At 49.6% G+C, this 69,282-nt stretch overlaps 11 protein-coding genes across 11 annotated transcripts; 5 read left to right on the top strand and 6 right to left on the bottom strand.

The window, feature by feature from the left end:
• Positions 1 to 19,889: 19,889 nt before the first annotated feature.
• On the bottom strand, positions 19,890 to 20,282 carry LOC128468941 (histone H2A type 2-B-like). The gene has a single exon (XM_053450751.1). The coding sequence runs from the start codon at positions 20,280 to 20,282 to the stop codon at positions 19,890 to 19,892; it is 393 nt and encodes a 130-aa protein (XP_053306726.1).
• A 285-nt stretch (positions 20,283 to 20,567) lies between these two features.
• On the top strand, positions 20,568 to 21,045 carry LOC128468962 (histone H2B 1.1-like). Its single transcript, XM_053450769.1, has one exon. It carries the CDS (start codon positions 20,633 to 20,635, stop codon positions 21,011 to 21,013), a length of 381 nt encoding a protein of 126 aa, XP_053306744.1. The 5' UTR covers positions 20,568 to 20,632; the 3' UTR covers positions 21,014 to 21,045.
• Positions 21,046 to 21,746: 701 nt separating this feature from the next.
• On the bottom strand, positions 21,747 to 22,099 carry LOC128469010 (histone H4). The gene has a single exon (XM_053450811.1). It carries the CDS (start codon positions 22,065 to 22,067, stop codon positions 21,756 to 21,758), a length of 312 nt encoding a protein of 103 aa, XP_053306786.1. The 5' UTR covers positions 22,068 to 22,099; the 3' UTR covers positions 21,747 to 21,755.
• Positions 22,100 to 22,744: 645 nt separating this feature from the next.
• On the top strand, positions 22,745 to 23,272 carry LOC128468877 (histone H3). The gene has a single exon (XM_053450695.1). The coding sequence runs from the start codon at positions 22,747 to 22,749 to the stop codon at positions 23,155 to 23,157; it is 411 nt and encodes a 136-aa protein (XP_053306670.1). The 5' UTR covers positions 22,745 to 22,746; the 3' UTR covers positions 23,158 to 23,272.
• A 295-nt stretch (positions 23,273 to 23,567) lies between these two features.
• On the bottom strand, positions 23,568 to 24,363 carry LOC128468849 (histone H1B-like). The gene has a single exon (XM_053450672.1). The coding sequence runs from the start codon at positions 24,346 to 24,348 to the stop codon at positions 23,656 to 23,658; it is 693 nt and encodes a 230-aa protein (XP_053306647.1). The 5' UTR covers positions 24,349 to 24,363; the 3' UTR covers positions 23,568 to 23,655.
• A 15,569-nt stretch (positions 24,364 to 39,932) lies between these two features.
• Positions 39,933 to 40,371, bottom strand: LOC128468919 (histone H2A type 2-B-like). The gene has a single exon (XM_053450733.1). It carries the CDS (start codon positions 40,323 to 40,325, stop codon positions 39,933 to 39,935), a length of 393 nt encoding a protein of 130 aa, XP_053306708.1. The 5' UTR covers positions 40,326 to 40,371.
• A 235-nt stretch (positions 40,372 to 40,606) lies between these two features.
• LOC128468987 (histone H2B 1.1) lies at positions 40,607 to 41,078 on the top strand. The gene has a single exon (XM_053450791.1). The coding sequence runs from the start codon at positions 40,678 to 40,680 to the stop codon at positions 41,056 to 41,058; it is 381 nt and encodes a 126-aa protein (XP_053306766.1). The 5' UTR covers positions 40,607 to 40,677; the 3' UTR covers positions 41,059 to 41,078.
• Positions 41,079 to 41,977: 899 nt separating this feature from the next.
• LOC128469023 (histone H4) lies at positions 41,978 to 42,316 on the bottom strand. The gene has a single exon (XM_053450822.1). The coding sequence runs from the start codon at positions 42,287 to 42,289 to the stop codon at positions 41,978 to 41,980; it is 312 nt and encodes a 103-aa protein (XP_053306797.1). The 5' UTR covers positions 42,290 to 42,316.
• A 649-nt stretch (positions 42,317 to 42,965) lies between these two features.
• Positions 42,966 to 43,421, top strand: LOC128468894 (histone H3). Its single transcript, XM_053450711.1, has one exon. The coding sequence runs from the start codon at positions 42,968 to 42,970 to the stop codon at positions 43,376 to 43,378; it is 411 nt and encodes a 136-aa protein (XP_053306686.1). The 5' UTR covers positions 42,966 to 42,967; the 3' UTR covers positions 43,379 to 43,421.
• Positions 43,422 to 44,560: 1,139 nt separating this feature from the next.
• Positions 44,561 to 45,061, bottom strand: LOC128468977 (histone H2B 1.1-like). The gene has a single exon (XM_053450782.1). It carries the CDS (start codon positions 44,990 to 44,992, stop codon positions 44,612 to 44,614), a length of 381 nt encoding a protein of 126 aa, XP_053306757.1. The 5' UTR covers positions 44,993 to 45,061; the 3' UTR covers positions 44,561 to 44,611.
• A 272-nt stretch (positions 45,062 to 45,333) lies between these two features.
• On the top strand, positions 45,334 to 45,758 carry LOC128468916 (histone H2A type 2-B-like). The gene has a single exon (XM_053450730.1). It carries the CDS (start codon positions 45,351 to 45,353, stop codon positions 45,741 to 45,743), a length of 393 nt encoding a protein of 130 aa, XP_053306705.1. The 5' UTR covers positions 45,334 to 45,350; the 3' UTR covers positions 45,744 to 45,758.
• Positions 45,759 to 69,282: the final 23,524 nt, after the last annotated feature.

Below are 69,282 nucleotides of genomic sequence, written 5' to 3'. Positions count from 1 at the left end.
TACAGTACACCTCGGTACGTGTGTGCAATTCTATTGGTCGTTTCGGCAGGGGGCTGGCCTGCCATCAACAAATGAAGTGCGTTCTGCAGTTCTGCAATTCACTCGTTGATGCCAGACCAGCCCCCTGCCGAAACGACCAATAGAGTCGCACACACGTACCTTCACGGCAGCTGCTGCTGCTGCTCCGATGTGTTGTTAACCCCGTATTAACCCCTGCTAGGCAACCGGGAAGGAAACGAAGATTAAACGAGCACGAAGAATGTCCGCGAATATTCGCCCGAAGAGAAGACAGGAACGGGCGAATATTCGCGGAATACGAAGATTTTTTTCCCCCCGAAGACGAGCACGAAGAGTCCCCTGGTGCCCAAGTCTAGTAATAATGATGATGTCATGTTTTCTCCATGTTGTCCTCCAGCTCACTGGGCTAATCCTAATCACCATGGTGTTTCTGGCTTGCCTCCTCATGCTGGTGATGTACAAGGCTCTGTGGTACGAGCAACTCAGTTGTCCAGAGGGATTCATTTTTAAGGTACTGTGGTCCGGATTGTTAAATAATTGTACCTGGATAAAGCATTCTTGTTCAGCTGGGTTCCATTCAACCAGTGGCCTAGCAGATCCCCCTAATGGGCTATTGAGCTCTCCAGTCCAGTTGTAACTGGCCCATTTTCATTTTGCAGAGGAGATGAGTTAAAAATGTGTGACTCCAGTCAATGTTCAGAGTTGACTTAAGCATTTACTCCTCAACACGCATTGCAGTTGACTCCACATCAATTTAAAGGGCTCCCTGTCAACCCGCACTACTACTACTCTGCCTGAAACATCTGCATGTAAAAGCCTCACTTCGAAAAGAATTACCGGAAACATAATAAAGAAAAATACACGTTTACACATCTGTATTATGTTTTTGTTTTTTTATATTAAAGTGCAAGCTCAAACAACAGCGACAACCCCAAGGGAGGCTACACCCAATGGAAATGAATAATCGAGCAGGAAGTTTAGATGACTGCTCCCATGGTATACTCGAAGGTGGATTTCTCATACATAATAATAATAAAGCTTATTTTAATTTGGTGTACAGAACTGTAGCACGTGAGATTAGGGACAAATAGCTTCAAGGTCCGACCCTTTTATGTGACGGCGTTGTTATACAAGCAGAAAGAGACACAGGAAACCGCTTCCCTGTTCTGTCGTAGTTGTGTTTTTGGCATAAGAAGCACAGGGATCCTGTGTGCAATAAACAAGGATATTTGCTCTTCCCTCAAATAATGTGACCTGACACACACTCTAACATTGTACAAAGAGACTCCACTCAGTTTAACACTATATACTGACACCCCATACACTTTAACCCACACTCGAACACTGTACAAAGACACTCCACTCATATACACTATATACTGACACCCCATACACTCTAACGCACACTCTAACACTGTACAAAGACACCCCATACACTCTAACGCACACTCTAACACTGTACAACGACACTCCACTCAGTCTAACACTTTATACTGACACTCCATACACTCTAACCCACACTCTAACACTGTACAAAGACACCCCATACACTCTAACGCACACTCTAACACTGTACAAAGACACTCCACTCAGTCTAACACTATATACTGACACTCCATACACTCTAACCCACACTCTAACACTGTACAAAGACACCCCATACACTCTAACGCACACTCTAACACTGTACAAAGAGACTCCACTCAATCTAACACTATATACGGACACCCCATACACTCTAACGCACTCTAACGCTTTTTTAATGGCAGAGGCCCGTGTACCTTACTGCAGCGCCTTGAGAGGTGGCCACGTTTGAGCTCTTTGGTGCAACATAGCATAGACCTCAATTAATTTTACAACTGTCGGCCAGTGAGGACAGCTCAGGGCTTGACTAGGGATGACAAGGGATGTAGAGCTCGGCCAGACATATCCAGCTGGCAGCTGCACACTTCAGCACCAGACCCGCCATCTTACGGCAGATCTGGTGAGTACTGGGTGCTGTTGGCCAGAGGTCTACCAGGTGGCCAGACTGAGATGTTTAGTATTATTGAAATGCTGGATCGCTCTCAGAACAGATCCCACGATTTTGAGTCAGCAAATAAAAAAATGACAGACTTTTTGGAAGGAGGAGAAAAAACCAAATAGCAGCTGCCGCAAAAGCATAAGAAATTCAACGCCGTCCCGTCATCAACCCCCTCTTTCTTCGTGATGAGGTTATAATTTAAGTAAATGAGGTCCTTGAATCGAGCGCGAAGCTGGGGCAGCTGTAAAGGTTTAGGAATGGAGAGTCAAGAGGTAGGAATGAACGAGGGGGGGGCGACGGTTGAAGAGAAGCCCTCTCTCTCTGCTCCTCTGAATACCCATTTTTGTCTTCCGATCACACGCTGATCTGTCTTGGCATCAGCTTTTTTCAAATGAGTTAATCACGGTTTGCCGAAATGTAATATTTTGCCTTTTTTGTAGTCCACGAAGGCTTCAATTTGGCTATACATTTATTATTTTGACCTTTGGCTGGTAACTTTTCCTTTAAGGGGGGAAGCTTTGTGGAGAGATTTCAATGGGTTTTTTCTTCTTCTTCTTTCTCCCCATTTGTCTTGAATATAAAAGAGGACCTTCTTCTTCTCAGAAGATGAAGAGGGAGTAAATAAAAGCACCTAGGGAGCAATATTCATCGACAAAAAAAATCAATTAGTCTCTGGGTTTGAGAAGCGGCGTGAAGAATGGAGGGAGGGCGCGATGGAGTTTAGTAGAGTGACAACATTAATTCTTACCCCTTTTAATCAGATCCTGCATGGTCCTCGTCAGAAAGCCAACAAGAACGATGGGCTGTGTCTTTGTATGCACAGGCCAAGGTATTGTGACTTCTCGTCAAACTTTGGAGGCCGTTGCTCACTTTGTCCTTCTTATGAGGGAGAATGAAGTTTAGGATTGAGATGGAATGTTGGAACTTTGGTGGAATTTCAAACACTTTCAGGGTTAACCGTTTCATGGTTCTTCAGAAGAACAGAAGAAATCTTCGGGGGGGTGGGAATTGTCACATATGCCACCGAGACGATTGAACGGTGGAACCATAGAGAATGTTTTTGTCACTGCTGATGATAATTAAAGATAACCTTGGTAACCAAACTCTTCAGAAATACTTCTACTGGATTGTCTGCGTAAACTGTTGGCGCTATATAAATAAAAGATAATAATAATAATAATAATAATAATTATGAAGGACTCATACACCCTGCCAAGACAATTCATTATGGTAATGCTAATGAAGTCCGTCCCACCATAGGCTTTCATTAGTCAGGGCGTTCCATCAGGGTGATTTAGACAGAGTGTTTCTATTGTTTAGCACAGGTGTATGATAATGGTCCTCATCAACAGTCTTGATGTTCAAGGATGGCTTGTTTTGTAATAAAAGACAGAGATTGTCCATGTAACTATCCCACTACATGCCGGGAGATTTTGCAACACACCCTAATGTTAGTTGAAGGTTCTTCTAAGGATGTGCTTACCAGCTACGGAGGTCTCAGCTAGTATTTTTTCCAGGACCCATAGATTGAGCAGTCTAACCTTGTTAGGTAAACCTGTCTAGTTCTTAGGGGTCAGAAATGGAAACCATGGTGGAGATCTGCTGCGTTGGCTTCAAAGGGTCAATGTGTTGGGCATTCACCAATGGCCTTCTGTTCAACATTGTGGTAAAGAGCCTTATTTGAGTGTTTTTGGCCCTTTTGTAGCCATTCTCCGCTGACCTCTATAACTAGCAAGGTGTTTTCACCCATCGACCTGACTCTCTCTGAATGTTTCATGGGCTCCTTTCTTTGTAAACTCGGTAGTGGGTGAAAGTCTCAGGAGATCTGTTGTTTAGGAGCCACCACTTCTACAGCCATCAAACTTACCCAGGGAGATCTTGATTCTTCGCCTTTCTAATTTTGGGTCAGCAGCATTTAAGCCTCTTCACGGCGTTCCTGTGCTTTCTATACGGAGCATACACAAGCTTGCAATGCCCACCAACAACGGACAGCCTATTTTACGGCGAGTCCCCCACTTGGGGGCATCTCAAGTTACATTACAAGTTACATCTTGTGCCATTGCAGAAGAAGAACCTCCATCGACATATCAGTCTGATCCTTCCTCAGGACTGGAAATGGAACCAACAACCTCACATGTATGTTTTAACTTTTATGGGCCTTGTCAGTGGGGTCCGGTTGGTATCCCTCTAGTCACAAGTGAACAAGGAGGTCCACGTCCGGACTCAGCTTTTCACTTGGGTTGAGCCCCAAAAAGACCCCTGAAGGGTGAAATACCATAGAAAACAAGGTTGAGAACCTCGCCAAGAACAGACAGCTGTTATACACCCCAAGTTTATTTAAAAGGAGGAGAGATGTTAGAACACAAGGCCATAATCTTAAACTAGAGGGTCAGAGACTTAGATGGAATTTTACTTTACGGAGGTGGTAGATAAGTGGAACAGCCTTCCTGCAGAGATGGTAGAGAATGGCATATGGCTACTGAATCCTGATTAAGGTCTGAGTCCTGGATGGGTCTGATCCGTCATCAGATTCTGATAGACTCAGAAACCATCCTGAGCTCCTAGAAAGAGGGACATCATGGGAGGAAAGAGGGGCTCAGGCATTTGGGTGAGGGACTGGACAAGCTGAACAGGGACACTTGGGAGGTTGGATGGGTATTAATCATCTTGTGCATGTGCGGTAGTAAATCTTTAAGTCAGGAGCCTTCAGCAGCAGATGTGATTGGTTGTTTGGGGAGGGCCCATCATGCCCATGAAGGTACGTTATCATATTAATAAACCGGGGCGTCGTCCGTCCTGAAAGGAAAAGGGGGATTTTCAAGCGCCTGTCCGGTTTATTCACCAAACTATAATGGCCCATTAGCCCTCGCACAAAGAGATGACAAGCGGGATTAATTCCGCCCCAACAAGGGGTATAATAGGCATTGAATAATCTGATTTGCCCTTTAAAAGGTATAAGCCCTGTGACGGATCGTCCTGTGCCCCAGACTGGACACATCCGCCCGTCAGCTCCTTCCCTCTCCCAGTAAGCGGACACGCTGTGGCTGTCCGAAAAAAGCAGTCACAGACCAGCACTTCCCTCAATCATGAGACAGAACTTCATGCTTTGAGGTTAAAACAGAACTCCCTTTATGACAAACACACAGAACTTATATACAATCATCATTCACTGTGCACCAAACCCAACCCCCAATCCTATCAGCCACATCCCATCACAAATCCCATCAGCCACATCCCATCACAAATCCCATCGGTATACAGGGGATGTATCAGGTGAGGGGATTAAGGGATACAATGGGTTTCCCCCACCTGTGTTATCCCCCCTGTAGTGCGGGTGCCGTCTGGGCAGACAGGGCTGTGCTGGCTGATTAAGAGCCCCAGCCAGATTATAGGATCGTCTCTTTGAAGGCCGGAGCTGCAGCCACATTCAAACCGGGTACACATAAATATAATAATAATAATAACAGTGAAGATCAGACAGGGTTCGTCACATTACTCCCCTCTTGTGCAAACGTCCGGCAGACACAGCCAGATCCCTAACGGATCGGCTTGGGGATGACCGGGCCTCTACTGTCTCTAGTCCTGCGGGGTAGGGAGAGCGGGCGTGCGGCCTCTGGGGCACCATGGCAGCCCCATGTCAGTCACCCAGGCTCCTAGGCGTGGCCCGTAGTCAAAGGGTAAGAGGCCAGCCCAGAAGCCTCTCCAGTGGGCAGCCCTCTTTAGTCTCCTCTGCATGCATGGGAGACCTTTCTCCAGGGCTTCCTTTCCCCTCTGGGCCCTCAGCCCAGACTCGGCTCCCTCCCAACCTGATGGAACCCTCCCATCGTTACCCTGACTACGGGTTTGTCCCGAGTCAGCTCCACATTCCCCCACCCAGACAACAAGAGCCCACTCCAAAGCAGCAGCAGTTTCACTTACCCCTACCTGGCTCTCCGAGCTGGGGCTCGTTTTGCCCACTGGACCATGCCGCTGGGGAGGAGTGCCGGTTGCCCTTCCTCCCATAATTGGTTACAGCCGCTGGGGAGGGTCGCCGCCTGCGCCCCCTCCCGGATGCTCGTGCTGGAGAGAGCCAGATAATGGGGGTGTAAGCAGTGCAGGGCAGAGGTCAGCGACTCTCTGCCCCGTTGCCAGTGCTTCTGCTGGTGCAGGGAACGGTGCTGGGCAGAGAACAGCGTCACTCTGCCTTGTGGCCAGCTCTTCCGCTGGTGGTTCCCTGCTAGCAGGTGGGGACCCTTCGCTGTGGGGCGGGCAGAGGCCAGCAGCACTCTGCCCTGTTGCTGGCGTTTCAGCCAGAGCGAGGATTGCTGGTGCAGGACAGAGGTCAGCGACTCTCTCTCCGGGTGCCAGCACTTCTGGTTGGTCCTCGTTAGCCGGCGGGAACACTGTGCTGGGGGATGAGCAGAGGCCAGCAGCACTCTGCCCCGTGGCCGGCTCTTCTGCCGGTCTGGCATTTTGCGGTGCTGGGCAGAGGATCACGTCGCACTGCCCCGGTGGGTCCCTGCTAGCAGGCAGGGACCTTTCACTGTGGGTCGAGCAGAGGCCAGCGGCACTCTGCCCCGGTGCCGGCGCTTCAGCCGGAGTAGGAGGGGCGCATGGTGCTGGGCAGAGAACAGCGTCCCTCTGCCCTGTTGCCGGCGTTTCAGCCAGAGCGAGGATTGCTGGTGCAGGACAGAGGTCAGCGACTCTCTCTCCGGGTGCCAGCACTTCTGGTTGGTCCTCGTTAGCCGGCGGGAACACTGTGCTGGGGGATGAGCAGAGGCCAGCAACACTCTGCCCCGTGGCCGGCTCTTCTGCCGGTCTGGCACTTTGCTGTGCTGGGCAGAGGATTGTGTCGCACTGCGCTGGTGGGTCCCTGCTAGCAGGCAGGGACCTTTCACTGTGGGGCGGGCAGAGGCCAGCGGCACTCTGCCCCGGTGCCGGCGCTTCAGCCGGAGTAGGAGGGGCGCATGGTGCTGGGCAGAGAACAGCGTCTCTCTGCCCTGTTGTTGGCGCTTCTGCCGCCTCTAGTGGGAACCCATAGACCGCTGCCTCAAATTCCGGTGACTGCATGCGGTCCATAATCACCCGGAAGACTTCCTCCCAAAAGTGATTGCCCACTTTCACCTCTTCGGGTTCTGGCTGCAATACCAGGGGCAGAGTGGCTGAACCTTCAAGTCCGGAGGCTTGCCAATTACAGTGAGCGGCCTCCGGAGCTCGCTCTGTGACATCTGTCGGCTCACACTGCAGGGCGTAGCTCCCCTCGAACAGCGCCAAGTATTCTGCCTCGAGGCACCATTCTCTGTCTACTAGTCTCTCAAGGTCTTGGCTGAGTTCACTTGTTGCAGTGGGCGGCAGGGCTCTCCGGCGCTTGTCACAAATGTCCCACCATCGGTCCATGTTGCCATTGCCAAAGACACCCCTTTCCTCGAATGCCTCCCACAACAGGCCAGGCCCGCCAACATCCATCCCTTCCGGAGAATGGGGCTTTCTGGATTTTCGCTGCGGGCCTCGGGCTTCCCAGTATATGGCTCGGTACTCCTCTTCGAGCCCAATCTCCTGTCGGACCAGCCTCTCTAGCTCTGCAACCTCACCTGGAGACGCAGGTCCCCCAAACAAGTAGAGCCTCCCATTCACCTGGTCCCTGATTCGTTGTTCTAGGGTGGGCAGATGTGTACCTTGGTGGGCGCTGCACTTTTCTAGGGCCGCTCTCCATCTCATGAGCCGGGCTCGGGTCCGTCTCTCAAACTCCCATACTGGAGTCTCCGATTCGAGGGTCTCGACTCCCCTCCAAGTCACCCCGCATCCCGGTGACTGTTCAATCCACTCCATCTGTGGATCCGTTTGGCTCTTCCTCGCCAGGGTACAACTTTGTTCTGCGGCTAGTTGCTTTGGTCCGCTCTGGTCTGGAAGGAGTAGATCCCACCGCTTGCCACCAATGTGACGGGACCAACCTGTACCCCGACTGGGTACTCCCGCCAAACGTTGCTTCCTCCTGACGGGACACCAACAAGTAACCCCTTCAGCGCCTGGCAGAACCAGCGTTGTAGATAGAAGGGGGGACGTCGCTGCACCGAAGCCGCATTGGCACTGTGGCTATCCGAAGCTTAGCTACACAGCGAGGCTACAGCCCACCCCAAACATCAGGCAACACTCATGTTGAGGTGAAAACAGGACTCATTTATTAAAACCAAAGACAGAGCTATATATACACAAGTAAGAAAAGGGGCAAGACAAATATCACATGATCTAATTACCATGGCAGGAATGAAGTAATTAGATCAAATCCTGCAACACAATATCCGGGGGAAGGACAGGATGACACGAGACATAAATAATGGTATTAACTGGGGACGTAGACGTGGAATGACGATAGACATATAATTGGCTTAAGACAGACAATGGCCGGGACACAGAGATAACAGGAGCTCACAGGATTAACAGCTACCTGTTATGTAATTGATAATTAGGTATGCAGCAGTGACACCTAGTCATACCTACAGGGGGTCTTAAGATAAGGGCTAACACACAATAACAGGGGAAACACTTCACACCTATACAATCAACAATGCTAAGACAATCAGCCTTCTTCCTACCACAGGATGTCCAGCAGACGTTACAGTTCTGAGACTCTGAGTGCTGAAACATGGGGTACATCAGCAGACTGAACCCCTGTATCCACACACAGAAGTCTCTAAAAGGCCCGGGCCCATAGTCGATAGGGAGGAGGCTGGCTCTCAGGCCTCTCCAGGGGCCCCAGTGATGGAGGGTTCTGTCACACTTCTCTCCCTTCCAAATAGGACTGACACAGGAGGAAACCCCAAACGGGTTGACTCCGTAGTCAGTTAGTTCACTTAGCCCATCAATGCCCTCCCGAAACTGGTGCTCCAAATAATCTGTCCCTCCAAGAGCAGTATTCCCCCGCCCCACCTCTGACTCTCCAGAAAAATACAACTGCTGCTGGAGAGAAGTGCCTACAGCACCTTCTCTCTGGAATCTTCCCAGTCGCTGGGGAGTGATGATGCCTACATCTTCTCCCTGGGGCTCCTGTTGTCACTGTGGTGATGGGTTGGCAGCGCCATCTCCCAGGTCATCTGTCCGCCACTGGGGAGGAGGGAAGACACCCTCGGCTCCCTGAACTGGGATCTGCGGCCCGGGAAGGGAAGACAGGTTCCTCCACTTCCGAATCTGTGAGCTGCTGCTGGGGAGACTGGCCGCCTGCGCCATCTCCTGTGCACTCACTTGGCCGCTGGGGAGTGATGCCACCTGCACCCCCTCCTTGATGCTCCTTCTGCTGCTGGGAACATGGGCCGGCTGTGCCGTCTCCCGGGTCATCCGACAGCCGCTGGGGAGGAGGGACGACACCCTCGGCTCCCTCGATTGGGATCTGCCGCTGGGGAGATGAGCCGGCTGCGCCGTCTTCCAGGTCATCCGTCAGCCGCTGGGGAGGAGGGACGACACTCTCAGCTCCCTCAACTGGGATCTGCCGCTGGGGAGGGAGAACAGGTTCCTCCGCTCCCAGAGTTGTGAGCTGCCACTGGGGAGACTGGCCGGCTCCACCATCTCCTGGACACTCGCCCACCCGCTGGGGAGTGATGCCGCCTGCATCCCCTCCCTGGTTCTCCATCTGCCGCTGGGGAGATGAGCCGACTGCGCTGTCTCCCGGGTTATCCAACAGCCGCTGGGGAGGATGGACAGCACCCTCCACTCCCTCGTGCTCCTGCTGCCGCTGGGGATATGGGCTGGCTACCGCATCTCCCTGGATTCCTGTTGTTGTTCCAGATACGGGGCAGAGGCCAGGGGCTCCCCACCCTGTTGTCAGCACTTCAGCTGGGGGTTGTGGATCTGAGCGAACTACCCAGCATTCGGAGGACCCCGGTGGGAAGACCGCAGCCTCATCCCCCCATCCTGGGTTAACATCCTCGGATGAACAATCGACAAAATCCATGGACACTGGGGCATACTGCTGAACACGGTCAAACAGTTTTTTATATGCTTTTTCCAGTTCCCACTCCTGTGTAGTTAAAAAGTAAAAATCACCTCTCAGTGCACCTGGGAGGTCCAATTCCCTGAAATCTCGGATGTCCATAATCCGCCACTCCGCTGTACTGCCGAAGTCCAGGTCCTCCTGAAGACTATCCCATAACAATCCCAGGCCGCCAAAGTCATAGCCCTCCGTGGGCTCCGTTCCTTCCAGGCACCAACCCGCCTCGGCTGCATACCATCGTAACGCCCTGTATCCGTCATCCCACATCATCTCGGTTTGGACCAGCCCGTCTAACTCGGACACCCATTCCTCCCTGGGCTGCTTTCCCAGCAACGGCATTGGTGCCTCCAGCTGGAACCAGTAAATGTCCTCGCTGGTTGGGAGGCACTTAGCCAAGTATTCCTGTTCCCATCGCAGAGTCTCCCACCAGAGTTGCCGACGGATATGATCCCTCCACCGCAGCTCGTCCTCAGCTGATACAGGTCCATCGGGTTGGGCCCGTGCCTCCTGCATACGCCGTCTGAACTCCAGTTCCATAGCTGAGGATCCTGGCGTTGCTCTTTCTCTGCCCGAAGGGTGACCAATCCTGGTGCTGGTTTGGATGTCCCGTTTGGAAGGAAACATCCCGCCGCTTGTCACCAATGTGACGGATCGTCCTGTGTCCCAGACTGGACACATCCGCCCGTCAGCTCCTTCCCTCTCCCAGTAAGCGGACACGCTGTGGCTGTCCGAAGAAAGCAGTCACAGACCAGCACTTCCCTCAATCATGAGACAGGACTTCATGCTTTGAGGTTAAAACAGAACTCTCTTTATTACAAACACACAGAATTTATATACAATCTCCATTCACTGTGCACCGAATCCAACCCCCAATCCCATCAGCCACATCCCCTCACAAATCCCATCGGTATACAGGGGATGTATCAGGTGAGGGGATTAAGGGATACAATGGGTTCCCCCACCTGTGTTATCCCCCCCTGTAGTGCGGGTGCCGTCTGGGCAGATAGGGCTGTGCTGGCTGATTAAGAGCCCCAGCCAGATTATAGGATCGTCTCTTTGAAGGCTGGAGCTGCAGCCACATTCAAACCGGGTACACATAAATATAATAATAATAATAATAAGTGAAGATCAGACAGGGTTCGTCACAGTGGTGGTGGTAGATGGAGCTTGTCCCTTCTTAGTCCCAAAAGGAGGATCCATTTCAAATTTTGTGTTGTGTGTGTAGTGTAGTGTAGTGTAGTGTTTAAAATACTATAAAAAAATAAATAAAATAAATAAATAAAAAAAAGGAAAAACGAATTAAAGACAAAAAAATTAGAGGAAGTTCTCTTCAGTGCTACTGCTTAAAAAGTAAAACTATGCACTACTGCACTGTGCTGTGTGCAATCTGCCAAAGTGCTAAAGTTATTTAAATTATTAACTCAAGATTAACTATTTAATAACTAGCAGTATTTTATTTTTAATTTGAATTTACACGGGCCTAAGAGCTTAGCCTACTACTATGCTAGCCTAAAGCTATATTTCCTTACTATAAGTCTACCTCTAGGCAGACGCTCTCAAACCCACTAAGCTAAAGTGAGGTTAAATCAGATTCAGTATATGATTTATTAATTAATATTAAGTTATATAATATTAATAGATTAGAACTAATTTACTTATATATTATGTATTATAGATAGAAGAATATAGATTATGAATTAGAATTTAGAATTAGAATTACTTATATCATAGATTATGAATTAGAATATTATTATTTATAATATATTATAGATTAAGATTAAAGAAGATTAGAATTATTTTAGTACTACAGCTAGTAGCTTGAAGCTTTGCTTAGTACAGCTCGTCACAGTCAATTTTTCTTGAAAAGAATTAGAAATAAAATAAAATGTCAGAGCAAAACCGTTAGCTTCACTGCTTGCTGCACTCACTAGCCCAACAAGTTCACTTCACTGATGGACTGAGGTGAGCAAAACACTAAGGGTACTTTTAATAAAATTGAAATAAAATGTAAAATAAATGAGAAAATCTTTGCAAAACAGTTAACGTCACTGCTTGCTGATCAAAAAAAAACACAGCACTTATGCGGCTGCACTCACTAGCCCAACAAGTTCACTTCACTGATGGACTGAGGTGAGCAAAACAAATGAAATAAAATGAAAGATTAATTAAGAAAAATTGACTTGGTCTCTTACTGTTGCTAAAACAAAGCACAAACTATAGAGCTGCAGCACCAGTACTAATAAGATTAGCTGAACTATACGCTAGTAGTAATTAATTAATATTATTACTTTTATTTATAGCTAATTTAATTAACTATTAAGACAAGAAAGAATTATAGAATTATTGATATTAATGATTTTAGATTAGACACTAGTAGATGTCTTGAATGTCTACAGTACACTCTACACTAGTATACTATTACTAACTATAACTGACAAATATATATATAATTTTATAATGAATTCAATTATTAATTATATTAATTAATATTACTGATTTTAAATTAGACACTAGTAGATGAATGTCTACAGTACACTCTACACTAGTATACTATAGTATATATAGTATATATATATATATATATATATATATATATGACCGACAAATATATATATATATATATATATATATATATATATATATATATAATAATGAACTATTAAATTATAGATTCTATTAACTTATTATTTATAAATTCTATTTAATTTATTTAAGCAGGACAGGCAATAGGCACTAGTGCCAGCCCAGGGCAAGGGCACCCCAGTGCCACTGAGGCACTGAGTGCACTGTCAACTCAACAGCACTTACACTACAGTTGATGACAAATTAAATAATAATAAAAAAAAATTAATCAAATTATTATTATTAATTATATTAAGTAGCACTGAAGTGAGGATGAAGTACACTGTGAGAAATGGCAGGCTAAGGCTTACCAGTCTCACACAGAACAGAACAATCTCTCTGTAACGCTCGGATGCAGCACAGCAGTGTTGCCAAAGCAGTCACAGCGAAAAATGAATGGATCTCTCAGGCAAGCTCTGGTCTTATAAAGGCGCCTTCAGAATTCAAAAAACAGCAGCACAGGCATTGGACGAGACCCTTAGCGTGACGTCACAAGAGTGAGCTGATTGGACAGACGAGATCAGCTCACTCCTGTTTGAAATTTTGGCGGCTGCGCGGCAAAAACGAAGACGATCACGAAGAATCTTCGATTCTTCGTGGTTGTGAGTCTTCGTCTTCGCCTACGTTTTGCCGGCACTGTATTCTCTTCGGTGTGTCTTCTGAACGAACAAAAAAACGGCCTCTTCGTGCTCGTTTCCATGTTCGCCCGAAGACGAATGCGCAAGTCTAGTAACCAGCTTGTTTACTTCTTCTGCTGGAAAGAAGAAGGATTCTTCCGATAGTTCCCCCTCCTCTAGGGATTCAGGATCTTACATCTGCCAATCCTTTTCAGAATCTGAAGTGTAAGGATCCTGACCAGAGGGCCGGAACCCAGGCCGAGGGTCGGGGCCCACAGATCTAGGCTGAGGTAAAGAATCCATAACAGAGGTTTTAATCTGCTGAAAAGTGGACTGAAGCTCAGCCTTCATCCATTCCTTGAATTCTGAAATGGACTCCTCTCTGGCTTTGAGGCAGGATGAGCAAAATTTCCTAGAGGCGTCAGACATTGTAGCCTTGCAGTTTTTACAGGCAAAATGTTTCGTCTTGGATGCAGCCTTCCTAGGAGCTTGGTGATTCTTCAGGGAGGTCTGGCTTATCTAGTGACATCCTAATAATAAAGGATAGGAGACGGTTAAAACAAAAAGAAAACACAAACGCAGACAAATTCCCATAGACTCATAACCTACTTGGGTTAAGAGGCAGAAAACACCAGAACAGAAAATCTCAGGAAGCCAGGACTCTTCATCAGAAGAAAACTGCAAACTAAAAGCAGTACAAGCTAAGAAAAAAAAACCTTACCAAACCGAGGGAAAAAGGTCCAGAAAACCGCCAAAAAACCTTCTCTGACCTGAGAGCTGCTTACAGATCTGCCCCCTTCCTGACCTCAGATGCCTCCTGGCAGACTGAGATGAAACCGGAAGCACGCCACCGCAAAGATCAGACGCTTCCTGGCTGAAATCGTCGGCAGACTGAAGCAGAGTCCCGGCGTTCTGCTTCCAGTTAGCCCGCCCAAGGGCTGCTAAAGGTAAGTAGGCTACAGTCCTACCAAGGACCCTGAGTGAAGGAGTCTTTCCCTGCTCCGGTAAACAGGTTCCTACCGAGGACCGGACCGGAGAGGGCTAAAATGGCCGAGAAACGCTTGCCCGCTACCCAAAGCGGGACTGCAGCGCTGGACAGGAGAGCTCTGCCACGAGCTCTGAAAACAACAAATGGGGGATGTACCTACCCGGATAGGGCAGGAAAGAACTGTGGGTAAAGGGGAGGTTCTGGGGGTTTAAATCTTCCCTGCCCTATTCGGATAGGCGGACCTATCTCATATGCTACCGGCATGGGCGTAGGAACCCCTAAAAATCTGGGGGGGATAGCATTTTACTGGTAGGGTGTACCTGACCATTTCACCAACAGGGACTTTATGACATCACATTATAAATACAGAGACATAAATATGAAGTTGGTCCCCCTTTGCAGCTATAACGGCTTCCGCTCTTCTGGGAACGATTTCCACAAGATTTTGGAGAGTTTCTGTGGGGAATTTTTGCAGCCATGCCTTTATGGACCTTGTTTTGTACTCTGGGGCAGTCGTGATGGAATAGAAAAGGACCTTCCCCAAAACTGTTCCCACAAAGTTAGACGCATAGTGCTGTCCAAAAAGGTTTATCACCTTCACCTCATAAAACGTTCTACTGGATGAATGGGAGAAAATTCCCACAGAAACAGAAAAATCTTACAACCACAGATGGACCCCACTGGACCCGGCCACAGAGACTACTATGATGTATTGAAGGAACCATCTAAGACTCCTAACAAGTCATACACACAGGAACATATCCACACACCTAAACACTTGAATAACATACACACGCATGCACACACTAACATACACACACAATAATACACCCCAAAAAATTCCCACCCCAATATACCTAGACACATGCCCACCATAACACACCTGGAAACATACTAACATACCCATAAAAACAGATGTGCACAATAACATACCCACAAACATACGCTATCACATACGCTATCACACCCAGACACGCATTCAAACACATCCTTCACATCCACACTGCCTACCCCTAGATTTAACACCTGGCGCTTTGTATTAGTGATGGCCTAGACCAAGTGTCCAAATGCACACACAGTGACACACACACTCATTTTAACCAGAAATAGGCCTGGATTTAACCCTAGGTGCCCCTGAGTTAAACATGTGTTCCAGGGAATCATTATCTTCCCTTTAAGTACGACATGCCTGCTCATACACACATATGCGCTGCTCTTACACATGCCTGCCCACAAAAACACACACATACACTGCAATTGCCTGCACATACACACTTGCCAGTACTCACACATATGCACTACCCTTATACACGCCTGCCCAAGCATACATAAACTGCTCACACACACACGCCTCCCCATAAATATACACTGCCCTTGCACATACTTACACAGACGTATACACTATAAGACAAATACACTCCTTATATACACACATATACACTGCCCATACACACACATACACTGCCCATACAGACGTACACATATACACTGCCTATACACACACATATACACTGCCCATACACACATACACATATACACTGCCCATACAGACGTACACATATACACTGCCCATACACACGTACACATATACACTGCCTATACAGACTTACACATATACACTGCCCATACACACGTACACATATACACTGCCTATACAGACGTACACATATACACTGCCTATACAGACTTACACATATACACTGCCCATACACACGTACACATATACACTGCCCATACACACGTACACATATACACTGCCCATACACACGTACACATATACACTGCCTATACAGACGACCCCCCCTCCGTTTTGCACATCAGACCCCCCCTCCGTTTTGCACATCAGACCCCCCCCTCCGTTTTGCACATCAGACCCCCCCTCCGTTTTGCACATCAGACCCCCCCCTCCGTTTTGCACATCAGACCCCCCCCTCCGTTTTGCACATCAGACCCCCCCCCTCCGTTTTGCACATCAGACCCCCCCTCCGTTTTGCACATCAGACCCCCCCCCTCCGTTTTGCACATCAGACCCCCCCCCTCCGTTTTGCACATCAGACCCCCCCCCCTCCGTTTTGCACATCAGACCCCCCCCTCCGTTTTGCACATCAGACCCCCCCTCCGTTTTGCACATCAGACCCCCCCCTCCGTTTTGCACATCAGACCCCCCCCCCTCCGTTTTACACATCTCTTACCTTTCTCTTCCTCTTTTCCCTCTGGTTTGCCGCTGAATCTCAATGCAGTGCGGCTGCGCACAGCTGTTTCTGCTGAGCGCCGGGGCTGGGATATAAACGTCATATCCCATCGCCCGGCGCTCAGTGACAGACAGCACACCGGTAAGTGTTGGACTGGTTAGGGAAATCCCCTAATCAGGCAGCTGTGCACCGAGGGCACTCAACTCACACAGCCCTGGGGGGGATTTCTCTATTATCGGTCCCCCCCACATGATTTCCTGGGGGGGATCCATCCCCCCCGTCCCCCCCGGTTCCTACGCCCCTGGCTACCGGGAGTAAGAAGGGAAATTTATCCTCACTCTCGTGGACCATGCCACCCGTTACCCCCTAGATTTGCTTAGAGAGCACTGGCAGGGACCGAAGGGCCGACAATAGTAGAGTACGTGTTGGCCTTCTGGGATAGATTGAAGAACCACACGGACATGGTCCGGGAAAACCTTCAAGTGGCGCAAGGTTGGCAGAAACGGTGGTACGACCGGACCGCCCCGGAGCCGTGCCTTTGAAGTAGGGCAGAAGGTCCTAGCGCTTAAACCATCCCTTCAGGATAAGCTGCAGCTGGTGTGGCAGGGATGGTATCGGGTGGTGAAGCAACTGTGCAAAACCACCTACATGGTAGCTAAATGTGCAGACGGAAGGATCCAGCGAACCTTCCGTGTGAACATGTTGAAAGCCTACCAGAAGCGTCCCGAGGAAGTAGCAGTTATTTGCACCCCGGCGATAGATGACCCTGAGGGATTACCGTTGCCCCAGGTAGCGTCAGGGACGAGGGAACTTGGCGCGATATAGTTAGCGGTGCAGTTAGGGGAATCCCAGAAGGCCCAAGTTCTCCAGCTGTTAGATCAGAGAGGCGGCTTTCTCTCTGCCCTCCCCGGATGCACCACCGCGTGGAGACTCCAGAGCAGACCCCGTTACGCCAAGCGGCGTACCGAGTTCCTGAGTCTGTCCGAGAAGGGATGTTAATGGAGATTAGGGAGATGCTCGATCGGAGAGTGATTGAGCCGTCCGAGAGCCCCTTGGCTTTTTCCGGTAGTCCTAGTGCCTAAGAGAGATGGGACGACCCGGTTCTGTGTAGTCTACCGCAGGCTCAATGACCGGACTGTGACTGACACGTACCCCATGCCCCGAGTAGATGATTTGTTACACCGCATCTCTCGTGGTAAGAGAGATCGGCCTTCATCACCCCATTGGGACTATACCAATTTAGGGTAATGCAGTTTGGGATGAAGAACGCTCCGGCGACGTTCCAAAGGATGGTAGATCGACTCGTCGATGGCCTCCAGGACTATGCTTGCGCGTTGCAATCGAAGTTAGCCACCTAACCAAAGAAACAGCCCTAAGTCGACCCGTTGGGGTCTAGCCGGGTCTGTCACTGGAAACAAAGGGGGGAGTAATGTGATGGTTCCTAGAGTCACCCTACCCCTCAGTTAATGTTATCCAGTGACATGAAACTCTTTAATGTGTTATCAATAAAAATGTATATTATTGCCTTATTTTGTAAAAGTTTGCACACGGCACACTAAGGTCTGAGAGATAATCTAATAAAGATAATGTGTGCTCTTTATCTCCCAGACTTAGTGGTACCGGTGTCCTGTTGTATTGCTCCTCCCCCCCTCGTGGTGTCCCTACCTATAAAAGGCGACACCTGTCCCATAATAAACAGTTAATCCTTTTCTTGTACCTAAAGACTAGTCTTGCCTGGTTTTTTGGGTACTGGATAGCGATATCCCTTTACTTTGCTTGGGGATATTGCCTACAGATTGCGGGGAATTATTGTCCTGAAGGGAGAAGTCGCTCATGGCGGAGAGGGAGAACCTGAGGTCCCTGGTCGGTCCGTCACACCGACACTAGCGGAGCAGGGCTCACGAGCTGGTCCGGTGACCCTAGCTTCACGGCACCGCAGCCCGCCGAGGTGTAGCTGAGTACAGTGCCGTAAATGTCCTGAAAAGGACAATTAGTGATCCAGCGGGTCCCTGAAGCATTAGACGAAACTAACGTTCCAGGGAAGTAACAGACTTTATTGGGGAAACACACAGGCTTATATACAGGTTAGGTGATAAAAAGGTCATAAATCAGGCACACATCTTCCCTCCCTACCCAGACGGTCCGGCGCCACGCTTAGGCAACCGAGCCCCACAATATCCGTAGGGACCCCGAGCGGCAGCAAATCGAAGTTTCCCCGGCTGATTGCCACCTCTCTAGCGGCTCCAGTGACAAGGGATCCCCAGTCTCTGCGAGGGTGTCTGGGCTACGAGAGCCGAAGTCCATGGGTAGAGCAGGTGATACAGGGATGAGGTAGGACGGGAAGGGGAGCCAAGCGGCAGTAGGTTGAAGCTTCCCCCGGGATGGACCGCGGGACAGCCGGCGTGGGTCAGATAGCCGCGCCGGGGCGGTTATGGTTAATGGGGGTCTGTAGGGTTAATTTAGGGGCAGTAATGGTTAATGGGGTGTTTTAGGGTTAATTTAATGCTGAGGACTGAGGGTTAATTTAATAAAGTTAACTAAAGGAGCAGTTAGAGGTAAAGCAATCTAAAAGCAATCTTAAGGTGGGTAATCTAAGAGGAATCTAAATCCTGGGGGCAGTGAAGATTATTAATGTATTTATTTATAAAAGTGTGGTGTCAGTGATATTCTCTGAATGGTTCGAATCTCTGAACGATTCTCTGCCTTCAGTGACATCGCTAGAGTAGGCAGGCAGGAGGGTTCATTGACGCTAATGAAATGGGCGGGGCCAATCGTTAGTTTGACTGCAGGGAGGGACTGGGGAAACAGTAACTCCTATGAGTCACACTGAGTGATCCGAAGATTCGGGTCATGAATCGGATCATTTCAATGACCGACTCGAAATGATCCGATTCACTTTACTGATCCGAACATCGCATCACTACTTTGGGGTATAGGAAGGGTTAATCCCTTCTTAGCAATTAAGCTTTCAGAGGCAAGGGAGATGTCTACAGTGGAGCTACTCACGGCTCTCTCTCAGTGATTATCAAATTCATTAATACGCTCCCCAGACCACTGCCAGCTACACGATCATCACACAGCTGAGGGATTCCCCGGCTTCTGCCACATTAATTTGCGGTAAACCACAATTTCTTATGCAATGCTGCCACCGTGTGGTAGCACTTGCCCACCCACCTTTCTTGAGAACTATATTTATCCGTGTAAGTGCTGGCAGCTTTGCCTCGAATTTTAGCCCTGAAACGGGGTATGGTGTATAATGTAGTTTGTATGAATGGTGTTTAGCCACCGTGAAGCTCAGCAATTAAACATCGGGCTGAAAAACTGTAGTGGAAAGCAGTTGCCTTTAGGGAAGTTTGCAGCAAGTTTATAGCAGGACAGATATAGCTTGTTCCAGAGATTATGGGTGGCTCTGAAAAGAGCCTTTGGTGGTGTTGGTTAATTGCCCTGCGGTTACCGATTACCGCACTCACTTGCTCTTGGCAGGCTTGTGGCTCTCGGTCTTCTTGGGCAAGAGCACCGCCTGGATGTTGGGTAGAACACCTCCCTGAGCAATGGTGACCCCTCCGAGCAGCTTATTGAGCTCCTCGTCGTTACGAACGGCAAGTTGCAGGTGGCGAGGAATGATACGGGTCTTTTTGTTGTCACGTGCAGCGTTACCAGCCAGCTCCAATATCTCAGCAGTCAGATACTCCAACACCGCTGCCAGATACACGGGTGCGCCGGCTCCAACTCTCTCGGCATAATTACCCTTGCGAAGAAGCCTATGCACACGGCCAACAGGGAACTGCAGACCAGCTCGGGAAGAACGTGTCTTCGCCTTAGCACGAACTTTTCCACCTTGTTTTCCTCTGCCAGACATAGCTTGGCTCAACAAATGACCGCGCAGATACTTGACTAAATAGTACGTTACAAAGAAAAGCCGCTCAATTACCCAGCTATTTGTAGCTTCCCCCGTGACGCTATTCGTTACTGATTGGTTCCTTTTCAAAACAGCCAATCGGGTGGAAATAGTCTGAGACACCAATCGGTGTTGGCACTGCGGTTTATGGGCGGCCGCATCTTCACACGTGACAAACTCATCGAATCGGAAGCGAGACAGCAGAACGGCCTTATTTGCATGCGATGCCTATAAAAGGAAGGGCCCGGCGCAGTAACACTTCAATATTCGTCACGGTTTTTTGTGGTCTGTGTTGAAAGGAAAGCGGTGCGATGCCTGATCCAGCGAAATCTGCCCCAGCTCCGAAAAAAGGCTCTAAGAAAGCCGTTACGAAGACCCAGAAAAAAGATGGGAAGAAGCGCAGGAAAAGCAGAAAGGAAAGCTACGCGATCTATGTCTACAAGGTACTAAAGCAGGTGCATCCAGACACTGGCATTTCCTCCAAGGCCATGGGTATCATGAACTCGTTTGTTAGTGATATCTTTGAGCGCATTGCCGGGGAAGCTTCACGCCTAGCCCATTACAACAAGCGCTCCACTATCACTTCTCGGGAGATTCAGACTGCTGTACGCCTCCTCCTTCCTGGAGAGCTGGCCAAGCACGCTGTGTCAGAGGGCACCAAGGCTGTTACCAAGTACACCAGCGCCAAGTAAAGTTCTTTGTTCTCTCTCTTTAAACAAAGGCTCTTTTGAGAGCCACCCACACGGTCTGTCTCAGAGCTATGTGAATGATCTAGCCCTTTATTGGACTGCTAGCTCTGGGAAGAGCATTTGTGAGCATTGAAATGTGCTCCTCACTCCTCCAGATCAGCTGGGGTGTTGTGCCCATCGACCAGACTGCCTGGCACGAGAAGCCCAAGGTGAAGGGGCTCCTGTAATGGCAACGATCTGTACTCTGATTGGGTATTCCAGCTAATGGCTGATTTCTCCTGCTGGGACCCAAGAGATTAACCCCTTCGCCGTCAAAAAGAACCAGCGTTGCAGAGAGAAGGAGCTGCTTTACCACTGCGGCTAGCCCAAGCTGAGCTACATCGTGGGTCTATTGTCCTGAAAACAGGATAAGACATGAGGGGACGACAAAATCATAATAACAATCACACACATACTGGGACATACAGAATTCAGATAACTACCACAGACGGCGCCTATTAACCCTGGGACGTGTCGGCCCCCATTCAAGCGAGGCCAGCCTTTGGAGGACACCAGCTGCCGATCTCAGCACGTTTTGCCAGTAGCTCAATCTATAGCCAGACCCAGTCACTGTTACGCTGGTTATTTCAAGGTGTGCATAGAAAAACACGGGCAGACAGGGGGACAGCATGATCATAGCCTAAGAGAGTGTGTGGGTGGCTCTGAAAAGAGCCGTTGGGTGTTTCAGGGTCACGAATCAACAAGCTTAACCTCCGAAACCGTACAGAGTACGGCCTTGGCGTTTCAAGGCATACACCACGTCCATAGCGGTAACGGTTTTCCTCTTGGCATGCTCAGTATAAGTGACTGCGTCACGAATCACATTCTCCAAAAACACTTTGAGCACGCCACGGGTCTCCTCATAGATGAGCCCAGATATACGCTTTACACCTCCTCTGCGAGCCAAACGGCGGATAGCAGGCTTGGTGATACCCTGAATATTATCCCGGAGCACCTTCCTGTGCCTCTTTGCGCCACCTTTCCCGAGTCCCTTACCTCCTTTGCCACGGCCAGACATGATCACGCTTACTCCACGAGCTCCACAGCACAATACTCGCCTACGGCCGGGCCGCTTTCTTTTATGCGTACTGGACGGACCTGATGGGGAACCGCACCATGCTGCCTCAAAGGGGTGTTGCTTTTTGAATATATGCTTATCGTTGGTTGGCTGGAGAAGCTTCCAAACGTGCCTCAGCCACCGATTGGCTATTTAGGAATATCAAAAACCTTAACGCTTTTGCCTCCCTCACCGCCACGTGATCGCTTTCGACGATCCCTCATTTACCACTAGGTGGCAGCATTTCGCTGTAAATAAACGCTAAACGGAGACCAAGATAAAGGCGGGCTTTTAGCTTTCGCCGTATCACTGTTAACGGTCAGCCAGTACACAGGTTCACTAGGTAGGAGGCTGACCAAAAGAGAGGAGAAGAACTAAATAAAAAAAGAACCGCACCTAACGAATAAATGACCGATTCGAGCATTTAATTTAAATAAATAAAAAAAAAATAACTCTCCACACCGAAGTCTCTTGATCAAAGGCTGGCTTTTTCAAACCATCGTCCTAGCCTATGAAAATGAGGGGCGTGATTAAGCGTATCCAATCACATTCACCGCTACTCTATAAAGGGCTTGAGTTGGCCACAGAATCGTTACAATTGCGTTGTATTCGTCAGTGAATCAGATCGACACGCACCAGCATGGCTCGCACCAAGCAGACAGCCCGTAAGTCCACCGGAGGAAAAGCTCCTCGGAAGCAGCTGGCGACCAAAGCTGCGAGGAAAAGCGCTCCAGCTACCGGCGGCGTGAAGAAGCCACATCGCTACCGCCCGGGCACCGTAGCTCTTAGGGAAATCCGCCGTTACCAGAAGTCCACGGAGTTGCTTATCCGAAAGCTGCCTTTCCAGCGGCTGGTCCGTGAGATTGCTCAAGATTTCAAGACCGATCTACGTTTCCAGAGTTCTGCTGTTATGGCTCTCCAGGAAGCCAGCGAGGCTTACCTCGTGGGGCTTTTCGAAGACACCAACTTGTGCGCTATTCACGCTAAGCGGGTTACCATCATGCCAAAAGACATTCAGCTGGCTCGTAGGATCAGAGGTGAACGTGCCTAAGTAAATGCGGTGTGGGCGAATGCGATTTTCCCCCTCACCCTCCCACAAAGGCTCTTTTAAGAGCCACCACATTGTCACTCTAATGAGCTTGTGTTTTGTGTTTCCCTTCGCATGCATGAAATTAACCCTGTTGCTCGCGGCCAAGCTTGAAACATCTCACACCATTATCCCACTACCGAGCGATCTGTTGAGCGGCCGAGTCCCCGGCTGGGCATAACGAGTAACGGCAAAGCACAATCTTTAAGCCCCCTGCCCCTTATCTCTATTATGTTACAGACAGAGCTCCGAGTGAGAGCGCTGGCCGAATATATGAATCCATGCATAACACACAAGTATGGGGTTAGGCTTTCAGCGGGTGGCCCACATAGCCGCGGCCGGTGATTAAACGCTTTTTCTTTTTTCGGAGGATATGATGGTTCTGAAAAGAACCTTTTGTGTGAAGAATTAAGTGGGAAAGCACACACCAGAGGCGCTGCAAAACCCACGCCCCCCCCCTTCTCACTTTTTGGGGGCTGCCTTTTTAGCCTTGGGCTTAGCGGGGCTTTTGGCTGCCTTGGGCTTAGCGGGGCTTTTGGCTGCCTTGGGCTTAGCGGGGCTTTTGGCTGCCTTGGGCTTAGCGGGGCTTTTGGCTGCCTTGGGCTTTGTGGCCTTCTTAGCTGGGCTCTTGCCAGCTTTCTTCGCCTTAACAACCTTAGGCTTCTTGGGACTCTTGGCAGCGGCCGACGGTTTCTTGATCTTTTTCGGGCTTTTCTTCACTCCTGCAGGGGCTTTCTTGGGCGACTTCACAACCTTCTTAGGGGCTGCTTTTTTAGGCTTTACGGGAGTTTCCTTCTTCTTTGATGTCTTCTCTCTGCTCTCCAGCTGCTTCTTGTTCAGCTTGAAAGAGCCAGAGGCACCGCTTCCTTTCAGCTGGATCAGGGTCTCTTTAGACACCAGACCCTTGAGAGCGAGCTTCAGGCGGCTGTTATTCTTTTCTACGTCGTAGCCGCCAGCAGCGAGTGCTTTTTTAAGAGCTGCGAGAGACACTCCGCTGCGCTCCTTGGACGCAGAGACCGCTTTCACAATCAGCTCGGAGACACTGGGACCGGACTTCACAGGACGGCTTTTTGCAGCTGCTGGCTTTTTCGGCTGTTTCTTCTTGGAAGAGGTTTCTGCCGGCAGAGGCGCAGGGGAAGGAGCTGTCTCGGCCATCTCAATGCCTGGATCCCGCCAGAAAACAGTTCAAATCGCACGTAAACACAGGGTTAACCCGCCAGAAGTTTGGCTTTTATAGACGAGCTGCCGCACATTCATTGGTTCATGAGCAGTAGCCTGCGAGCCTATGATTGGACGCCGTTTCTGAAACCTCCCCATGCTGCCGATCGCCGGGGCATCGCTGGATTTGCAGCCAGGGGGAGGGGGGTTTGAAAGGAAAATATATTTACCGTTTGCGGTAAGATCCTAACTCCAAAGCAGTTGAATGTCCTACACCGTGCAGCCCCCCCAAAATAAATAAATAAATCAATAACTGCCAGGGAAAAGCACCCAAGAGGTGTGAAATAATAAATAAATAAAATAATGAATACAGATAATAAAATAAATTATTTTATATCACCTATTAAAGATTAATTTACCCTTAAACTTAATCTATAAATTTATATAACCCAATCATTAATTATTATTTAAGAATAGCCAAATATTTATACAGGACTGCTGAAAGGTAAGTACAAGGGGGGGGCGGCAGGGACGGAGGGAGAGGAAGGGTAGATAAGGGGGGGGCGGCATTTTGCCTTGGGCCGGCCCTGCGCGTGAGCATACGTTAGTGAGGAAAGGGTTAAGCGTGAGAATGTGTTTGTGTGCATGCACCACTGTGTGTTAATGATGTATATACTATTTCTTTAACGTGAGTGCGAGTGAATAGAACTAGAAAGGGAAAATAACAGGAAAGATCCTTGTGAATTGTTTGTGTGTGAACTCTGTAAAACACAGCTTTACATCTATGATCATATAGACTGACCTCTGTGTGGCGTCGCTACAGGGGGGCAAGGGGGGGCAATTGCCCCCCCTAGGATATTCCTTGCCCCCCCTGTTGCCCCCCCCCACCGAATTTGGAGTCACCCAGGACAGTCCCGCAATGGGACTTTAACCCCTTGACTGCTAACGACGGCATGGTGCCGTCGCTAGCAGTCACAGTCAGGTGCTAACGACGGCACCATGCCGTCACTAGCACTACCCTACCTTGATGGAGGTCTGTGGACCTCCATCACCCCCTACCCCGGCGATCTGCCCCTCAAACTGAAGGGCATCACCGGGGCCACCCGATCCGGCCGGTGACGTCTCGCGTAATGACGCGAAGACGTCACCGCGCAACTTTATTAACAACTGACAGTTGTCAGTTAAAGAGGTATGGGGGCATGCTGCTTAGATGCCTGTATCTCAGGCATCTAAGCAGCTACAGACCCCCAACATATACCGTTGGAAAGGTAATTACCTCAGCTTTCGAATGGAAAGCTTGTAAAATATAAATAAAAAATATGTAGAATAATAAATAAGAATAAAAAATACTAAGTTAAAAAATAAAAATGTAAAAAAAATGATTTGGGGGTCTCTAAAGGCAGATAAAAAAAGATCAAAATTGCCTAGAAACCCCCAAATTAAATTATTTAAACATAAAGTAGTTTAACTTAAAAAAAAAAAAGTTTAAGTATTCTAGCTAAATGATCACTGTGGTAGCCAATGTTACCACAGCGATCATATAGCTATGAAAAGTCACATTCCCTTTTTAAAAATGGCCGATACTAATTTTTAATCCCACGATCCCTTTGATCATGGGGTTAAATTCAGCCAACGGTTGAGGGAAGCAAATATTTGAAATCCTGATGAACTGCAAATATTATTAAAATCAGCCATTTAGCCTGTGCGGTACGTGAGTAACCATCTCATCCCTGCAGCGCCTTGCATTTTTACTGCAAGACTTATTTTTGCTGTAAAAGTGATTTTTTTTCTCCCTTTACCATCATTTCTTTGGGATTGTAAGGGGAAAGAATGGTGTGTGCTTCTGTGAGTGAATGTATGGAAAGAATGGTGTGTGCTTCTGTGAGTGAATGTATGGAAAGAATGGTGTGTGCTTCTGTGAGTGAATGTATGGAAAGAATGGTGTGTGCTTCTGTGAGTGAATGTATGGAAAGTATGGTGTGTGCTTCTGCGAGTGAATGGAGATATGAAAGGCGTGTGAATGATCAGTAATTAGGGTTGAAGCCTTGACGTGGCATTACTGCTCACGTAGGAAGTTAAATTATGGCACAAAAAGTACACATTTGCAAGAACTACACCCCTTGGCGCATCAAATGAGGGGCTGTATGTGTTTCTAGTACAAACCTGGAGTGCGCAAGACACAAATGAACATGTCGTTATGGATAGAAAAAACATATTTTCTAGCCAAAGCGACATATTCCATCATTATTTGTGCACTCAACTTTTGTCCTAGAAATACATGTAGCCCCTCATTTGAAGCTCCAAGGGGCGTAGTTTCTTAAAATGGATGAGTTGTCTGAATGAGGGAGAGCATGAGTTAATATGTGGATGAATTGTCTGAATGAGGGAGAGCATAAGTTAATGTGTTTGTGTGTATCATAGATGTATAATTGTGGAAGGGCAAAGATGGCACTAGCAGGATGTTTAAGCCTTGGGGACCAAGATGGCACAGGCCGGGTGTATATGGGACAAAGATGGCAAATCGTATGTGTGTAATCTGGGTGCTGGCCAGGTTCTATGTGGGCAGTGTGGACGCCAGGGCTTGCTTTGGGGTGTGCAACCTGTGATCTATGCCTGTAATTTAGGGGGTTTAAAATATACCTTTAATGCCGTGTTTTTATGTAAATTCCAATTGATCTACACCTGCAAAGCTGGGTTTCTGTGTTATTCTGTAGATCCATATCTGCTATGCTATGTTTCCATACATTATTTATGTGTACCTGCAAATACAGGGTTAATATGTCTTATTCAGTTGATTAATACCTGCAATGCTGTTTCCATGTATTTATTTGATCTATACCTGCAATGCTACGTTTCATATATTATTATATACCTGCAAATACAGGATTTGTATGTCTGATTCTGTTTATTTGATATATACCTTCAGTGCTGAGATCACAAGTGAATTTCAATTGATCTATACATGCAAAGCTGGGTTTGTGTGTTAATGTGTTGATCTATACCTGCTATCGGCAGCAGGGTCTAATATTTATATATATATTTATATACCGTATTGGCTCGAATATAGGCCGCACTTTTTTCCCCCACTTTAAGTTTTTAAAGTGGGGGTGCGGCCTATATTCGGGGTCTAGCGCCCGACGCCCGGGACATGCAGTCCCGGGCGCCGGGCAGGCAGCGGGGTTAAGATACAGATCCCCCGCAGCGGTGCAGGGGACCTGCATCCTACTGTCTGATACGCTCAGACAGCCTCCCCTGCCAGCACTTCCCACGGGGGGGGGGGTGCCGGCACGGGAGGTTATCTAAGCGTTTTACCTCTGCCCACCTCCGACTTACCGGAGCAGACTCCCGGGTGTCTTGCGGGGCCGGCGGGAGACATTTACGCAATACGCGCATGCAACTTCCGGTACCGGTACCGGAAGTTGCATACGCGTATTGCGTAGATGTCCCTCGCCGGCCCCGCAAGACACCCGGGAGTCTGCTCCGGTAAGTCGAGGAGGGGGGGGCAGAGGAGGACAGCGGCAGCGTATCGCGGGGAGGGAGGACAGCGGCAGCGTATCGCGGGGAGGGAGGACAGCGGCAGCGTATCGCGGGGAGGGAGGACAGCGGCAGCGTGTCGAGGAGGGGGGGCAGAGTAGGACAGCGGCAGCGTATCGCGGGGAGGGAGGACAGCGGCAGCGTATCTCGGGGAGGGAGGACAGCGGCAGCGTATCGCGGGGAGGGAGGACAGCGGCAGCGTATCTCGGGGGGGGGGGGGGGACAGAGTGGCAGCATGTTTTTTTTGGTGCTTTTTTAAAGAAAAAAAACTTTTTCTTTAAAAAAGCACCAAACTTTTAGGGTGCGGCCTATATACGGGGGCGGCCTATATCCGAGCCAATACGGTATATATCGGCAACTGGGGCTAATATTAATATCTATGGGCAGCAGGGGCTAATATATATATATATATATATATATATATATATATATATATATATATATATCAGCAGCAGGATCTAATATTAGGCCCTGAAATCATTTAGTGCAAAAGTTAAGGTATTGTGTTGTTTAAAGGATTTCAAGGATTAGTCGTACTAAATTGTGGCTTCAGGCTTCCCATGTTGAATGATCAAGTATTGTATTGGCCAATAACAAAAGTATCATTCCATAGCACATTACTTTTGGCAATATATATATATATATATATATATATATATGTTTTTTCAGTGGTATGATTTAATGGTGGAAATTATTAATGCCCCCCCAGTTTGACTGTGGTATCTTGTGTGCCCCCCCTATATATTGTTTCTAGAGTCGCCACTGCCTCTGTATAATAACACACAAAAGCAAAAGAAGAAAAAACCAAAAATCTCACGTGTGTAATAATAACAAAATAAATAGATACTTCCCTCAAGATAGCAGCTTCCAAAACCACTCTTCCTCAAAGTGTATACACAACCAAACAGCACAATACGGAGCGCATATACATGAGGGAAAGAAAAATAAAACACAATAGTGTAATATGTAAAAATCACAATATAAAATATGAATATAAGAACCACTCACAAGTGAACTGAGTGTAATGAGCTCATCAGCAATCCCATATAAGAATCTTGAGTGCTGTAAATGAAAGTAGACCAAAAATGATGCAGTATCTTCAATAGTTGGATATGGAGAAAACGAAAATACAATTGCGGTGGCACCACTCAGAAAGAATAGTGCATGTGCGTGTAAATAAATTAAAATTAAACCAAATATTAAAAAAGTATTCGGTTTATTGTATCCCTCGACGCGTTTCGCCGATCGTACGTCGGCTTCTTCAGGAGTAGTAAAATCAATATATAAAATCGTAAATTACAAAACATAAACCTATCTGCTTGGAAGTCCGTAAGTCCTTATGTACACTCTAAATCCCTTCCGGGTGCGTCATCGCGCTCGCCACGCGAGAGGACGTGTCGACGTCATCCGCAACGGAATCCTCCCCATCCACATCGTCCGCGAGTGTAGCCTTAATTCATGGGTCCCATGCGCGAGGGGGCGCGCCGACGTCATCCACGGGGAAAAACCCTCTCCAGCCTCCATCATCCGCAGACGGAGTCCAGTGTCCACCATCAAATCAACAGAACCGGAGCGAGCGTGTGTCCATCCACATTAAGTCTCCTCGGGTCCTCATCAAGGACACGGAGACGTCCCACAGCAGAGGCATAAAACAATAAAATATAATATGAAATAAGGTAATAAATACATAAATACATATCCGACTAAAAGGAGGTTCTAATTAAAAACCAGTTAGAAATACAAGGTGCAAAGTGCAATCATATGTTGTAGTATATGGAGGAAGATATCCGTAAGGTAGATTCCATAATATACATAGATATGCATTCAAAGGAATAGAGATGAAGTGAAAAAATATATAATATAATATATGTGCATTCCTTACAAATATAATGTGCAATCCAATATAAAAGTGCTATGTGCAGTCAAATATAAAAGTGCAAAAATACAAAAGGCTCCCTATATTTGGGAATGACTACTTAGTGTATAAAGGTAAGTAAATATTTTTTTTTTTTTTTTTTTTTTTTTTTTAATCATTCATAAAGGCCAAAATATCCAGATCAATATTTAAACCCCCAGGTTTGTGTGTATGAAATTTAAAGATCCATTGTGTTTCTTTTTTTGCCAGAGCCTGATTTAAGTCACCACCTCTCCAATGGGGTGAAACAAGGTCAATCCCTATTACTTTAAAATCTGCCAGAGAAAAATCCCTGCAAGTGTTACAATGTTTAGGTACACTATGTTTCTGATTTTTATTACGTATTCCACATAGATGTTCTAAGCCCCTGATTTTTAATTCCCTCGTTGTTCGCCCAATATATTGGGCCCCACATGGACATTCCAAGAGATAAATCACATTTTTGGACTTGCAATGAATGAAATGCCTAATGTCATATTCCTTTTTTTGTATTAAAACATTTAAATCTGGTGATTTTTTTGTCTTGTTTGTAACAAGTTCTGCAAAGTTTGCACCTTCCGCACCTGAAAAAACCTGGTCACTTTTATTTATTTCTATAGCGGGTAAGGTACTAGGAGACAAGATGGATTTGAGGCTCTCTACCTTTTTATAAATAACATTAGGTTTTCCTGGGAGGTGATTTCTTAAAACACTGTCTTGTTGCAAGATGGGCCAACATCTCGTTATCGCCCTTTTAATTTCGAATGCCTTATCACTATATTTAGTGAGAGGCAAAATCGAACGATCTTGTGTGCTTGTGAGTTTTATCTCCCGGAGAGAACTCTCTTTCCTTTTCTGTTATTGATCTAAATTGTTTCTGTAGTAGTTCATCCGGATAGTTCCTTTCCCTGAATTTATCCATTAATGTTTCACTTTGGGCAAAAAAATCATGGTCCTCAGTACAGTTCCTGCGGATCCGTGCAAATTGTCCCTTTGGAACATTTTGCAACCATATATCTCCTCGAAATGTAGTACGCCGACTACTGCACCGATAACGTCCGTCTGAGAGGACACCATTCCTGTTCCCAGGGGAGTCCCGTCTAATGCAGAAATAGCTGTTTTCGGAGTCTTTGGCTTTAGGGGTATGTTATTATCCATAGCCCAGGTCTTGTCTATAAAATTTTCTGCTGCTCCTGAATCAATGAAAGCTTGGGTGGCCACTTGGTGGCCTTGCCACTGCAGCTTGATGGGAACAAACAGTCTTTGGGGTTGAAGAGGTGTGGTTACAGTAGCACTTAGTGAAGCACCTCCGACCTTCACTAAGTTCTGGCGTTTCCCCGACTTCTTGGGGCATGCAAAAATCAAATGTCCCTGTGACGAACCCTGTCTGATCTTCACTGTTATTGTTATTATTATATTTATGTGTACCCGGTTTGAATGTGGCTGCAGCTCCAGCCTTCAAAGAGACGATCCTATAATCCGGCTGGGGCTCTTAATCAGCTAGCACAGCCCTGTCTGCCCAGACGGCACCCGCACTACAGGGGGGATAACACAGGTGGGGGAACCCATTGTATCCCTTAATCCCCTCACCTGATACATCCCCTGTATACTGATGGGATTTGTGAGGGGATGTGGCTGATGGGATTTGTGAGGGGATGTGGCTGATGGGATTGGTGAGGGGATGTAGCTGATAGGATTGGGGGTTGGGTTCGGTGCACAGTGAATGGAGATTGTATATAAGTTCTGTGTGTTTGTAATAAAGAGAGTTCTGTTTTAACCTCAAAGCATGAAGTAGTGTCTCATGATTGAGGGAAGTGCTGGTCTGTGACTGCTTTCTTCGGACAGCCACAGCGCGTCCGCTTACTGGGAGAGGGAAGGAGCTGACGGGCGGATGTGTCCAGTCTGGGGCACAGGACGATCCGTCACATTGGTGGCAGCGGTGGGATCTACTCCTTCCAGGCCAGAGCGGACCAAAGCAACTAGCCGCAGAACAAAGTTATACCCTGGCGAGGAAGAGCCAAACGGATCCACAGATGGAGTGGATTGAACAGTCACCGGGATGCGGGGTGACTTGGAGGGGAGTTGAGACCCTCGAATCGGAGACTCCAGTATGGGAGTTTGAGAGACGGACCGGAGCCCGGCTCGTGAGATGGAGAGCGGCCCTAGAAAAGTGGAGCGCCCACCAAGGTACACATCTGCCCACCCTAGAACAACGAATCGGGGACCAGGTGAATGGGAGGCTCTACTTGTTCGGGGGACCTGCATCTCCAGGTGAGGTTGCAGAGCTAGAGAGGCTGGTCCGACAGGAGATTGGGCTCGAAGAGGAGTACCGAGCCATATACTGGGAAGCCCGAGGCCCGCAGCGACAATCCAGAGAGCCCCATTCTCCGGAAGGGATGGATGTTGGCGGGCCTGGCCTGTTGTGGGAGGCATTCGAGGAAAGGGGTGTCTTTGGCAATGGCAACATGGACCGATGGTGGGACATTAGTGACAAGCGCCGGAGAGCCCTGCCGCCCACTGCAACAAGTGAACTCAGCCAAGACCTTGAGAGACTAGTAGACAGAGAATGGTGCCTCGAGGCAGAATACTTGGCGCTGTTCGAGGGGAGCTACGCCCTGCAGTGTGAGCCGACAGATGTCACAGAGCGAGCTCCGGAGGCCGCTCACTGTAATTGGCAAGCCTCCGGACTTGAAGGTTCAGCCACTCTGCCCCTGGTATTGCAGCCAGAGCCCGAAGAGGTGAAAGTGGGCAATCACTTTTGGGAGGAAGTCTTCTGGGTGATTATGGACCGCATGCAGTCGCCGGAATTTGAGGCAGCGGTCTATGGGTTCCCACTAGAGGCGGCAGAAGCGCCAACAACGGGGCAGAGGGACGCTGTTCTCTGCCCAGCACCATGCGCCCCTCCTACTCCGGCTGAAGCGCCGGCACCGGGGCAGAGTGCCGCTGGCCTCTGCCCTCACGAAAAGGAAAGGTCCCTGCCTGCTAGCAGGGACCCACCAGGGCAGGGCGACGCGATCCTCTGCCCAGCACCGCAAAATGCCAGACCGGCAGAAGAGCCGGCCACGGGGCAGAGTGCTGCTGGCCTCTGCTCATCCCCCAGCACAGTGTTCCTGCTGGCTAACGAGGACCAACCAGCAGTGCTGACACCCGGAGAGAGAGTCGCTGACATCTGTCCTGCACCAGCAATCCTCGCGCTGACTGAAACGCCGGCAACAGGGCAGAGTGCTGCTGGTCTCTGCCCGCCCCACAGCGAAGGGTCCCCACCTGCTAGCAGGGAACCACCAGCGGAAGAGCTAGCCACAGGGCAGAGTGACGCTGTTCTCTGCCCAGCACCATTCCCTGCACCAGCAGAAGCACTGGCAACCGGGCAGAGAGTCGCTGACCTCTGCCCTGCACTGCTTACACCCCCATCATCTGGCTCTCCCCAACACGAGCATCCGGGAGGGGGCGCAGGCGGCGACCCTCCCCAGCGGCCGTCACCAATTATGGGAGGAAGGGCAACCGGCACTCCTCCCCAGCGGCATGGTCCAGTGGGCAAAACGAGCCCTAGCTCGGAGAGCCAGGTAGGGGTAAGTGAAACTGCTGCTGCTTTGGAGTGGGCTCTTGTTGTTTGGGTGGGGGAATGTGGAGCGGACTTAGCCCGTAGTCAGGGTAACCATGGGAGGGTTCCATCAGGTTGGGAGGGAGCTGAGTCTGGGCTGAGGGCCCAGAGGGGAAAGGAAGCCCTAGAGAAAGGTCTCCCATGCCTGCAGAGGAGACTAAAGAGGGCTGCCCATTGGAGAGGCTTCTGGGCTGGCCTCTTACCCTTTGACTACGGGCCAGGCCTAGGAGCCTGGGTGACTGACATGGGGCTGCCAGGGTGCCCCAGAGGCCGCACGCCCACTCTCCCTACCCCGCAGGACTAGAGACAGTAGAGGCCCGGTCATCCCCAAGCCGATCCGTTAGGGATCTGGCTGTGTCTGCCGGACGTTTGCACAAGAGGGGAGTAATGTGACGAACCCTGTCTGATCTTCACTGTTATTGTTATTATTATATTTATGTGTACCCGGTTTGAATGTGGCTGCAGCTCCAGCCTTCAAAGAGACGATCCTATAATCCGGCTGGGGCTCTTAATAAGCCAGCACAGCCCTATCTGCCCAGACGGCACCCGCACTACAGGGGGGGATAACACAGGTGGGGGAACCCATTGTATCCCTTAATCCCCTCACCTGATACATCCCCTGTATACTGATGGGATTTGTGATGGGATGTGGTTGATGGGATTTGTGAGGGGATGTGGCTGATGGGATTTGTGATGGGATGTGACTGATGGGATTGGGGGTTGGGCTTGGTGCACAGTGAATGGAGATTGTATATAAGTTCTGTGTGTTTGTAATAAAGGGAGTTCTGTTTTAACCTCAAAGCATGAAGTTCTGTCTCATGATTGAGGGAAGTGCTGGTCTGTGACTGCTTTCTTCGGAGAGCCACAGCGTGTCCGCTGACTGGTAGAGGGAAGGAGCTGACAGGCGGATGTGTCCAGTCTGGGGCACAGGACGATCCGTCACAGTCCCTTCTGCCCACAGTATAAGCATAGGCCCAAGGATCTACGACGCTGTTTCTCTTCGGCTGAAAGATGGAGTACCGGGCCTATTTCCATAGGTTCCGCGGCCGCAGGAACTGGTTCAGGAGAAGTATGAACAATAGGACGAACTGGAGGACGAAATTGACGTGGCCTTCTGTCTGGCTCTCTCTCTCGTTCAAATCTTCTCTCCAGACCTCTGGCTTCTAATCGTAGGCATAAAGTAATTAAGTTCTCCAGATCACGAGGTAAATCACGATAGGTGAGAGCGTCTTTCAAGGACTCATTCAGCCCCCTACGGAAGGCAGCAGTTAACGCGCTGACATTCCAGTCAGTTTCATAAGCGAGTGTCCGGAATTCTACAGCATACTGCGCCACTGTTCTTCTTCCTTGCTGTATCTCCATTAAGTTGGATTCAGCTGATTCACGTCTCCCAGGAGCATCAAATACAGCCCTGAATGAAGAAATAAAGGCGTCGGCGTCGGCCAAAATGGAAGAGTCCTGTTCCAGTAACGGCGAGGCCCACGCTAACGCTTCTCCTTTTAATAAATTGATAATAAAAGTCACTCTGTTGTTGTGGGAAGCGAAGGTGTGAGGATGTGCACGAAAGTGTAGGGTGCATTGATTCAGAAACCCTCTACACTCATGTGGGTTTCCAGAGTATTTTTCAGGTAAGGGCATCTTTGGTGCTTTAACAGAAGGACTCATTCCAGGCGCAGGAGGTGAGGCATCCGACGATGCACTTTGGGAGACTGAAGGTGCAAGATTCGTGGCCAATGATCGGAGCATGTCAGTCACGTCGTCCAACTTTCGGTCCAAGGATTGGAGATGCGACGCATGAGCGGCTAAGACTTGATCTTGTCTCTCTTGATGGTTGGACATCCTTGCCAATTCTGCGGGATCCATATTAGAGGCCTGTGTTAACTGTCACAACCGGGGTACAGGTTCTGGATCCGTGCTGCAGAATCAGCGCCCTCTGGAGGAGAGAGGACGTACTGCCACCAGGCACAGGAGACAGGTAGTATATCACCAAAAATAATGAAAAGGTGGAATTCAGGAACAAAAATAAATAAATAATAACAACGGTTTCCGAGGGGTCAGGCAAAAGAGTAGTCGGGGTCACAAGCAAAGGTCAGGGCAGGCAGCGATACAACGGAGGTCAGGAATAAGCAGGAGTCAAAACCAGAAAGCTAAATCAGGAACAACGCTAGTGAAAGGCAAAAAGGCACTAACACAGGCAATGGTGTAGTGCCAAATGAGGGTTTAAATATCAGTCCAACAATAAGGATCCTCCTACCCTCCTAATTAGGGGGAGGAGAAAAAAGAATAAATGTCGCTTTAAGAGCGACATGAATATTCATGAGATGAGTCGTTCGCGCATGCGCGAACGGCTCTCACGACGTGGAGGCGCGCGCCCCGGAATTATCCCGCGAACTCGCCGGGGACGCGCGTCTCACAGGCGAACGGACCCAGCGGCTGCTCACCGCGACGGCACGAGCAGGGAGCCGGCTGTGCAGGCTGCGTCTCGGCGTCCCTGCCGGCAGCCTGACGGAGGAGGAGGTAACAATTATGCCACCCGTTACCCGAAGGGCCGACCATAGTAGAGTACGTGTTGGCCTTCTGGGATAGATTGAAGGACCACACGGACATGGTCCGGGAAAACCTTCAAGTGGCGCAAGGTTGGCAGAAACGGTGGTACGACCGGACCGCCCCGGAGCCGCGCCTTTGAAGTAGGGAAGAAGGTCCTAGCGCTTAAACCATCCCGTCAGGATAAGCTGCAGGCGGTGTGGCAGGGACCGTATCGGGTGGTGAAGCAACTGTGCAACACCACCTACATGGTAGCTAAATGTGCAGACGGATGGATCCAGCGAACCTTCCGTGTGAACATGTTGAAAGCCTACCAGGAGCGTCCCGAGGAAGTAGCAGTTATTTGCGCCCCGGCGATAGATGACCCTGAGGTATTACGCTGCTAGAATTGCCCAGGTAGCGGCAGGGACGAGGGAACTTGGCGCGATACAGTTAGCGGCGCAGTTAGGGAAATCCCAGAAGGCCCAAGTTCGCCAGCTGTTAGACCAGAGAGGCGGCTTCCTCTCTGCCCTCCCCGGATGCACCACCGCGTGGAGACTCCAGGGCAGACCCCGTTACGCCAAGCGGCGTACCGAGTTCCTGAGTCTGTCCGAGAAGGGATGTTAAGGGAGTTTAGGGAGATGCTCGATCTGGGAGTGATTGAGCCGTCCGAGAGCCCCTTGGCTTTTCCGGTAGTCCTAGTGCCTAAGAGAGACTACCGCAGGCTCAATGACCGGACTGTGACTGACACGTACCCCATGCCCCGAGTAGATGATTTGTTACACCGCATCTCTCGTGGTAAGTTCCTATCCACCCTCGACCTATGCAAGGGGTACTGGCTGATTCCTCTTGTGACGGGCCTCGGGTACCCCGGCTGGGTACACCCGTCAATTCTTAGTTGCTTCCTCCCGGAACCACAAGGGTTAACCACTTCCAGCTGTAGCCTATACTAGCAGGGAAGGGAGTAGGAATGCGGCTTGGATTCTTGGGTGAAGGAGCACCGTAGCTCGCCGAAGCGTAGCTGAATCCGGTGCTGTAACTGTCCTGAGAAGGACAGTGAGTGATCCAGCAAGCCCCTGAAGCATTAGACAAGACTAATGTCCAGGGAAGTGACACACTTTATTGGGAAACACACAGGCTTATATACAGGTTAGGTGATAAAAAGGTCATAAATCAGGACACATCTTCCCGCCCTGCCCAGACAGTCCAGCGCCGTGCTTAGGCTACCGAGCCCCGCAATGTCCGTATACATTTGTTCATCGTTCTCGGGGTGATCCCGATGGCGCAGCGGCGATCTTAGGGGTGCCGAGGGGGCGGTCGGGGACCAGGAAGATCTGGTCCAAAAAGCGACGTGATCGGTCAACGGGGTCCCAAGCGACAACAGTTTAAAGTTTCCCCGGGACGGACCGCGAGATAGCCGGCACGCGTTCGGCAGCCGCGCCGGCCGTTTTCCGCTCCTCCGGAAGTCCCGGCGACCAGGCATCCAGGGGGGGCTTTCCCCACGAATTGGTCTTGCTCCGTACCCCACCCCGGTGGGTTAATAGCAAGGTAAATGGTGCGGTAGGTGAGGGCTGATGGCGTCCAGGATACGAGGGGTTAACGTATGGGGGCAGGGCATGTGGGACATGGACAGGGGCAGCACGGGAGGGAGAACAAAGGCACAGAAGACAGACACACAGATAGATATACATAACTATCACAACAATGATATTAAACTGCATTTTTCAACCCAGGTTTGTGACACCTCTGGCGGCGGAGGCAATTCCGAAGTCGGCCTTCTTCACCCCATTCGGACTATACCAATTTAGGATTATGCCTTTTGGGATGAAGAACGCTCCGGCGACGTTCCAGAGGATGGTAGATCGACTCCTCGATGGCCTCCAGGACTATGCTTGCGCGTTGTCTCGGCAATCGGAGTTAGCCACCTAACCAAAGAAACAGCCCTAAGCCGACCCCGTTGGGGTCTAGCCGGGTCTGTCACTGGAAACAAAGGGGGGAGTAATGTGATGGTTCCTAGAGTCACCCTACCCCTCAGATAATGTTATCCAGTGACATGAAACTCTTTAATGTGTTATCAATAAAAATGTATATTATTGCCTTATTTTGTAAAAGTTTGCACACGGCACACTAAGGTCTGAGAGATAATCTAATAAAGATAATATGTGCTCTTTATCTCCCAGACTTAGTGGTGCCGGTGTCCTGTTGTATTGCTCCTCCCCCCCTCGTGGTGTCCCTACCTATAAAAGGCGACACCTGTCCCATAATAAACAGTTATTCCTTTTGTTGTACCTAAAGACTAGTCTTGCCTGGTTATTTGGGTACCGGATAGCGATATCCCTTTACTTTGCTTGGGGATATTGCCTACAGATTGCGGGGAATTATTGTCCTGAAGGGAGAAGTCGCTCATGGCGGAGAGGGAGAACCTGAGGTCCCTGGTCAGTCCGTCACACCGACACTAGCAGAGCAGGACTTACGAGCTGGTCCGGTGACCCTAGCTTCACGGCACCGCAGCCCGCCGAGGCGTAGCTGAGTACAGTGCCGTAAATGTCCTGAAAAGGACAATTAGTGATCCAGCGGGTCCCTGAAGCATTAGACAAAACTAACGTTCCAGGGAAGTAACAGACTTTATTGGGGAAACACACAGGCTTATATACAGGTTAGGTGATAAAAAGGTCAGAAATCAGGCACACATCTTCCCTCCCTACCCAGACGGTCCGGCGCCACGCTTAGGCAACCGAGCCCCGCAATATCCGTAGGGACCCCAGGCGGCAGCAAATCGAAGTTTCCCCGGGACAGCCGGCGTTTGTACGATAGCCGCACCGCCTGATTGCCACCTCTCTAGCGGCTCCAGTGACAAGGGATCCCCAGTCTCTGCGGGGGTGTCTGGGCTACGAGAGCCGAAGTCCATGGGTAGAGCAGGTGATACAGGGATGAGGTAGGACGGGAAGGGGAGCCGAGCGGCAGTAGGTTGAAGCTTCCCACGAGATGGACCGCGGGACAGCCGGCGTGGGTCCGATAGCCGCGCCGGGGCAGTTATGGTTAATGGGGTCTTTAGGGTTAATTTAATGCTGAGGACTGAGGGTTAATTTTATAAAGTTAACTAAAGGTGCAGTTAGAGGTAAAGCAATCTAAAAGCAATCTTAAGGTGGGTAATCTAAGAGGAATCTAAATCCTGGGGGCAGTGAAGATTATTAATGTATTTATTTATAAAAGTGTGGTGTCAGTGATATTCTCTGAATGGTTCGAATCTCTGAACGATTCTCTGCCTTCAGTGACATCGCTAGAGTAGGCAGGCAGGAGGGTTCATTGACGCTAATGAAAGGGGCGGGGCCAATCGTTAGTTTGACTGCAGGGAGGGACTGGGGAAACAGTAACTCCTATGAGTCACACTGAGTGATCCGAAGATTCGGATCATGAATCGGATCATTTCAATGACCGACTCGAAATGATCCGATTCACTTTACTGATCCGAACTTTGCATCACTACTTTGGGGTATAGGAAGGGTTAATCCCTTCTTAGCAACTAAGCCTTTAGAGGCAAGGGAGATGTCTACAGTGGAGCTACTCACGGCTCTCTCTCAGTGATTATCAAATTCATTAATACGCTCCCCAGACCATTGCCAGCTACACGATGATCACACAGCTGAGGGATTCCCCGGCTTCTGCCACATTAATTTGCGGTAAACCACAATTTCTTATGCAATGCTGCCACCGTGTGGTAGCACTTGCCCACCCACCTTTCTTGAGAGCCATATTTATCCGTGTAAGTGCTGGCAGCTTTGCCTCGAATTTTAGCCCTGAAACGGGGTATGGTGTATGATGTAGTTTGTATGAATGGTGTTTAGCCACCGTGAAGCTCAGCAAGTAAACATCGGGCTGAAAAACTGCAGTGGAAAGCAATTGCCTTTAGGGAAGTTTGCAGCAAGTTTATAGCAAGACAGATATAGCTTGTTCCAGAGATTATGGGTGGCTCTGAAAAGAGCCTTTGGTGGTGTTGGCCAATTGCCCTGAGGTTACCGATTACCGCACTCACTTGCCCTTGGCAGGCTTGTGGCTCTCGGTCTTCTTGGGCAAGAGCACCGCCTGGATGTTGGGTAGAACACCTCCCTGAGCAATGGTGACCCCTCCGAGCAGCTTATTGAGCTCCTCGTCGTTACGAACGGCAAGTTGCAGGTGGCGAGGAATGATACGGGTCTTTTTGTTGTCGCGTGCAGCGTTACCAGCCAACTCCAATATCTCAGCAGTCAGATACTCCAACACCGCTGCCAGATACACGGGTGCGCCGGCTCCTACTCTCTCGGCATAATTACCCTTGCGAAGAAGCCTATGCACACGGCCAACAGGAAACTGCAAACCGGCTCGGGAAGAACGTGTCTTCGCCTTAGCACGAACTTTTCCGCCTTGTTTTCCTCTGCCAGACATGATATCTCTCGACAAACCACCACCCTGATAACCGACTAAGAAGCACGTTAAAATGAAACGCTGCACACTTACCCAGCTATTTGTAGCTTCCCCCCGTGACGCTATTCGTCACTGATTGGTTCCTTTTCAAAACATCCAATCGGGTGGACATAGTCTGAGACACCAATCGGTGTAGGCACTGCGGTTCATGGGCGGCCGCATCTGCACACGTGACAACCTCATCGAATCGGACGCGAGACAGCAGAACGGCCTTATTTGCATGCGGTGCCTATAAAGGGAAGGGCCCAGCGCAGTTACGCTTTAGTGTTCATCACTTTCTCCTGCGTTGCGTGTTGAAAGAAAAACAGAAGCGATGCCTGATCCAGCGAAATCTGCGCCTGCTCCGAAAAAAGGCTCTAAGAAAGCTGTTACGAAGACTCAGAAAAAAGACGGGAAGAAGCGCAGGAAGAGCAGAAAGGAAAGCTATGCGATCTATGTGTACAAGGTACTGAAGCAGGTGCATCCAGACACTGGCATTTCCTCCAAGGCCATGGGCATCATGAACTCGTTTGTCAACGATATCTTTGAGCGCATTGCCGGGGAAGCTTCACGCCTAGCCCATTACAACAAGCGCTCCACTATCACTTCTCGGGAGATTCAGACTGCTGTACGCCTCCTCCTTCCTGGAGAGCTGGCCAAGCACGCTGTGTCAGAGGGCACCAAGGCTGTTACCAAGTACACCAGCGCCAAGTAAAGTTCTCTTTGTTCTCTCTTTAAACAAAGGCTCTTTTGAGAGCCACACACACGGTCTGTCTCAGAGCTATGTGAATGATCTAGCCCCTTTTGTCGGACTATTAGCTCTCCAGGTTAGCTGGGGTATTGTGCCCATCGACCAGACTGCCTGGGAAGAGAAGCCCAAGGTGAAGGGGCTCCTGTGATGGCAACGACCTGTATCCCGACTGGGTATTCCAGCTAATTGCTGATTTCTCCTGCTAGGACCCAAGGGATTAACCCCTTCACCGCCAGACAGAACTAGCTTTGCAGAGAGAAGGGGCTGCTTTACCACTGCGGCTAGCCGAAGCTGAGCTACATTGTGGGTCTATTGTCCTGGAAAGGACAATCCGTGATCCTAGCAGAGGACACAGCTCTTCAGAAACCTCGGTGGCGCTGTAGTATACGGAAGTATAGCAATGCAGCGCTCTACCGCCCTGAAAAAGGCAGCGCCGAGTCTTACCCCACTAAGACATGACTCGGTAGTGCGGACATGTGGCACACGGACAGGATAATACACGAGGGGACGAAAAAGGCATAATAAAAATCACACACATACTGGGACATGCAGAATAAGAGAACTACACCACAGACGGAACCTAATAACCCTGGGCCGGCCCCCCTTCGGGCCGGCCCCCCTTCAAGCCAGCCATGGGCCAGCCTTTGGAGGACACCAGCTGCTGATCCCAGCACATGTTCTGCAAACGGGCCCAACTCCCAGCACCCCGATCCTGCCAGCAGCTCAATCTATAGCCAGACCCAGCCACTGTTAAGCTGGTTATTTCAAGGTGTGCATAGAAAAGCGCGGGCAGACTCTGGGACAACATGATCATAGCCTAAGAGAGTGTGTGGGTGGCTCTGAAAAGAGCCGTTGAGTGTTTCAGGGTGACGAATCAACAAACTTATCCTCCGAAACCGTACAGAGTACGGCCTTGGCGTTTCAAGGCATACACCACGTCCATAGCGGTAACGGTTTTCCTCTTGGCATGCTCAGTATAAGTGACTGCGTCACGAATCACATTCTCCAAAAACACTTTGAGCACACCACGGGTCTCCTCATAGATCAACCCAGAGATACGCTTTACACCCCCTCTGCGAGCCAAACGGCGGATAGCAGGCTTGGTGATTCCCTGGATGTTATCCCGAAGCACCTTCCTGTGCCTCTTTGCGCCACCTTTCCCGAGTCCCTTACCTCCTTTGCCACGGCCAGACATGATCACGTTTACCCCGCGAGTTCCACAGCACAATACTCGCCTACGGCCGGCCCGCTTTCTTTTATGCGTGATGGCCGGACCTGATGGGGAACCGCACCATGCTGCCTCAAGGGGGTGTTGCTTTTTGAATATATGCTTATCGTTGGTTGGCTGGAGAAGCTTCCAAACGTGCCTCAGCCACCGATTGGCTATTTAGGAATATCAAAAACCTTAATGCTTTTGCCTCCCTCACCGCCACGTGATCTCTTTCGACGATCCCTCATTTACCACTAGGTGGCAGCATTTCGCTGTAAATAAACGCTAAACGGAGACCAAGATAAAGGCGGGCTTTTAGCTTTCGCCGTATCGTTGTTAACGGTCAGCCAGTACACAGGTTCACTAGGTAGGAGGCTGACCAAAAGAGAGGAGAAGAACTAAATAAAAAAAGAACCGCAGCTAACGAATAAATGACCGATTCGAGCGTTTAATTTAAATAAAATAAAAAAGATAACTCTCCACACCGAAGTCTCTTGATCAAAGGCTGGCTTTTTCAAACCATCGTCCTAGCCTATGAAAAAGAGGGGCGTGATTAAGCGTATCCAATCACATTCACCGTTACTCTATAAAGGGCTTGAGTTGGCCACAGAATCGTTACAATTACGTTGTGTTCGTCGTTGAATCAGATCGGCGCGCACCAGCATGGCTCGCACCAAGCAGACAGCCCGTAAGTCCACCGGAGGAAAAGCTCCTCGGAAGCAGCTGGCGACCAAAGCTGCGAGGAAAAGCGCTCCAGCTACCGGCGGCGTGAAGAAGCCACATCGCTACCGCCCGGGCACCGTAGCTCTTAGGGAAATCCGCCGTTACCAGAAGTCTACGGAGTTGCTTATCCGAAAGCTGCCTTTCCAGCGGCTGGTCCGTGAGATTGCTCAAGATTTCAAGACCGATCTACGTTTCCAGAGTTCTGCTGTTATGGCTCTCCAGGAAGCCAGCGAGGCTTACCTCGTGGGGCTTTTTGAAGACACCAACTTGTGCGCTATTCACGCTAAGCGGGTTACTATCATGCCAAAAGACATTCAGCTGGCTCGTAGGATCAGAGGAGAACGTGCTTAAATAAACGTGGTGTTGGCGAACGCGATTTTCCCCCTCACCTCTCACAAAGGCTCTTTTAAGAGCCACCACATTGTCACTCAAACGAGCTTGTGTTTTATGTTTCCCTTCGCATGCATGAAATTAACCCTGTTCTTCGCGGCCAAGCTTGAAACATCTCACACCGTTATCCCACTACCGAGCGAGCCGTTAAGCGGCCGAGTCCCGGGCTGGGCATAACGAGTAACGGCAAAGCACAATCTTTAAGCCCGCCCCTTATCTCTATTATGTTACGGACAGGGCTCTGAGCGAGAGCTGACAAGAGCTGACAAGAGTTTACTTAGGGGTTATTTATTATTAACGTATTATATTATTTATTTATTATTCAAAATAATAAAAGTAATTATTAAGATTAGGTTTTGTCTTATCAGGACGTTTTATGTGCGAGAGTGTGTTTGTGTGTATTAGCGCGTGAGCATACGTTAGTGAGGAAAGGGTTAAGCGTGAGAATGTGTTTGTGTGCATGCACCACTGTGTATTAATGATGTATATACTATTTCTTTAACGTGAGTGCGAGTGTATAGAACTAGAAAGGCTGGCCCATGGCTGGCTTGAAGGGGGGCCGGCCCAGGGTTATTAGGTTCCGTCTGTGGCGTAGTTCTCTTATTCTGTATGTGTCAGTATGTGTGTGATTTTTATTATGACTTTGTCGTCCCCTCATGTCTTATCCTGTCCGTGTGCCACATGTCCGCACTACCGAGTCATGTCTTAGTGGGGTAAGACTCGGCGCTGCCCTTTTCAGGGTGGTAGAGCGCTGTATTGCTATACTTCCGTATACTACAGCGCCACCGAGGTTTCTGAAGAGCTGTGTCCTCTGCTAGGATCACGCATTGTCCTTTTCAGGACAATAAACCCACGATGTAGCTCAGCTTCGGCTAGCCGCAGTGGTAAAGCAGCCCCTTCTCTCTGCAAGGCTAGTTCTGTCTGGCGGTGAAGGGGTTAATCCCTTGGGTCCCAGCAGGAGAAACCAGCGATTAGCTGGAATACCCAGTCGGGGTACAGGTCGTTGCCATCACAGGAGCCCCTTCACCTTGGGCTTCTCTTCCCAGGTAGTCTGGTCGATGGGCACAACACCCCAGCTAACCTGGAGAGCTAACAGTCCGACAAAAGGGCTAGATCATTCACATAGCTCTGAGACAGACCGTGTGGGTGGCTCTCAAAAGAGCCTTTGTTTAAAGAGAGAGAACAAAGAGAACTTTACTTGGCGCTGGTGTACTTGGTAACAGCCTTGGTGCCCTCTGACACAGCGTGCTTGGCCAGCTCTCCAGGAAGGAGGAGGCGTACAGCAGTCTGAATCTCCCGAGAAGTGATGGTGGAGCGCTTGTTGTAATGGGCTAGGCGTGAAGCTTCCCCGGCAATGCGCTCAAAGATATCATTGACAAACGAGTTCATGATGCCCATGGCCTTGGAGGAAATGCCAGTGTCTGGATGCACCTGCTTCAGTACCTTGTAGACATAGATCGCGTAGCTTTCCTTTCTGCTCTTCTTGCGTTTCTTCCCATCTTTTTTCTGAGTCTTCATAACAGCTTTCTTAGAGCCTTTCTTCGGAGCAGGCGCAGATTTCGCTGGATCAGGCATCGCGTCTGTTTTCCTTTCAACACGAAAGGCAGGAGAAAATGATGAACACTGAAGCGTAACTGCGCTGGGCCCTTCCCTTTATAGGCACCGCATGCAAATAAGGCCGTTCTGCTGTCTCGCGTCCGATTCGATGAGGTTGTCACGTGTGCAGATGCGGCCGCCCATGAACCGCAGTGCCTACACCGATTGGTGTCTCAGACTATGTCCACCCGATTGGATGTTTTGAAAAGGAACCAATCAGTGACGAATAGCGTCACGAGGGGAAGCTACAAATAGCTGGGTAAGTGTGCGGCGTTTCATTTTAACGTGCTTCTTAGTCGCTTAGCAGGGTGGCGGTGGTGGTTTGTCGAGAGATATCATGTCTGGCAGAGGTAAACAAGGTGGAAAAGTTCGTGCTAAGGCGAAGACACGTTCTTCCCGAGCTGGTCTGCAGTTCCCTGTCGGCCGTGTGCATAGGCTTCTTCGCAAGGGTAATTATGCCGAGAGAGTAGGAGCCGGCGCACCCGTGTATCTGGCAGCGGTGTTGGAGTATCTGACTGCTGAGATATTGGAGTTGGCTGGTAACGCTGCACGCGACAACAAAAAGACCCGTATCATTCCTCGCCACCTGCAACTTGCCGTTCGTAACGACGAGGAGCTCAATAAGCTGCTCGGAGGGGTCACCATTGCTCAGGGAGGTGTTCTACCCAACATCCAGGCGGTGCTCTTGCCCAAGAAGACCGAGAGCCACAAGCCTGCCAAGAGCAAGTGAGTGCGGTAATTGGTAACCGCAGGGCAATTGGCCAACACCACCAAAGGCTCTTTTCAGAGCCACCCATAATCTCTGAAACAAGCTATATCTGTCTTGCTATAAACTTGCTGCAAACTTCTTTATAGGCAACTGCTTTCCACTGCAGTTTTTCAGCCCGATGTTTAGTTGCTGAGCTTCACGGTGGCTAAACACCATTCATACAAACTACATCATACACCATACCCCGTTTCAGGGCTAAAATTCGAGGCAAAGCTGCCAGCACTTAAATGGATAAATATGGTTCTCAAGAAAGGTGGGTGGGCAAGTGCTACCACACGGTGGCAGCATTGCATAGGAAATTGTGGTTTACCGCAAATTAATGTGGCAGAAGCCGGGGAATCCCTCAGCTGTGTGATGATCGTGTAGCTGGCAATGGTCTGGGGAGCGTATTAATGAATTTGATAATCACTGAGAGCCGTGAGTAGCTCCACTGTAGACATCTCCCTTGCCTCTGAAAGCTTAATTGCTAAGAAGGGATTAACCCTTCCTATACCCCAAAGTAGTGATGCGAAGTTCGGATCAGTAAAGTGAATCGGATCATTTCGAGTCGGTCATTGAAATGATCCGATTCATGATCCGAATCTTCGGATCACTCAGTGTGACTCATAGGAGTTACTGTTTCCCCAGTCCCTCCCTGCAGTCAAACTAACGTTTGGCCCCGCCCCTTTCATTAGCGTCAATGAACCCTCCTGCCTGCCTACTCTAGCGATGTCACTGAAGGCAGAGAATCGTTCAGAGATTCGAACCATTCAGAGAATATCACTGACACCACACTTTTATAAATAAATTCATTAATAATCTTCACTGCCCCCAGGATTTAGATTCCCCTTAGATTACCCACTTTAAGATTGCTTTTAGATTGCTTTACCTCTAACTGCACCTTTAGTTAACTTTATAAAATTAACCCTCAGTCCTCAGCATTAAATTAACCCTAAACACCCCATTAACCATTACTGCCCCTAAATTAACCCTAAAGACCCCATTAACCATAACTGCCCCGGCGCGGCTATCGGACCCACGCCGGCTGTCCCGCGGTCCATCTCGGGGGAAGCTTCAATCTACTGCCGCTCGGCTCCCCTTCCCGTCCTACCTCATCCCTGTATCACCTGCTCTACCCATGGACTTCGGCTCTCGTAGCCCAGACACCCTCGCAGAGACTGGGGATCCCTTGTCGCTGGAGCCGCTAGAGAGGTGGCAATCAGGCGGTGCGGCTATCGTACAAACGCCGGCTGTCCCGGGGAAACTTCGATTTGCTGCCGCCTACGGATATTGCGGGGCTCGGTTGCCTAAGCGTGGCGCCGGACCGTCTGGGTAGGGAGGGAAGATGTGTGCCTGATTTATGACCTTTTTATCACCTAACCTGTATATAAGCCTGTGTGTTTCCCCAATAAAGTCTGTTACTTCCCTGGAACGTTAGTTTCGTCTAATGCTTCAGGGACCCGCTGGATCACTAATTGTCATTTTCAGGACAATTACGGCACTGTACTCAGCTACGCCTCGGCGGGCTGCGGTGCCGTGAAGCTAGGGTCACCGGACCAGCTCGTGAGCCCTGCTCTGCTAGTGTCGGTGTGACGGACCGACCAGGGACCTCAGGTTCTCCCTCTCCACCAAGAGCGACTTCTCCCTTCAGGACAATAATTCCCCGCAATCTGTAGGCAATATCCCCAAGCAAAGTAAAGGGATATCGCTATCCAGTACCCAAATAACCAGGCAAGACTAGTCTTTAGGTACAACAAAAGGAATAACTGTTTATTATGGGACAGGTGTCGCTTTTTATAGGTAGGGACACCACGAGGGGGGGGGGAGCAATACAAAAGGACACCGGGACCACTAAGTCTGGGAGATAAAGAGCACACATTATCTTTATTAGATTATCTCTCAGACCTTAGTGTGCCGTGTGCAAACTTTTACAAAATAAGGCATTAATATACATTTTTATTGATAACACATTAAAGAGTTTCATGTCACTGGATAACATTAACTGAGGGGTAGGGTGACTGTAGGAACCATCACATTACTCCCCCCTTTGTTTCCAGTGACAGACCCGGCTAGACCCCAACGGGTCGACTTAGGGCTGTTTCTTTGGTTAGGTGGCTAACTTCGATTGCAACGCGCAAGCATAGTCCTGGAGGCCATCGACGAGTCGATCTACCATCCTTTGGAACGTCGCCGGAGCGTTCTTCATCCCAAACTGCATTACCCTAAATTGGTATAGTCCCAATGGGGTGATGAAGGCCGATCTCTCTTACCACGAGAGATGCGGTGTAACAAATCATCTACTCGGGGCATGGGGTACGTGTCAGTCACAGTCCGGTCATTGAGCCTGCGGTAGACTACACAGAACCGGGTCGTCCCATCTCTCTTAGGCACTAGGACTACCGGAAAAAGCCAAGGGGCTCTCGGACGGCTCAATCACTCTCCGATCGAGCATCTCCCTAATCTCCATTAACATCCCTTCTCGGACAGACTCAGGAACTCGGTACGCCGCTTGGCGTAACGGGGTCTGCTCTGGAGTCTCCACGCGGTGGTGCATCCGGGGAGGGCAGAGAGAAAGCCGCCTCTCTGATCTAACAGCTGGAGAACTTGGGCCTTCTGGGATTCCCCTAACTGCACCGCTAACTATATCGCGCCAAGTTCCCTCGTCCCTGACGCTACCTGGGGCAACGGTAATCCCTCAGGGTCATCTATCGCCGGGGTGCAAATAACTGCTACTTCCTCGGGACGCTCCTGGTAGGCTTTCAACATGTTCACACGGAAGGTTCGCTGGATCCTTCCATCTGCACATTTAGCTACCATGTAGGTGGTTTTGCACAGTTGCTTCACCACCCGATACCATCCCTGCCACACCAGCTGCAGCTTATCCTGAAGGGATGGTTTAAGCGCTAGGACCTTCTGCCCTACTTCTAAGGCACGGCTCCGGGGCGGTCCGCTCGTACCACCGTTTCTGCCAACCTTGCGCCACTTGAAGGTTTTCCCGGACCATGTCCGTGTGGTTCTTCAATCTATCCCAGAAGGCCAACACGTACTCTACTATTGTCGGCCCTTCGGTCCCTGCCAGTGCTCTCTAAGCAAATCTAGGGGGCATGGTCCACGAGAGCGAGGATAAATTTCCCTTCTTCCTCCCGGTAGCATAGGAGATAGTGCCGCCTATCCGAATAGGGCAGGGAAGATTTAAACCCCCAGAACCTCCCCTTTACCCACAGTTCTTTCCTGCCCTATCCGGGTAGGTACTGTTACCTCCTCCGTGGTAGGGGAGCTGAGACGCAGCCCGCGCGTCCAGCCTCCTGCTCGTTCCGTTGGCGGGAGCCGCCGCCAGGTCCGTCCGGCGGTTAGACGCGCGTCCCCGCAGAGATCACTGGATCCTGACGGGGCGCGCGCCTCGACGTCAGGAGTGCCGTTCGCGCATGCGCGAACGGCTAACTCATAAATATTCATGTCGCTTCTTAAAGCGACATTTATCTTTTTTCCTCCTCCCCCTAATTAGGTGGGTAGGAGGATCCTGTAAGTGAGAGGGATATTTAAACCCTCAGTAGGCACTTCACCTTTACCTGTGATAGTGCCTAATAGCCTTCACTAGCGTTCCATATTCCTTTGTTATTTATTGGTTCTGACTCCGGCTAGTTTTTGACCTTGCTGTTTGCTGCCTGCCCTGACCTCAGCTCGTGTCCCCGACTACTCTTTTGCCTGACCCCTGAATTTATTATTTTATATTTATTATTTTCGTTCCTGGATTTTGTACTGCGCTACGCTCCTGTGTCCGTGATTCACTTTGGTGTTTCGTTGCTGGGCCCTCCATCTCCGCCAGGAGGCGCCTTCCCAATTTCTGCAGCGAGGATCCTCTGCTGTATTGCAGACGTGACAGGTACATCCCCCATTTGTTGTTTTCAGAGCTCGTGGCAGAGCTCTCCTGTCCAGCGCTGCAGTCCCGCTTTGGGTAGCGGGCAAGCGTTTCTCGGCCATTTTAGCCCTCTCCGGTCCGGTCCTCGGTAGGAACCTGTTTACCGGAGCAGGGAAAGGCTCCTTCACTCAGGGTCCTTGGTAGGACTGTAGCCTACTTACCTTTAGCAGCCCTTGGGCGGGCTAACTGGAAGCAGAACGCCGGGACTCTGCTTCAGTCTGCCGACGATTTCAGCCAGGAAGCGTCTGATCTTTGCGGTGGCGTGCTTCCGGTTTCATCTCAGTCTGCCAGGAGGCATCTGAGGTCAGGAAGGGGGCAGATCTGTAAGCAGCTCTCAGGTCCGAGAAGGCTTTTTGGCGGTTTTCTGGATCTTTTTCCCTTGGTTTGGTAAGGTTTTTTTTATTAGCTTGTACTGCTTTTAGTTTGCAGTTTTCTTCTGATGAAGAGTCCTGGCTTCCTGAGATTTTCTGTTCTGGTGTTTTCTGCCTCTTAACCCAAGTAGGTTATGAGTCTATGGGAATTTGTCTGCGTTTGTTTTTTCTTTTTGTTTTAACCGTCTCCTATCCTTTATTATTAGGATGTCACTAGATAAGCCAGACCTCCCTGAAGAATCACCAGCTCCTAGGAAGGCTGCATCCAAGACGAAACATTTTGCCTGTAAAAACTGCAAGGCTACAATGTCTGACGCCTCTAGGAAATTTTGCTCATCCTGCCTCAAAGCCAGAGAGGAGTCCATTTCAGAATTCAAGGAATGGTTGAAAGCTGAGCTTCAGTCCACTTTTCAGCAGATTAAAACCTCTGTTATGTTTTCTTTACGTCAGCCTAGATCTGTGGGCCCCGACCCTCGGCCTGGGTTCTGGCCCTCTGGTCAGGATCCTTACACTTCAGATTCTGAAAAGGATTGGCAGATGTAAGTGTGACGAACCCTGTCTGATCTTCACTGTTATTATTATTATTATAGTTATGTGTACCCGGTTTGAATGTGGCTGCAGCTCCAGCCTTCAAAGAGAAGATCCTATAATCTGGCTGGGGCTCTTAATCAGCCAGCACATCCCTGTCTGCCCAGACGGCACCCGCACTACAGGGGGGATAACACAGGTGGGGGAACCCATTGTATCCCTTAATCCCCTCACCTGATACATCCCCTGTATACCGATGGGATTTGTGAGGGGATGTGGCTGATGGGATTGGGGGTTGGATTCGGTGCACAGTGAATGGAGATTGTATATAAATTCTGTGTGTTTGTAATAAAGAGAGTTCTGTTTTAACCTCAAAGCATGAAGTCCTGTCTCATGATTGAGGGAAGTGCTGGTCTGTGACTGCTTTCTTCGGACAGCCACAGCGTGTCCGCTTACTGGGAGAGGGAAGGAGCTGATGGGCGGATGTGTCCAGTCTGGGACACAGGACGATCCGTCACATTGGTGACAAGCGGCGGGATGTTTCCTTCCAAACGGGACATCCAAACCAGCACCAGGATTGGTCACCCTTCGGGCAGAGAAAGAGCAACGCCAGGATCCTCAGCTATGGAACTGGAGTTCAGACGGCGTATGCAGGAGGCACGGGCCCAACCCGATGGACCTGTATCAGCTGAGGACGAGCTGCGGTGGAGGGATCATATCCGTCGGCAACTCTGGTGGGAGACTCTGCGATGGGAACAGGAATACTTGGGTAAGTGCCTCCCAACCAGCGAGGACATTTACTGGTTCCAGCTGGAGGCACGAATGCCGTTGCTGGGAAAGCAGCCCAGGGAGGAATGGGTGTCCGAGTTAGACGGGCTGGTCCAAACCGAGATGATGTGGGATGACGGATACAGGGCGTTACGATGGTATGCAGCCGAGGCGGGTTGGTGCCTGGAAGGAACGGAGCCCACGGAGGGCTATGACTTTGGCGGCCTGGGATTGTTATGGGATAGTCTTCAGGAGGACCTGGACTTCGGCAGTACAGCGGAGTGGCGGATTATGGACATCCGAGATTTCAGGGAATTGGACCTCCCAGGTGCACTGAGAGGTGATTTTTACTTTTTAACTACACAGGAGTGGGAACTGGAAAAAGCATATAAAAAACTGTTTGACCGTGTTCAGCAGTATGCCCCAGTGTCCATGGATTTTGTCGATTGTTCATCCGAGGATGTTAACCCAGGATGGGGGGATGAGGCTGCGGTCTTCCCACCGGGGTCCTCCGAATGCTGGGTAGTTCGCTCAGATCCACAACCCCCAGCTGAAGTGCTGACAACAGGGTGGGGAGCCCCTGGCCTCTGCCCCGTATCTGGAACAACAACAGGAATCCAGGGAGATGCGGTAGCCAGCCCATATCCCCAGCGGCAGCAGGAGCACGAGGGAGTGGAGGGTGCTGTCCATCCTCCCCAGCGGCTGTTGGATAACCCGGGAGACAGCGCAGTCGGCTCATCTCCCCAGCGGCAGATGGAGAACCAGGGAGGGGATGCAGGCGGCATCACTCCCCAGCGGGTGGGCGACAGGGCCGGACTGGGACTGAAAAGCAGCCCTGGAAAAATTTGGAGACCAGCCCCATATAGTTTATCTCACGGTCGCGCTCTTTAACCACACGCACCCCTTATACATACCCGACTCACACTATTCGCCATTCTTTTTATCTCATTATTTGTATTAAAATGCCAGAAAGCAAAAGTGTTAAAAGGCCCTAATAAATTAAATACATTACACATAATGGGATCAAAACATTTACTACTGCGAACATTTTAGATGAAAAAGTTCAGTGGAACAAAACAGTGATCACATTATTCTTCACGATATTCTGGTAAGAAACTTTTGTTTCTTTATTAATTCATGAAGAGTATTTTTTTCATATTTAATATAAGCTATGACTGAGACATGGGTTTTTTTTTTTTCCTTTTATTTGCCAACCTACCCCCGAGTTATGCACATCTGCCCCCAAGGCTTGCCACTCTGCCCCCCTGATATGCCTTCTAACCCCCTATATGCCACTCTGCCTCCAGAAATGCCTTATACCCCCTATATGCCACTCTGTCCCATGATATGCCTTTTAACCCCCTGTATGCCACTCTGCCATATAGGGGTCAAAAGGCATATCATGGGACAGAGCGGCATATAGGGGGTATAAGGCATTCCTGGAGGCAGAGTGGCATAAATGGGGTTAAAAGGCATATCATGGGGCACTCTGCCTCCAGAAAAGCCTTATGCCCTCCTATATGCCACTCTGCCTCCCCGATATGCTTTATACCCTCCTATATGCCACTCTGCCCCATAATATGCCTTTTAATCCCCTATATGCCACTCTGCCTCCAGAAATGCCTTTTGACCTCCTCTATGTCACTCTGCATCCAGAAATGCCTTATACCCCTATATGCCACTCTGTCTCATGATATGCCTTCTAACCTCCTATATGCCACTCTGCCATATAGGGGGTTAAAAGGCATATCATGGGACAGAGTGGCATATAGGGGGTATAAGGCATTTCTGGAGGCAGAGTGGCATAAAGGGGGTTAAAAGGCATATCATGGGGCACTCTGCTCCAGAAAAGCCTTATGTCCCCCTATATGCCACTCTGTCCCATGATATGCCTTTTAACCCCCATATGCCACTCTGCCTCCCTGATATGCCTCAACCCTCCTATATGCCCCTCTGCCCCGTGATATGCCTTTAACCCCCTTTTTGCCACTATACCTCCAGATATGCCTTTTGACCTCCTATATGTCACTCTGCATCCAGAAATGCCTTATACCCCTATATGCCCCTCTGTCCCATGATATGCCTTTTAACCCCCTATATGGCAGAGTGGCATATAGGGGGTTAGAAGGCATATCATGGGACAGAGTGGCATATATGGATATAAGGCATTTCTGGAGGCAGAGTGGCATAAAGGGGGTTAAAAGGCATATCATGGGGCACTCTGCCTCCAAAAAAGCCTTATGTTCCCCTATATGCCACTCTGTCCCATCATATGCCTTTTAATCCCCTATATGTCACTCTGCATCCAGAAATGCCTTATACCCATATATGCCACTCTGGCATATAGGGGTTTAAAAGGCATGTCATGGGACAGAGTGGCATATAGGGGGGTAAAAGGAATTTCTGGAGGCAGAGTGGCATATAGGGGGACACACTTACATACACACACATGCCGATTTCATTCAAAAAAATATTATACATTTTGTACAAAAAAATACATTACTTTACTCACCTTCTACTTCTCTTGACTTCCGTCCTCTGATAGCCGCACACTGTTCTCTTCTCTCTCCTGACAGGATGTCACTGACCTGACATCCGGTGCTGCAGCAGTCTAAGTGCGAGGGGCGGAGCTTCCACCTCACGCTGCTCCCATCACTATGCAGCCATCAGACTGCTGGGAATGTAATCTAAACGGCCGATGCGTGCTGATGCCGCCGGCCGGAGCTACTTTAACACTTTTTTTTTTTATTTATATGGTAAGCAGGATCGGCTCGCCATATAAAGTAAAAAAAAAAGTATTAAAGCAGAGCTGGCCGGCGGCATCAGCACGCATTGGCCGTTCAGATTACATTTCCAGCAATCTGATGGCTGCATAGTGATGGGAGCAGCGTGAGGGGTGAAAGGTCAGTGCGAGGGGGCGGAGCTTTCACCGCTCACGCTGCTCCCATCACTAGCGGCCATCGCACACGGCTGCTGGGTGCCGTTGCGGCCGGCCGGCGATACTGTAATACATTTTTAAAATTTAATATGGCAAGCCGGACCAGCTTGCCATATTAAAGTAAGAAAAAAGTATTATAGTAGCGCCGGCCGGCCGCATCAGCACCCAGCGGCCGCTCAGGTCCCAGCCCGCCCCTGGTCCCAGCCCACGGACCTATCGGCCCACCGGGAAATTTCCCGGTATCCCGGTGGGCCAGTCCGGCCCTGGTGGGCGAGTGTCCAGGAGATGGTGGAGCCGGCCAGTCTCCCCAGTGGCAGCTCACAACTCTGGGAGCGGAGGAACCTGTTCTCCCTCCCCAGCGGCAGATCCCAGTTGAGGGAGCTGAGAGTGTCGTCCCTCCTCCCCAGCGGCTGACGGATGACCTGGAAGACGGCGCAGCCGGCTCATCTCCCCAGCGGCAGATCCCAATCGAGGGAGCCGAGGGTGTCGTCCCTCCTCCCCAGCGGCTGTCGGATGACCCGGGAGACGGCACAGCCGGCCCATGTTCCCAGCAGCAGAAGGAGCATCAAGGAGGGGGTGCAGGTGGCATCACTCCCCAGCGGCCAAGTGAGTGCACAGGAGATGGCGCAGGCGGCCAGTCTCCCCAGCAGCAGCTCACAGATTCGGAAGTGGAGGAACCTGTCTTCCCTTCCCGGCCGCAGATCCCAGTTCAGGGAGCCGAGGGTGTCTTCCCTCCTCCCCAGTGGCGGACAGATGACCTGGGAGATGGCGCTGCCAACCCATCACCACAGTGACAACAGGAGCCCCAGGGAGAAGATGTAGGCATCATCACTCCCCAGCGACTGGGAAGATTCCAGAGAGAAGGTGCTGTAGGCACTTCTCTCCAGCAGCAGTTGTATTTTTCTGGAGAGTCAGAGGTGGGGCGGGGGAATACTGCTCTTGGAGGGACAGATTATTTGGAGCACCAGTTTCGGGAGGGCATTGATGGGCTAAGTGAACTAACTGACTACGGAGTCAACCCGTTTGGGGTTTCCTCCTGTGTCAGTCCTATTTGGAAGGGAGAGAAGTGTGACAGAACCCTCCATCACTGGGGCCCCTGGAGAGGCCTGAGAGCCAGCCTCCTCCCTATCGACTATGGGCCCGGGCCTTTTAGAGACTTCTGTGTGTGGATACAGGGGTTCAGTCTGCTGATGTACCCCATGTTTCAGCACTCAGAGTCTCAGAACTGTAACGTCTGCTGGACATCCTGTGGTAGGAAGAAGGCTGATTGTCTTAGCATTGTTGATTGTATAGGTGTGAAGTGTTTCCCCTGTTATTGTGTGTTAGCCCTTATCTTAAGACCCCCTGTAGGTATGACTAGGTGTCACTGCTGCATACCTAATTATCAATTACATAACAGGTAGCTGTTAATCCTGTGAGCTCCTGTTATCTCTGTGTCCCGGCCATTGTCTGTCTTAAGCCAATTATATGTCTATCGTCATTCCACGTCTACGTCCCCAGTTAATACCATTATTTATGTCTCGTGTCATCCTGTCCTTCCCCCGGATATTGTGTTGCAGGATTTGATCTAATTACTTCATTCCTGCCATGGTAATTAGATCATGTGATATTTGTCTTGCCCCTTTTCTTACTTGTGTATATATAGCTCTGTCTTTGGTTTTAATAAATGAGTCCTGTTTTCACCTCAACATGAGTGTTGCCTGATGTTTGGGGTGGGCTGTAGCCTCGCTGTGTAGCTAAGCTTCGGATAGCCACAGTGCCAATGCGGCTTCGGTGCAGCGACGTCCCCCCTTCTATCTACAACGCTGGTTCTGCCAGGCGCTGAAGGGGTTACTTGTTGGTGTCCCGTCAGGAGGAAGCAACGTTTGGCGGGAGTACCCAGTCGGGGTACAGGTTGGTCCCGTCACATTGGTGGCAAGCGGTGGGATCTACTCCTTCCAGACCAGAGCGGACCAAAGCAACTAGCCGCAGAACAAAGTTGTACCCTGGCGAGGAAGAGCCAAACGGATCCACAGATGGAGTGGATTGAACAGTCACCGGGATGCGGGGTGACTTGGAGGGGAGTCGAGACCCTCGAATCGGAGACTCCAGTATGGGAGTTTGAGAGACGGACCCGAGCCCGGCTCATGAGATGGAGAGCGGCCCTAGAAAAGTGCAGCGCCCACCAAGGTACACATCTGCCCACCCTAGAACAACGAATCAGGGACCAGGTGAATGGGAGGCTCTACTTGTTTGGGGGACCTGCGTCTCCAGGTGAGGTTGCAGAGCTAGAGAGGCTGGTCCGACAGGAGATTGGGCTCGAAGAGGAGTACCGAGCCATATACTGGGAAGCCCGAGGCCCGCAGCGAAAATCCAGAAAGCCCCATTCTCCGGAAGGGATGGATGTTGGCGGGCCTGGCCTGTTGTGGGAGGCATTCGAGGAAAGGGGTGTCTTTGGCAATGGCAACATGGACCGATGGTGGGACATTTGTGACAAGCGCCGGAGAGCCCTGCCGCCCACTGCAACAAGTGAACTCAGCCAAGACCTTGAGAGACTAGTAGACAGAGAATGGTGCCTCGAGGCAGAATACTTGGCGCTGTTCGAGGGGAGCTACGCCCTGCAGTGTGAGCCGACAGATGTCACAGAGCGAGCTCCGGAGGCCGCTCACTGTAATTGGCAAGCCTCCGGACTTGAAGGTTCAGCCACTCTGCCCCTGGTATTGCAGCCAGAGCCCGAAGAGGTGAAAGTGGGCAATCACTTTTGGGAGGAAGTCTTCCGGGTGATTATGGACCGCATGCAGTCACCGGAATTTGAGGCAGCGGTCTATGGGTTCCCACTAGAGGCGGCAGAAGCGCCAACAACAGGGCAGAGAGACGCTGTTCTCTGCCCAGCACCATGCGCCCCTCCTACTCCGGCTGAAGCGCCGGCACCGGGGCAGAGTGCCGCTGGCCTCTGCCCGCCCCACAGTGAAAGGTCCCTGCCTGCTAGCAGGGACCCACCAGCGCAGTGCGACACAATCCTCTGCCCAGCACAGCAAAGTGCCAGACCGGCAGAAGAGCCGGCCACGGGGCAGAGTGCTGCTGGCCTCTGCTCATCCCCCAGCACAGTGTTCCCGCCGGCTAACGAGGACCAACCAGAAGTGCTGGCACCCGGAGAGAGAGTCGCTGACCTCTGTCCTGCACCAGCAATCCTCGCTCTGGCTGAAACGCCGGCAACAGGGCAGAGGGACGCTGTTCTCTGCCCAGCACCATGCGCCCCTCCTACTCCGGCTGAAGCGCCGGCACCGGGGCAGAGTGCCGCTGGCCTCTGCTCGACCCACAGTGAAAGGTCCCTGCCTGCTAGCAGGGACCCACCGGGGCAGTGCGACGTGATCCTCTGCCCAGCACCGCAAAATGCCAGACCGGCAGAAGAGCCGGCCACGGGGCAGAGTGCTGCTGGCCTCTGCTCATCCCCCAGCACAGTGTTCCCGCCGGCTAACGAGGACCAACCAGAAGTGCTGGCACCCGGAGAGAGAGTCGCTGACCTCTGTCCTGCACCAGCAATCCTCGCTCTGGCTGAAACGCCAGCAACAGGGCAGAGTGCTGCTGGCCTCTGCCCGCCCCACAGCGAAGGGTCCCCACCTGCTAGCAGGGAACCACCAGCGGAAGAGCTGGCCACAAGGCAGAGTGACGCTGTTCTCTGCCCAGCACCGTTCCCTGCACCAGCAGAAGCACTGGCAACGGGGCAGAGAGTCGCTGACCTCTGCCCTGCACTGCTTACACCCCCATTATCTGGCTCTCTCCAGCACGAGCATCCGGGAGGGGGCGCAGGCGGCGACCCTCCCCAGCGGCTGTAACCAATTATGGGAGGAAGGGCAACCGGCACTCCTCCCCAGCGGCATGGTCCAGTGGGCAAAACGAGCCCCAGCTCGGAGAGCCAGGTAGGGGTAAGTGAAACTGCTGCTGCTTTGGAGTGGGCTCTTGTTGTCTGGGTGGGGGAATGTGGAGCTGACTCGGGACAAACCCGTAGTCAGGGTAACCATGGGAGGGTTCCATCAGGTTGGGAGGGAGCCGAGTCTGGGCTGAGGGCCCAGAGGGGAAAGGAAGCCCTGGAGAAAGGTCTCCCATGCATGCAGAGGAGACTAAAGAGGGCTGCCCACTGGAGAGGCTTCTGGGCTGGCCTCTTACCCTTTGACTACGGGCCACGCCTAGGAGCCTGGGTGACTGACATGGGGCTGCCAGGGTGCCCCAGAGGCCGCTCGCCCGCTCTCCCTACCCCGCAGGACTAGAGACAGTAGAGGCCCGGTCATCCCCAAGCCGATCCGTTAGGGATCTGGCTGTGTCTGCCGGACGTTTGCACAAGAGGGGAGTAATGTGACGAACCCCGTCTGATCTTCACTGTTATTATTATTATTATATTTATGTGTACCCGGTTTGAATGTGGCTGCAGCTCCGGCCTTCAAAGAGACGATCCTATAATCTGGCTGGGGCTCTTAATCAGCCAGCACAGCCCTGTCTGCCCAGACGGCACCCGCACTACAGGGGGGATAACACAGGTGGGGGAAACCCATTGTATCCCTTAATCCCCTCACCTGATACATCCCCTGTATACCGATGGGATTTGTGATGGGATGTGGCTGATGGGATTTGTGATGGGATGTGGCTGATAGGATTGGGGGTTGGGTTTGGTGCACAGTGAATGATGATTGTATATAAGTTCTGTGTGTTTGTCATAAAGGGAGTTCTGTTTTAACCTCAAAGCATGAAGTTCTGTCTCATGATTGAGGGAAGTGCTGGTCTGTGACTGCTTTTTTCGGACAGCCACAGCGTGTCCGCTTACTGGGAGAGGGAAGGAGCTGACGGGCGGATGTGTCCAGTCTGGGGCACAGGACGATCCGTCACAGGGCTTATACCTTTTAAAGGGCAAATCAGATTATTCAATGCCTATTATACCCCTTGTTGGGGCGGAATTAATCCCGCTTGTCATCTCTTTGTGCGAGGGCTAATGGGCCATTATAGTTTGGTGAATAAACCGGACAGGCGCTTGAAAATCCCCCTTTTCCTTTCAGGACGGACGACGCCCCGGTTTATTAATATGATAACGTACCTTCATGGGCATGATGGGCCCTCCCCAAACAACCAATCACATCTGCTGCTGAAGGCTCCTGACTTAAAGATTTACTACCGCACATGCACAAGATGATTAATACCCATCCAACCTCCCAAGTGTCCCTGTTCAGCTTGTCCAGTCCCTCACCCAAATGCCTGAGCCCCTCTTTCCTCCCATGATGTCCCTCTTTCTAGGAGCTCAGGATGGTTTCTGAGTCTATCAGAATCTGATGACGGATCAGACCCATCCAGGACTCAGACCTTAATCAGGATTCAGTAGCCATATGCCATTCTCTACCACCTCTGCAGGAAGGCTGTTCCACTTATCTACCACCTCCGTAAAGTAAAATTCCATCTAAGTCTCTGACCCTCTAGTTTAAGATTATGGCCTTGTGTTCTAACATCTCTCCTCCTTTTAAATAAACTTGGGGTGTATAACAGCTGTCTGTTCTTGGTGAGGTTCTCAACCTTGTTTTCTATGGTATTTCACCCTTCAGGGGTCTTTTTGGGGCTCAACCCAAGTGAAAAGCTGAGTCCGGACGTGGACCTCCTTGTTCACTTGTGACTAGAGGGATACCAACCGGACCCCACTGACAAGGCCCATAAAAGTTAAAACATACATGTGAGGTTGTTGGTTCCATTTCCAGTCCTGAGGAAGGATCAGACTGATATGTCGATGGAGGTTCTTCTTCTGCAATGGCACAAGATGTAACTTGTAATGTAACTTGAGATGCCCCCAAGTGGGGGACTCGCCGTAAAATAGGCTGTCCGTTGTTGGTGGGCATTGCAAGCTTGTGTATGCTCCGTATAGAAAGCACAGAAACGCCGTGAAGAGGCTTAAATGCTGCTGACCCAAAATTAGAAAGGCGAAGAATCAAGATCTCCCTGGGTAAGTTTGATGGCTGTAGAAGTGGTGGCTCCTAAACAACAGATCTCCTGAGACTTTCACCCACTACCGAGTTTACAAAGAAAGGAGCCCATGAAACATTCAGAGAGAGTCAGGTCGATGGGTGAAAACACCTTGCTAGTTATAGAGGTCAGCGGAGAATGGCTACAAAAGGGCCAAAAACACTCAAATAAGGCTCTTTACCACAATGTTGAACAGAAGGCCATTGGTGAATGCCCAACACATTGACCCTTTGAAGCCAACGCAGCAGATCTCCACCATGGTTTCCATTTCTGACCCCTAAGAACTAGACAGGTTTACCTAACAAGGTTAGACTGCTCAATCTATGGGTCCTGGAAAAAATACTAGCTGAGACCTCCGTAGCTGGTAAGCACATCCTTAGAAGAACCTTCAACTAACATTAGGGTGTGTTGCAAAATCTCCCGGCATGTAGTGGGATAGTTACATGGACAATCTCTGTCTTTTACAAAACAAGCCATCCTTGAACATCAAGACTGTTGATGAGGACCATTATCATACACCTGTGCTAAACAATAGAAACACTCTGTCTAAATCACCCTGATGGAACGCCCTGACTAATGAAAGCCTATGGTGGGACGGACTTCATTAGCATTACCATAATGAATTGTCTTGGCAGGGTGTATGAGTCCTTCATAATTATTATTATTATTATTATTATTATCTTTTATTTATATAGCGCCAACAGTTTACGCAGCGTTAAGATGTTGATGGACAATCCAGTAGAAGTATTTCTGAAGAGTTTGGTTACCAAGGTTATCTTTAATTATCATCAGCAGTGACAAAAACATTCTCTATGGTTCCACCGTTCAATCGTCTCGGTGGCATATGTGACAATTCCCACCCCCCCGAAGATTTCTTCTGTTCTTCTGAAGAACCATGAAACGGTTAACCCTGAAAGTGTTTGAAATTCCACCAAAGTTCCAACATTCCATCTCAATCCTAAACTTCATTCTCCCTCATAAGAAGGACAAAGTGAGCAACGGCCTCCAAAGTTTGACGAGAAGTCACAATACCTTGGCCTGTGCATACAAAGACACAGCCCATCGTTCTTGTTGGCTTTCTGACGAGGACCATGCAGGATCTGATTAAAAGGGGTAAGAATTAATGTTGTCACTCTACTAAACTCCATCGCGCCCTCCCTCCATTCTTCACGCCGCTTCTCAAACCCAGAGACTAATTGATTTTTTTTGTCGATGAATATTGCTCCCTAGGTGCTTTTATTTACTCCCTCTTCATCTTCTGAGAAGAAGAAGGTCCTCTTTTATATTCAAGACAAATGGGGAGAAAGAAGAAGAAGAAAAAACCCATTGAAATCTCTCCACAAAGCTTCCCCCCTTAAAGGAAAAGTTACCAGCCAAAGGTCAAAATAATAAATGTATAGCCAAATTGAAGCCTTCGTGGACTACAAAAAAGGCAAAATGTTACATTTCGGCAAACCGTGATTAACTCATTTGAAAAAAGCTGATGCCAAGACAGATCAGCGTGTGATCGGAAGACAAAAATGGGTATTCAGAGGAGCAGAGAGAGAGGGCTTCTCTTCAACCGTCGCCCCCCCCCTCGTTCATTCCTACCTCTTGACCCTCCATTCCTAAACCTTTACAGCTGCCCCAGCTTCGCGCTCGATTCAAGGACCTCATTTACTTAAATTATAACCTCATCACGAAGAAAGAGGGGGTTGATGACGGGACGGCGTTGAATTTCTTATGCTTTTGCGGCAGCTGCTATGGGGTTTTTTCTCCTCCTTCCAAAAAGTCTGTCATTTTTTTATTTGCTGACTCAAAATCGTGGGATCTGTTCTGAGAGCGATCCAGCATTTTAATAATACTAAACATCTCAGTCTGGCCACCTGGTAGACCTCTGGCCAACAGCACCCAGTGCTCACCAGATCTGCCGTAAGATGGCGGGTCTGGTGCTGAAGTGTGCAGCTGCCAGCTGGATATGTCTGGCCGAGCTCTACATCCCTTGTCATCCCTAGTCAAGCCCTGAGCTGTCCTCACTGGCCGACAGTTGTAAAATTAATTGAGGTCTATGCTATGTTGCACCAAAGAGCTCAAACGTGGCCACCTCTCAAGGCGCTGCAGTAAGGTACACGGGCCTCTGCCATTAAAAAAGCGTTAGAGTGCGTTAGAGTGTATGGGGTGTCCGTATATAGTGTTAGATTGAGTGGAGTCTCTTTGTACAGTGTTAGAGTGTGCGTTAGAGTGTATGGGGTGTCTTTGTACAGTGTTAGAGTGTGGGTTAGAGTGTATGGAGTGTCAGTATATAGTGTTAGACTGAGTGGAGTGTCTTTGTACAGTGTTAGAGTGTGCGTTAGAGTGTATGGGGTGTCTTTGTACAGTGTTAGAGTGTGGGTTAGAGTGTATGGAATGTCAGTATAAAGTGTTAGACTGAGTGGAGTGTCGTTGTACAGTGTTAGAGTGTGCGTTAGAGTGTATGGGATGTCTTTGTACAGTGTTAGAGTGTGCGTTAGAGTGTATGGGGTGTCAGTATATAGTGTATATGAGTGGAGTGTCTTTGTACAGTGTTCGAGTGTGGGTTAAAGTGTATGGGGTGTCAGTATATAGTGTTAAACTGAGTGGAGTCTCTTTGTACAATGTTAGAGTGTGCGTCAGGTCACATTATTTGAGGGAAGAGCAAATATCCTTGTTTATTGCACACAGGATCCCTGTGCTTCTTATGCCAAAAACACAACTACGACAGAACAGGGAAGCGGTTTCCTGTGTCTCTTTCTGCTTGTATAACAACGCCGTCACATAAAAGGGTCGGACCTTGAAGTGATCTGTCCCTAATCTCACGTGCTACAGTTCTGTACACCAAATTAAAATAAGCTTTATTATTATGTATGAGAAATCCACCTTCGAGTATACCATGGGAGCAGTCATCTAAACTTCCTGCTCGATTATTCATTTCCATTGGGTGTAGCCTCCCTTGGGGTTGTCGCTGTTGTTTGAGCTTGCACTTTAATATAAAAAAACAAAAACATAATACAGATGTGTAAACGTGTATTTTTCTTTATTAGGTTTCCAGTAATTTTTTTCGAAGTGAGGCTTTTACATGCAGATGTTTCAGGCAGAGTAGTAGTAGTGCGGGTTGACAGGGAGCCCTTTAAATTGATGTGGAGTCAACTGCAATGCGTGTTGAGGAGTAAATGCTTAAGTCAACTCTGAACATTGACTGGAGTCACACATTTTTAACTCATCTCCTCTGCAAAATGAAAATGGGCCAGTTACAACTGGACTGGAGAGCTCAATAGCCCATTAGGGGGATCTGCTAGGCCACTGGTTGAATGGAACCCAGCTGAACAAGAATGCTTTATCCAGGTACAATTATTTAACAATCCGGACCACAGTACCTTAAAAATGAATCCCTCTGGACAACTGAGTTGCTCGTACCACAGAGCCTTGTACATCACCAGCATGAGGAGGCAAGCCAGAAACACCATGATGATTAGGATTAGCCCAGTGAGCTGGAGGACAACATGGAGAAAACATGACATCATCATTATTACTAGACTTGGGCACCAGGGGGCTCTTCGTGTTCGTCTTCGTGCTCGTCTTCGGGGGGGAAAAAATCTTCGTATTCCGCGAATATTCGCCCGTTCCTGTCTTCTCTTCGGGCGAATATTCGCGGACATTCTTCGTGCTCGTTTAATCTTCGTTTCCTTCCCGGTTGCCTAGCAGGGGTTAATACGGGGTTAACAACACATCGGAGCAGCAGCAGCTGCCGTGAAGGTACGTGTGTGCGACTCTATTGGTCATTTCGGCAGGGGGCTGGTCTGGCATCAACGAGTGAATTGCAGAACTGCAGAACGCACTTCATTTGTTGATGGCAGGCCAGCCCCCTGCCGAAACGACCAATAGAATTGCACACACGTACCGAGGTGTACTGTACACAAAATGAACTAGACAAATGCTCCAAGGAACTTGGCCTCCGTTTATCATACACAATCACACATCCATAGATGATAAAAAAATCAAAATAGACAAATCACCAAGTCCAGATGGCATTCACCCCCGAGTTCTAAAGGAGTTAAGTAATGTAATAGACAGACCCCTATTTCTAATATTCAAAGACTCTATAGTGACCGGGTCTGTTCCCCAGGACTGGCGCATAGCAAATGTTGTGCCAATATTCAAAAAGGGGACAAAAAGTGATCCGGGGAATTATAGGCCGGTAAGTTTAACTTCTGTTGTATGTAAACTGTTCGAGGGTTTCCTAAGAGATGCTATTTTGGAGAATCTCAATGAAAATAAATGTGTGACTCCATATCAGCATTGGGTTTACAAGGGATCGGTCCTGTCAAACTAACCTGATCAGCTTTTATGAGGAGGTGAGCTCAAGACTGGATCGGGGTGAATCGCTGGATGTCGTATATCTAGATTTTTCCAAAGCATTTGATACGGTGCCACATAAAAGGCTGGTACATAAAATGAGAATGCTTGGGCTGGGGGAGAATGTGTGTATCTGGGTAAGTAACTGGCTCAGTGATAGGAAACAGAGGGTGGTTATTAATGGTACATACTCTGAGTGGGTGACTGTTACTAGTGGGGCACCACAGGGGTCAGTTTTGGGTCCTATTCTTTTTAATATATTTATTAATGACCTTGTAGAGGGATTGTATAGTAAAGTATCAATCTTTGCAGACGATACTAAGGTCTGTAAAGTGGTTAACACAATAGAGGACAGTGCACGATTACAAATGGATCTGCATAGGTTGGAGGCTTGGGCTGGGATGTGGCAGATGAGGTTCAACACAGAAAAATGTAAGGTTATGCACATGGGGAAGAAAAATCCAGGCTGGGAATATGTATTAAATGGGAAAACACTGGGGACGACTGACATGGAAAAGGACTTAGGAGTCTTGGTTAACAGTAAATTTACCTGTAGCGACCAGTGTCAGGCAGCTGCTGCTAAGGCAAATAAAATCATGGGGTGCATCAAAAGGGGCATGGATGCCCACGACAAGGAAATAATTCTACCATTGTACAAGTCACTAGTCAGACCACACATGGAATACTGTGTACAGTACTGGGCACCAGTGTACAAGAAAGATATAGTGGAGCTGGAGAGGGTTCAAAGACGGGCAACCAGAGTAATAAAGGGAATGGAAGGACTACAGTACCCAGAAAGATTATCAGAATTAGGGTTATTTAGTTTGGAAAAAAGACGGCTTAGGGGGGACTTAATAACTATGTATAAATATATAAGGGGGCAGTACAGAGATCACTCCCAGGACCTATTTATACCCAGGACTGTATCTATAACAAGGGGACATCCTCAACGGCTGGAGGAAAGAAGGTTTCTACACCAGCACAGACGGGGGTTCTTTACAGTAAGAGCGGTGAGACTATGGAACTCTCTGCCAGAGGAGGTGGTAATGGTAAACTCAATAAAAGAGTTTAAAAGGAGCCTGGATGTGTTCCTTGAAAGCAATAATATTACAAGTTATGGATAGTAGATTAATAGGGACAGAACGTTGATCCAGGGATTTATTCTGATTGCCATATTTGGAGTCGGGAAGGAATTTTCCCCCTGGTATGGGGCAATTTGCATCTGCTTCATAAGGGTTTTTTGCCTTCCTCTGGATCAACACGGTAGGGACACAATATGTATATAGGTTGAACTTGATGGACTTTGGTCTTTTTTCAACCTTATGAACTATGTTACTATGTAGGATACAGTGGCCTTAAATCTGTTGCTGTGATCTGGGTTAGATTTGGCCCACTGAAGTGCAAACATATTTTATTTCGTGTCACTACATAACCGTTTTGGCGATGCTCATTCATCATGTCTGCTACATGTTTTTCAAGTTCTGGCCAATGTGGGGTGCCTCTTCTTAACGCACACCTACCCCTTGGCATATTCTTTAATGCTTTTTCATTTGCTTTCCAGTCCCGAACCTTCTTTTCTGTTACTCCATATTGTCTTGCAGCAGCGCAATTATTCTGTTCCATGGCAAAGTTTACAACTTTAAGTTCGAAACTGGCTTCATATTTCTTTCTTCTATCTGGTGGAGCCATGATGGGGTCTTGACTGTTGGACATTTGTATACTGTACTATATGTACTGGTGCTGCACTGTATGAACTGGTACAGATACTGGTGCTGTACTGTATCTACCCAGTATACAGCAACCAGCCAATCACTGGTAAGGTACATCGCTTGCCGTGATTGGCTGGTTGTTGTATACTGGGTACATACAGTACAGCACCAGTATCTGTACCAGTTCATACAGTACAGCCCCAGTACATACAGTATACAAATGTCCAACAGTCAAGAACCCATCATGGCTCCAAGAAGAAAGAAATAGGAAGCCAGTTTCAAACTTAAAGTTGTAAACAACCAGCCAATCACGGCAAGCGATGTACCTTACCGGTGATTGGCTGGTTGTTGTCCTCCTGAGGAACGCAGTGAAGCGACGCAGGCGCGCATGTACAGGATCTGAGAGGCAGAGAAGGAGGTAATAGGATACAGGGACGGGCCAGATGGATGAAAGAGGCGTGTATTTCTGGGCACCGCGCCGCAGATTCTCTGCAGATTCTCCAGTCCGGCTCGGTAAGGTTTAGTACCCGGCGTATAAGACGACCCCGACTTTTGAGAAGATTTTCACGGGTTAAAAAGTCGCCGCCGGAAAATACGGTATGCTAATGGCTGCACCATGGCTTTCTGTTTCAGTTTGGGGTATAAATACGAGCTATAGCTCAGCTCTGAGGGGGCTTTCTGTGCCGGAGGATTGGGTCAGACACAAGACTTTGTATGTCTCACTCTGCTGTATGTTCTTATGTCTGAGCAAATCCTACTGTACAGAGGCTTGTGAGACTTAAGCTACAGCTCCAGTGTTATCTCCCTAGCCGAATCATATTGATATCCACACTGTGATCAGTTACTGGGACCATTTTGCAGAAACAGGGCCCAGTTATTCCAGGGGAGTCCATAACAGCTGCCCTTTGAGCCAGCAGAAACTACGACCAGGCCTGCCTCTTTAGAAGACCCGGACGACCCCTGCAATTACTTCTGCACTGGCTGGCACCTTACCTCTGTGTTGCTGTCTTGTACCGCACAGAGGAAGTAGAAACGCAGTAGGGTCATGTTAAGTTATGTCACGTCACGTGACCCTGCTGGGTTCCTGGTTCCCCAGGTGGTAAAAGAGAACTTGTTCTCAGAGTGGGAGAGCAACGCAAAGATGGCACATAGAGGCTGTTTGGGGTAAAGATGATACAGGGAAGCTGTTTAGGGCAAAGATAACACAGGGAGGCTGTTTGTCGTAAAGATGGCACAGGGAGGCTGTTTAGGCCAAAGATTGCACAGGGAGGCTGTTTGGGGCAAAGATAGCACAGGCAGGCTGTTTGGGGAGGAAGATGGCAAGCCCTATGCGTCCAATCTGGGTCCTGGGTAGGTGCTGTGAATGTAATCTGGGTGCCAGCGCTGGCCTTTGGAGTATGTAACCTGTTATCTATGTCTGTAATTTAGGGTTGCCATGCATTATTTATTTGATCTAAACCTTCACTGCTGAGTTTGCTTGTGATTTGTCAGTTGATCTATACCCGCAATGCTGTTTTGTGTGTTATTTATTAATACCTTCAAACACAAGGTTTATATGTCTAATTCATTTGATCTATGTGACGGACTCGTCCCTTCAGGCACACCGCTGTGGATATTATACAGCCCAACCACCCATTCCCCTGGAACCCAGTTTCTATGTTTACCCCCACACCGCCAGGCCCAGTACCAGGACATACAGGTTTTACTTTTGGAACTGCTGGGCGGCTAGAATAGCCTCCTGCCCCACTATGTGTACCAGACAGGATTATCTCCACAGGGTGCCCAGCCAGGGCTCCAGCCTGACTATCGGTGGAAGATATCAGAGGCTAATCCCGTTATCTCCCCTATTGTTCCTGGGAGACCTGAATCCCCCAGCTTAAGGGGGCGGTTATGTTACTCAGACATCTCATTCTGTGTGTTGATGTGATTATATGGATATATATACCTGTGTCTGTGTCCAATAAAGTGTTCTTAATGTTATACCCTACACTGAGTCTCGGCTAGTGACTGGGGAACCGGGGAAAGTGTGTGGTGTCCCAGGCTAAGGGAGCACAAGACAGCGGAGGTAGTCGGTCGGACTAGCCAGCTCCGTGATTTGGGATTTGCTCCTAGCTAAGCGGGATGTCCAAACCACTACCAGGACCAAGAAGCCGAGAATGAGAGCACCCTACGAGGGCATGGACCAGCGGTACTAAAACTTAAGCAGAATACTTTGAAAGACCTCCTGGATGCTCGTGGAAAGGTTGCCAGCAACAAAACCAGGGATACCCTCATTGCGGAACTTATGGCGGACAACCAGGCTAAAGCCGGCCCTGTTACCCAAGGAGACCAGGATGAGTTCCAGAGGGATGTTCTGTTCCGCCTGTCCTGCTACGGGCCCCATCCACCCGCAGAGATAGTGAACCGGGTGATAGCAGAGGTGACTGCGCTAAGGTATCCCCAACAAGCACGTTCTTCTGGGGAAAGTGATGAGATTTCTCACTTTGAGTAACTGCCGAAAGCTCCCCTATGCAGCTTTCAAATCCTTCATCGAGGCGGAGGGGGACATCGAAGGATATCTCCAAGACTTCGAGCGGCAATGTCTGTTGCAACAAGTGAGAGACGCAGATAAAGTAACCATCCTTGCCAGCAAGCTCACTGGCCGGGCGGCTGAAGCCTACCGAGCAGTGGCCGACGAGGACTGTAACAGCTATGAGCGAGTGCGAGAACAATTACTAGCTCGTTTCGCCATCACCCCGGAGGCACAAAGACTCAAGTTCCATAGCCTGCAGAGGATGGAGAAAGACACGTACCAAGAATGGGGGCATCGGATGCAGAAAGCAGTGCAAAACTGGCTCACAGGGAGCCGAGAAGTGACTGCCCAAGAGGTGACTCAGTTGTTCCTTCTGGAGCAGTTTTTTAACTACACTCCCCCTGATGTCCGGGACCGTCACCCCCGAGACCTAGCCCAAGCCACTAGCTT

The sequence above is a fragment of the Spea bombifrons genome, chromosome 11 (assembly GCF_027358695.1).
Source record: "Spea bombifrons isolate aSpeBom1 chromosome 11, aSpeBom1.2.pri, whole genome shotgun sequence".
NCBI lineage: Eukaryota > Metazoa > Chordata > Amphibia > Anura > Pelobatidae > Spea > Spea bombifrons.
This window is presented reverse-complemented; position numbering and strand designations above follow the sequence as displayed.

Excerpts from the sequence above, each read along its gene's own strand:
- LOC128468941 (XM_053450751.1), bottom strand. The coding sequence starts at position 20,282 with ATGTCTGGCAGAGGAAAACAAGGTGGAAAAGTTCGTGCTAAGGCGAAG.
- LOC128468962 (XM_053450769.1), top strand. The coding sequence starts at position 20,633 with ATGCCTGATCCAGCGAAATCTGCCCCAGCTCCGAAAAAAGGCTCTAAG.
- LOC128469010 (XM_053450811.1), bottom strand. The coding sequence starts at position 22,067 with ATGTCTGGCCGTGGCAAAGGAGGTAAGGGACTCGGGAAAGGTGGCGCA.
- LOC128468877 (XM_053450695.1), top strand. The coding sequence starts at position 22,747 with ATGGCTCGCACCAAGCAGACAGCCCGTAAGTCCACCGGAGGAAAAGCT.
- LOC128468849 (XM_053450672.1), bottom strand. The coding sequence starts at position 24,348 with ATGGCCGAGACAGCTCCTTCCCCTGCGCCTCTGCCGGCAGAAACCTCT.
- LOC128468919 (XM_053450733.1), bottom strand. The coding sequence starts at position 40,325 with ATGTCTGGCAGAGGAAAACAAGGCGGAAAAGTTCGTGCTAAGGCGAAG.
- LOC128468987 (XM_053450791.1), top strand. The coding sequence starts at position 40,678 with ATGCCTGATCCAGCGAAATCTGCGCCTGCTCCGAAAAAAGGCTCTAAG.
- LOC128469023 (XM_053450822.1), bottom strand. The coding sequence starts at position 42,289 with ATGTCTGGCCGTGGCAAAGGAGGTAAGGGACTCGGGAAAGGTGGCGCA.
- LOC128468894 (XM_053450711.1), top strand. The coding sequence starts at position 42,968 with ATGGCTCGCACCAAGCAGACAGCCCGTAAGTCCACCGGAGGAAAAGCT.
- LOC128468977 (XM_053450782.1), bottom strand. The coding sequence starts at position 44,992 with ATGCCTGATCCAGCGAAATCTGCGCCTGCTCCGAAGAAAGGCTCTAAG.
- LOC128468916 (XM_053450730.1), top strand. The coding sequence starts at position 45,351 with ATGTCTGGCAGAGGTAAACAAGGTGGAAAAGTTCGTGCTAAGGCGAAG.